This window comes from Budorcas taxicolor, chromosome 3 (genome assembly GCF_023091745.1).
Source record: "Budorcas taxicolor isolate Tak-1 chromosome 3, Takin1.1, whole genome shotgun sequence".
Classification (NCBI taxonomy): Eukaryota; Metazoa; Chordata; class Mammalia; order Artiodactyla; family Bovidae; genus Budorcas; species Budorcas taxicolor.
In genome coordinates, this window is record NC_068912.1 from 19217006 (window position 1) to 19289094 (window position 72089).

Genomic DNA, 72089 nt, shown 5'->3' on the forward strand with positions numbered 1-72089 from the left:
TTTCCATGATCCAGCGGATGTTGGCAACTTGATCTCTGGTTCCTCTGCCTTTTTTAAAACCAGCTTGAACATCAGGAAGTTCATGGTTCATGTATTGCTGAAGACTGGCTTGGAGAATTTTGAGCATTACTTTACTAGCATGTGAGATGAGTGCAATTGTGCGGTAGTTTGAGCATTCTTTGGCATTGCCTTTCTTTGGAATTGGAATGAAAACTGACCTTTTCCATTCCTGTGTCCACTGCTGAGTTTTCCAAATTTGCTGGCATATTGAGTGCAGCACTTTCACAGCATCATCTTTCAGGATTTGAAATAGCTGAACTGGAATGTCATCACCTCCACTACCTTTGTTCATAGTGATGCTTTCTAAGGCCCACTTGACTTCACATTCAGGATGTCTGGCTCTAGATGAGTGATCACACCATCGTGATTATCTGGGTCGTGAAGATCTTTTTTTTACAATTCTGTTGTGTATTCTTGCCACCTCTTCTTAATATCTTCTGCTTCTGTTAGGTCCATACCATTTCTGTCCTTTATCGAGCCCATCTTTGCATGAAAAGTTCCCTTGGTATCTCTAATTTTCTTGAAGAGATCTCTAGTCTTTCCCAGTCTCTTCAGTCGTGTCCAACTCTTTTGCGCCCCCATGGACTGTAGCCCACCAGGCTCCTCTGTCCATGGGATTCTTTCTTCAGGCAAGAATACTGGAGTGGGTTGCCTTGCCCTCCTTCACCGGATCTTCCCAATCCAGGGATGGAACCTGCGTCTCTTACGTTTCCTGCATTGGCAGGCGGGCTCTTTACCACTAGCGCCACCAGCGGCGGGAGGGAGAACTATTAGGAAACAGCCCAGAATTTGGCCCTCTAGCAAGAGATGGGAGAAGACCAGGGAATCCTCACCAGCAGCGCTTAGGTGCCGGGGCTTGGGGGCTGAGCCATAGTCGCGGACCCGCACATCTGGCGTCCTCGCCCTCCCCAGGCCGCGCGGCCGCTGTTGCCGCTCTCCCCTCGGTCCAGTGGCCTTCACAAGTCTTGACAGTTTCCCCAGAAAAGGTTCAGGCGCGGCAGGACAGCTAAAGGCTTTACCCGACGCTGCGCCTGCCTTCAGGCCCCTCCCTCCCACTGCCCCTCTGAGACTCGTGTCGCCTCCCACCGGCTCGCCGGGCCCCGCCCTCACCTCGCCTCAGTTAAAGAGGAAGAGCAGGCGGGTGGGTAGCTGCGTGAGTGAGTCAGCTTTTACCTCAGCTGGCGCGAGGCAGCTCCCTCACTTCTGAGAGCCATGCTGAGGAGCTGCACCGCGGGACTTCGCTCGCTCTGGGCCCTGCGCGGCCGGCGGGAAGGCGCGCCCCGGCTATCGACGGATCTGCAACCCGCGCGGGTGAGTCCAGGTTAGCCCGGCAGCGAAAATGGGCAGAAAGATAGAACTTTTTCGTCAGGAACTTAGCCTGTGATAAAGGGTATGCTGCTGCTACTGCTGCTAAGTCACTTCAGTCGTGTCCGACTCTGTGCGACCACATAGACAGCAGCCCACTAGGCTCCTCTGTGCCTGGGATTCTCCAGGCAAGAACACTGGAGTGGGTTGCCATTTCCTTCTCCAATGCAGGAAAGTGAAAAGTGAAAGTGAAGTCGCTCAGTTGTGCCCGACTCTTAGCCACCCCCATGGACTGCAGCCTACCAGGCTCCTCCATCCATGGGATTTTCCAGGCAAGAGTACTGGAGTGGGTTGCCATTGCCTTCTCCGAATAAGGAGTAATGTTTAGCTGTTTATCCCTTTCCTCAGCCAACTGACCTCAGAATGAAAGCTAACATTAGCTCCAAAGGGTATCAGTATTAACAAGGTCACCGGATCTTTCAGTCTTGAAAGTCAAGCCATAAGAAACGACAGGAGGGTGACACGGTTTTGAGGCAGTGTGCAGGATGCTTGAATCGCGTCAGCAAGTCAAAGTATACCACTACCACTAATAAAGAAGGGTTATGACTTAAGGAAGGTCACGTGCTTAAGAAAACACGTGGTAGAGTTGGAATCTGAACCTAAGCAGTCTGGCAAATATCCATTACCTTGTACCCTCAGGAGGATCAGTTTCCTCAGGTTTAATACCTGTTACAAGGTTTACATGAGATAAGGCTATGTAACAGCGGTGTCTGGCGTTCAGTTCAGTTCAGTTCAGTCGCTCAGTCGTGTCCGACTCTTTGCAACCCCATGAATCGCAGCACGCCAGACCTCCCTGTCCATCACCAACTCCCGGAGTTCACTCAGACCCATGCCCATCGAGTCAGTGATGCCATCCGGCCATCTCATCCTCTGTTGTCCCCTTCTCCTCCTGCCCCCAATCCCTCCCAGCATCAGAGTCTTTTCCAATGAGTCACCTCTTCACATGAGGTGGCCAAAGCACTGAAGTTTCAGCTTTAGCATCATTCCTTCCAAAGAAATGTCTGGCGTTAGTATTAAATAAATATTGTTGTTAAGTCTCTAAGTCCTGTCTGACCCTTATGACCCCATGGACTGTAGCCCGCCAGGCTCCTCTGGCTATGGGATTTCCCAGGCAAGAATACCGGAGTGAGTTGCCTTTTCCTTCTCCAGATCTTCCTGATCCAGGGATGGACCTGCATCTCCTGCATTGGCTTCTTTACCCCTGAGCCACCAGGGATGCCCTAAATAAATATTGCCTGTTGGAGAACTGTTTCCTCCTCTATGTACCCTTAGTACTTTCCCATTGTTTTAGTTGTTCAGTCCCTGTCGTATCTGACTCTTTGGGACCCCATGGACTGTAGCACACCAGGCTTCCTTGTCCTTCACAATCTCTCTCGGTTTGCTCAGACTCATGTCCATTGACTCGATGATGCCATCCAACCATCTTGTACTCTGTTGCCCCCTCCTCCTCCTGAATCTTTCCCAGGATCAGGGTCTTTTCCAATGACTTGACTTTTGCATCAGGTGGCCAAAGTATTGGAGCTTCAGCTTCAGCATCAGTCCTTCTAATGACTATTCAGGGTTAATTTCCTTTAGTATTGACTGGTTTAATCTCCTTGACCAAGAGACTCTCAATAAATAAATATTGCCTGTTCTTATATCCCTATGTTTTGGTTCATTGATATATTCAATTAATATTAATCAAGCACTAACAATATGCCAGACATCGGTTTCAAATGCTGTAAAGATGAATAAGAAACAACCCTTTCAGAGAGCTCAAGTCTAATTTGGGAGAAAGGAATGAAAGTGCAAAATTTTAAAATAAATGTACTATGGGAAGTACTAAGGGTCCATAGAGGAGGGAACAACTCTGTTTTGAGCATGAACTAAAAGCTGTTGTAGCTTGTTTTTATTTATTTTTTTCAACTTAGGCATTTAGGCATTAGTATCATAAGTCATTCCCATGTTACAATTTGAAAACACCAATACTAAGAGAACAGAGCACTGGATTCAGATAAATTATCTTTTAGTTATTTTTAAGTTATCTTTAAGCACTTGAAAACTTTAAAAACAGGTGCAGGTGGGGGAGAGGAGACTCAGCAGGCTTGCTGAAAGGACAAAGACAAGAACAATAACATTTCACTTCAGTATAGCAATCCAAGATTTATCTACTAGAAAAAATAAGATTTTCTTTCTTATCATTTTCCACTCACCAATTAATACAAATATTTGCTGCCTCTCACCAGCTATATCTAAGGAATATCTAAAAATAATAGTTTATAAGGATATTGACTTAATTCTAGATAATTAAATTAAATTGTACTGCTTAGATTGCCCTCTCTGAAGGAGATCAGATAGGTGAAAATAATCATTTTAGGCCCTTATAGGACACGCACAAATGGATTCCATTCATGATAGTTAAAACCATTTTAACATCTCTGAAAATGTGAAGTTTAAGAATTTTGAAACAATTGCTATACAGTACTTATTATTAAGCAGTCTACTTGAATTGAATAATGAAATAATGTTCACCTTGGAAGATTCAAGGTAACTAATAATAATTTACAATAAAATTAGCTTCCCCAACTATTTTAATATTAAAAAAATAAAGACAACTAACTTATATTAAAATATTCAAGTAATAGTAAACAGTGAAAATTTTCAAGATGAAGTTTTTAGCAAAAAGAAAGGAGAGGCTGGTACCTTTTTATTTATTTGTTTGTTTATTTATTTTGGTTGCGTGGGGTCTTTGTTGCTGTGCCCAAGCTTTCTTGGGGCTTTTTCCTAGTTGTAGTGAGCGGGGGCTACTCTTGGTTGCAGAGCACATGCTTCTCATTGCAGTGGCTTCTTTTGTTGTGAAGCACAGGCTCTAGTGTATGTAGGCTTCAGTCATTGCAGCACACAGGCTCAGTAGTTGTGGCTCCCAGGCTCTAGCATGGGCTTAGTAGTTGTGATGCACTGGCTTAGTTGCTTAGCAGCATGTGGAATCGTTCTGGACCAGGAATCAAACCCATGTCCCCTGCATTGACAGGCAGATTCTTATCCACTGTACCACCAGGGAAGTCCAAGGGTGATACTTTTAATAGAAATATTAATTAGTATTGTAATGGGATTCTAATGATATTAGCTGTAGGGAATAAGTAATAATTGATGAAATGAGGATGTTTTTATTGATATTTATTTCCTCGATTACTTAAATTTTTCACTAGAAGTCTAAAAACTTGGGGTTGAGTATACAGAAGAGCATTAAGTATGGGCCATTTATAAGAGCAAAGACATCAAAAGAGTATTTTGAAGTTACAGGCTCATTCCTAGGCTTATGCAGAACATGCTTCTCTTTTCAACTTTGGGTTAAAAAGTATCTACAAGACTGGTTGGGAGCCTCCAAATAGGGCTATTCAATAGTCATGTTTCCTTCTTCTGGGCCTTTTGCCTTCTGCCAGTTATTCTCAATTTTCTAGAGACAGGAAATGATACTTCATTCCATTTATCACAATCTTAAGGCATTCAGGATTATCTTGAATAAGTGGTTCAGTTTGTACAGTTTTACTGAAATTCTTTGTTATAAGTGGAAACCTGACTTTGACAAGAAAAAGTGAAAGTCACTCAGTTGTGTCCTACTCTTTCCATGGAATTCTCCAGGCCAGAATACTGGAGTGGGTAGCCTATCCCTTCTCCAGCAGATCTTCCCGACCCAGGAATCGAACTGGGGTCTCCTGCATTGCAGGCAGATTCTTTACCAGCTGAGCTGCCAGGGAAGCCCATAACAAGGATGTCAGTTTTAAACAGTTCAACAAAATGCTGATGAATAAAGTCATCTGCTGTTGCTTTCAATTCGGGACAGTCTAGACACTCTGCTAATACACTTAAACTGAGACAGTTTGAAGCATCAGCTTGTTCTTTCAAAAAATCAGCACACAAACCTCCCTGGGGTCCAGTGGTTAAGAATCTGCCTGCCAATGAAGGGGACATGGGTTTGACCCCTACTCAGGGATGATTCCACATGCCGTGGGGTAACTGAGCCCATGCTCTGGAGTCCACAAGCTACAAGTTCTGAACCCACATGCCACAACTATTGAAGCCCAAGCACCCTGGATCCCATGCTCTGCAACAAGAGAAGCCATCGCAATGAGAAGCCCTGCTTACCTCAACTAAAGAGTAGCCCCCACTAGCTGCAATTAGAGAAAGCCCACATGTAGCAACAAAGACCCAGCACAGGCCAAAAAAAGAAATCAAATTTTCTTCACAGGTTCAGTCTGGTACTAGTTTGCTGCATCTAACAAAGACTGAACATTGTTGCTATTCACAGAAATTCTCATGGTATAAGCAAATTCCACAAGTTATTTGATAACCTCAGGTGCAGCATCTTTGAGTTCTGTTTCAAAGGTCTTTGATTCAAGCATGTGAGTTGTGAGCATTAAATTTAAAAAAATTGACTGGCTGCACCAAGGACAACATCATGAGGTATCTTTCGTTCCTGGACCATAAGAATCACATCACACAATGTTTTCTTTGTATTTATGTAGCTTGTCAACAAGGTTCTGCAGTCAGTTTCTCCCAGCATGATTTCAAGTTGACCCTGGGTATAAATTCCTGGGTAGACTGTAGATTCAACTATAGTTGAGTAGTGAATTTAGATCACTGTTTCTGAATGTTATTCATGATACCCATGAAGCCAGCCAGTTTGGCAAATTTCTTCTCACCGGGGCCTCTGTTTACCAAATACTGAGGCTGAGAGAGGGCCGCTGCAATTCCCTGCTCCCCAATGGGCAAGCAGACCACTGTAGTAGAACAAGGCCCAACCACCCCCTCAAGCTCTCCAGAGGCAACAACATGGGCTTTACAGCATTACCCTTAGAACCAGAGCCCAGCCAACTTACTTTTAAAGAATAAAGAGTGCAGATCCATTATTAATCCTGTGTCATCACTAACTCAGTGCACATGAACTTGAGCAAACTCCAGGAGATAGTGGAGGACAGAGGAGCCTGGCAGGCTGCAGTCCATGTGGTCATAGAGTCAGACACGACTTAGTCACTGAACCACACCACCATCTTATATGTTGGAAAAGAAAAATGTCCTGTGCTAATCTCACAACAAAGATAGATTCATTTCTTTAATTATATGTTGGTGTCTGGTAGTCTCTGTTGAGAATATGTAACAATATTTACAGGCTTTGTAACAGTAGTATTTACAGGCTTTACAAATCATGCCTCTTTTGGTTCAGTAACTTAATCTTAAAAGGAGATACATTAAAAAGTTGTAACTTAAGCCCCGCTTGAAACACATAATCAAACATCTAGCAAGACCTTTCCCCTATTCAGGGCAACACAAAGTAGTGATTATCCCTAACATTTATCCCTCATGCACAGAGTCTGTGCTGTGAATTTATAGGTGCCTTTGCTTCCAAGTATCACTTAGTTCTCATCTCCTTGAACTGAAACTTTCATTATTTTTATTTCTCACAATATCACAGTGTTCATCTGTGGTCCCAAACTCAACATTCCCCAAACTAAAATTAATGGTTCCTCTCCTACTTTCCACCTCCTGACATTCACACAAACATTAACAAAAGCCTCCTCTTTCTTTTCCTTCTGTCCACTCCAGTCTTCAAACCACAAGTCAGGAATTATCCAAAACTCTTCTACTTTCTCTTCCCCCATGATCAGTCAGTCTCTACAACCCTTGGTCCCAGTATCCTAGATATCTCTTAAATCTTTTTCATTCCTTTCTACCTAGTTCAGCTTCTGACCATATTTCTCCTGGATCTCTGCAACAGTCTTTTAATTGGTTTCCTTACCATTGCTTCTCACCTTACAATTTATCCTTTACATCAGAGGGAGCTTTCTAAAACCTCAGTTCATGTTACTGCTTTGCTTAAAACTCCCCAAGGCACTCCATAATGGAAAAAAAAGTACTTTGCCACTCAGTTGGCATGTATTCTTCATGAGTCTTTAAAGACTCCTTTCCTTTAAACAGCTTCATCCTAGGCAATAACACTTACGAAATCAAAGTGTGATGCACTATTTATGTCCTTTTATAATATTCACTTAAAAATACACGTGTTATTGTTGTTATGCCACCTAAAATTGTCTTTCTTATTGACCTTTTGAAACATTAACCTAGAAGGTGAAATCTAAGCTTTCGTTAAAGCCAAAGAGCCACTATAGTGTCACCCCTCTTTTGTTTTGCCATCCCCATCTTGCTTCTGTTCTCTTTGTACCTTTTAGCCATAAAGACTGAAATCCTAGCAGTTCCCCATATTTCTCTACCTTTGCTTGGAGCAGCCTGCCTGTTGTTTCTTTAGTGAACTTTTCATCCTTTGGAAACCACCTATATCAGTTCTCATCTTTTTGAAGTTTTCCCTAAAAGTCACTTCTTCTGTGTCTGTATCTACTTCTTTTGTAGCATTTTTCACACTCAAAGCTACAAGCACTCGAGGACTGGGTCTAAGTCCTCTCTTTGTGTTATCTGTACCTGGCCCAGAACCAGAGCATATAGTAGGGCTCAAAAAAGTTTGTTGCAGGACTTCCCTGTCAGTCCAGTGGCTAAGATTCCACACTTCCACTGCAGGGGACATAGGTTCCATCCGTGGTTGGGGAACTAAGATTCCACATGCCATATAGTGTGGCCCTAAAAGGGAAAAAAAAAAAAAAAGTTTGTTACATTTAGCTGAATCCCCTCAGACTTCAAAGTTAAAATCAGACAGGAGAAACTCCTAAACTCATTCTATGAGGCCACCATCACCCTGATACCAAAATCAGACAAAGATGCTACCAAAAAAGAAAATTACAGGCCAATATCATTGATGAACTTTGATGCAAAAATTCTAAACAGAATTGAACAACACATTTAAAAGATCATACATCATGGTCAAGTGGGCTTTATTCCAGGGAGGCAAGGATTCTTCAGTATATACAAATCAATGTAATACATCATATTAACAGATTGAAAGATAAAAGCCATATGATCATCTCAACAGATGCAGAGAAAGCTTTTGATAAAATTTAACACCCGTTTATCATAAAAAGAAGTATTCTCCAGAAAGTAGGCATGGAAGGAAAATATTCAACATAATAAAGGCCGTATACGACAAACCCAGAGCAAACATTATTCTCAACAGTGAAACCTGAAAACATTTCCTCTAAAATCAGGAACAAGACAAGGGTGCCCACTCTTGCTACTATTATTCAGCATAGTTTGGGAAGTCCTGGCTGCTTCTCAATCAGAGAAGAAAAAGAAATAAAAGAAACCCAGTTTAGAAAAAAAGAAGTAAAACTCTTACTGTTTGCAGATGAAATGAGACTATACATAGAAAGCCATAAGAATGCCAGCAGAAAATTACTAGAGCTAATCAATGAATATAGTAATATCACAGGATATAAAATTAACACAGAGAAGAACTCCCTTGCATTCCTATACACTAACAATGAAAAATCAGAAAGATAAATTAAGGAAACAATCCTATTCACCATTGCAACTAAAAGAATAAAATACCTAGGAAAATTACCTAAAGAGACAAAAGACCAGTATGCAGAAAACTATCAAACAGTGATGAAAAAAATCAAAGATGACACAAACAGATGGAGAGATATATCATGTTCTCGGATTGGAAGATTCAATATTCTGAAAATGACTATGCTACCTGAAGCAATCTATAAATTCAATGCAATTCTATCAAACTACCAATGATATTTTTCACAGAACTAGGAAAAATAATTTTACAATTTGTATGGAAACACAAAAGACCCTGAATAGCCAAAGTAATCCTGAGACTGAAAAATGAAACTGGAGGAATCAACCTTCCTGACTTCAAACTATACAACAAAGCTACATCAGGACAGTATGGCACTGGAACAAAAATGAATATAGACCGATGGAACAAGATAGAAAGCCCAGAAATGAATCCACCCACCTATAGACACCTTATCTTTGACAAAGGAGGCAAGAATATACAATTGAGAAAAGACAATATCTTCAATAAGTGGTGCTGGGAAAACTGGACAGCTAGATGTAAAACACTGAAATTAAAATACTTCCTAACACCATACACAAAAATAAATTCAAAAGGGATTAAAGACCTATATGTGAGACTAGAAACTATAAAACTCTTAGAGGAAAGCATAGGCAGAACACTGTCTGACACAAATCACAGCAAGATCCTCTATGACCCACCTCCTAGAGTAATGGAAATAAAAACAAAAATAAATAGGACCTACTTAAACTTAAAAGCTTTTGCACAGTGAAGGAAACTATAAACAAGGTGAAAAGACAGCCCTCAGAATGGAAGAAAACAATGGCAAATGAAACAACTGACAAAGGATTAATCTCTAAAATATATAAACAGCTATTGTAGCTCCATACCAGAAAAACAAACAATCCAATCAAAAAGTGGGCAGAAGACCTGAAGAGATATTTTTCCAAAGAAGACATACAGATGGCTAATAAACACGTGAAAAGATGCTCAACATTGCTCATTATTGAAGAAATGCAAATCAAAATTACAATGAGGTATCACCTTTCACCGGTCAGAATGGCCATCAAAAAAAAAATCTACAAACAGTAAATGCTAGAGAGGGTGTAGAGAAAAGGAACCCTCTTGCACTGTTGATGGAATGTGAATTGATACAGACACTATGGAGAACAGTATGGAGGTTCCCTAAAAAAACTAGGAATAAAACTACCATATGACCCAGCAATCAGGCATATACCCTGAAGAAAACCATAACTGAAAAAGACACATGTACCCTAATGTTCACTGCAGCACCATTTACAATATCAGGACATGGAAGCAACCTTGGTGTCCATCAACAGGTGAATGGATAAAGAAGCTGTGGTACATGTAACAATGGAATATTACTTAGCTATAAAAAGGAATGTATTTGAGTCAGTTCTAATGAGGTAGATGAACCTAGAGCCTATTATAAAGAGTGAAGTAAGTCAGAAAGAGAAAAATATGTAATAACACATATAGATGGAATCTAGAAAGATGGTACCGATGAACCTATTTGCAGGGCAGCCAAGGAGACACAGACATAAAGAACAAACTTGTGGACACAGTAGAGAAAGGAGAGGATGAGACGAATTGAGAATAACGTTGCAACATACACATTATCATATGTAAAACAGATAGTGAGAATTTGCTCTAAGATTCATCGAGCTCAAATCCATGCTCTGTGACAACCTAGAGAGGTGGGATGGGGTGGGAGGTAGAAGGGAGGTTCAAGAGAGAGGGACCATATGTATACCTATGGCTGATTCATGTTGATCTGTGGCAGAAACCACAATATTATAAAGTAATTATCCTCCAATTAAAAATAACTATTTTAAAAAGTCAGGTGGGAGAGCCCAGGATCAAGGGAATCATTCTAATTCCTAAAAGTCTTCTATTATCTCTATTGCACTGGTCCATAAAAGGATGCTAGAACTGATCAAACCTAGAGTTTCCTATTTTGAAGGAAAACTATAGATGAGGTAAACCCAAATTCACAACTCCAAAGCTTACACATGCTATTCTATCTCTCAGTTGAAAAGTATTGGTCAATACACACTAATTTATGACTAATTGTGTCTGTTATGTTACTTCCAGAATTTATGTACTTTAAAAACTACACAATTGGAACTAAATTCTAAGGAAATAATCCAAAGTAGAGAAAATACCATATTCATAATGTTCCAATGGTCCTTTTCATTTAAAGCAGCAAAACATTGGAAACAATTTACATGTACAATTTAAATGGTTGAGTAAAGTATAGTATATCATTTTAAAGGACTATTTTTCTGCTGTTGAAAATGGTGATAACAGATTAAGGACATGAGAAAGTAAACACTAAAGAATTTTAAGCGATGAGGTAGAAGAAAAATTTTATTTCTTACTGAGATTACAAGTATACTAAGAAAAGTTACAAAAACTTGGAGGAAATATATCAAAATTTTACCATTAGTTATATTAATATGAAGAGATAATACATGGGTTAAAGTTTTTGTTTGTTTGTTTTTCTTTTCTTTTCTTACCAAAATTTTTGAGCTGAAAACCATAGAAAAAAAATAACAAAACAAAGGTACAAGTATTGGGCTAGGGAGTGGAGTAGTCTCAGTCTTACTCATATTTCCCCTCAAGAAGTCAAGACTTTTATAGCTAGGAAGTTTTTAGTTCTGTAGAGTTCTTAAGACAGGCTCCCTAAATTCTTACCATTTGATCAGGACCCACCCCTGAGGTCAGCAGAAGCCTATTTGTCTGGTTTTTCCATCACAGTAAGTGTACCTCCCTGTACGCTGGGTGTAGTCTGAGTGTTGTAGATACTTTGAATGACTTGATAAGGGTGACTGGAAGTAGAATACTACAGAGGTGATAGCTTCTGCAATCTTAATGTTCTAGGACTTCTGCACGAGTTACAATAACTGATTTTCCTTTGTGGTGCCTGTGGACATTTGCTTTGTTCAGCTCCCTAGGCGACACTTTGTCCCTTATCCTCCAGGGCCCCTGTACCTTTCCACTTGCTGCACGGGCACTGGTGTGGTAGCAGTGCTGAATGCTACAGGGAAATAGCACTGGTGGAAGCTGCGGTTATTGTGATGCCAAGAACTTTTCTCCTCCAACCTCCTCCTCCTCCTTCTTTGTGTTGTCTTTCTGTTCTCTTTCTGAAACAACATTTAGCTCTTTCCCCGACTTTGTTGCATAGTTCAGAAACCTGGGATTAGCTCTGGTATTTTTCCTCTTCCCTCACTCTCCTGTATCCAATTAGTCACCAGTTGTGCTTCATGCACTCATAATTTTTCGGCTGAGTTACTCCAGTAGCTTCCAGACAAGGCCCTCTCATTCCAATCTTGAAATCACTCTCACTATTTTTCATATTATGACCAAATCTGATCTTGTCACTCCGTTGTTTAAAATCCCACCAAGAGCACTGCAGATACAATTCAAACCAGTCTCACAGTCAGGCCCTTGCTCCTCCCCTTGTACTGAAACAATGCCAAACTTCCTTGAGGCCTTGTTTCTTTTATTTGTTTATTTACTTATTTGTTGACTGCACTGGTCTTCGTTGCAGCACATAGGGCTTCTCAGTTCTAGCGCACTATTGCAGGGCTTCTCATTGCAGTCCACTATCATAGTTGCCCCTCGGCATATGGGTTCTTAGTTCCCCAACCACGGATCAAACCAAGTCCCCTGCATTAGAAGGCAGACTCTTAACCACTGGACACCAGGTAAGTCCTGAGCCCTTAGTTTCATCATCTGTATAATGGGGATATAATTAGTACATACTTCATATGGTTGTTGTAAGGCCCCTCAAAACTGTTTCATGTCTGCTTGCCTTTGCACACGATATTCCTTTGCCTACAATACTCTGGCTGATTTCTGCTTGTCTAATTGAATCTAGTGAAGAGTCGAGTCAAAGGACCGCCTCCCTGATTATGCAATCTGAGATGAATACCTCTCCCCTGTGCTCTGGCTTCCTGTGTGTTTCCCACTGGTAGCACCTTTTACATAGAGAAAAGTTGTCTGACCTTCATCTTTCTTTATCACCAATTTCTGGCTCACCTGTGCTTCATTAAGGTTTGAGAAAAAGAAGGGGCTCTGCAAACCTGGACTTAATACCAACTCTGCCACTAGCTAGTTGGATGACTTTGAGCAAATCATTTATCCTTTCAATCTCCCATTTCTCCTAAGGAGGGAGGACCAGGTGATGCTAGAAATTTGTTTCCACTTCAAAATGACAAGCTTTAGGGAAGAGGAAAAGCAATAAGATACTCTTAGAAAATAGAATATGTTATGAAATAGGACGTACCTTCCTTTACTCTCCTTTTTCTCCTTTTAGAGGTTGTTTTCTACTGAGAAAGCCATTCATAAGGACTGGGCTCTCCCCAACCCCAGCTGGAGCAAGGACTTAAAACTCCTTTTTGACCAGTTTATGAAGAAATGTGAAGACGGCTCCTGGGAACGTTTGCCTTCATATAAACATAGATCTACTCAAAAGAGTGAAGACTTCAAGACCTATTTCCTTGGTAGGAACAGCTACTCTCCCATAATAGAATACTTAAATATCAACTATAAAACTAAGAAGAGATTGAAGTACTAGTTATCACTTGAAAAAGGAAGGAGAAAAGTGCTATATGGTTGCTATATTCTCCAGTTTTATAGGCCAGAAATCTCAATAAATTTTGCAGATTGTGGGAGAGCATAAAGTCTATTGCCATTAACAAGACTACCCCCACCATGGCATCATCATCAACATTAGCAGGAAGGGGCCCCAGAAAGCCTCCACCCTCCCACATTCTCATCACCTTTCTGTCTTGAGGCTGTCATCACTAACCTTAATTTAATATTTATCCCAATATGTGGCTCTGTCCCCCTAGGAAGCTCAGAACACTCAAGTCACCCCCTCATCTCACAGACTCTAAACTCCCAAGGCAGACCACCCCACCTCCAACATACACACATTGCACTTCCTGTCTGTGTGTGTTTTAATTAATAGATTTTTTTTTTTTTTTAGTAGTAGTTTCAGGTCTATTGGGCTTCCCTGGTGGCTCAACGGTTAAAGTGTCTGCCTGGAATGTGGGAGACCCGGGTTCAATCCATGGGTCGGGAAGATCCCCTGGAGAAGGAAATGGCAACCCACTCCAGTACTCTTGCATGGAGAATCCCATGGACGGAGGAGCCTGGTAGGCTACAGTCCATGGGGTCGCAAAGAGTCGGACACGACTGACCGACTTCACTTTCACTTTCTTTCACTTTCAGGTCTATAGTGAAAAAAGTGGAAAGTGCAGAGTTCTCAAATATCCCTTACTTCCCTCTGCCAGGTTCCCATTTATTAATATCTTGTGATAGTAAAGTATATTTGTTATGATGATGAGACTGTATTGGTAACATGAACTTAAGCCCATAGTTTACATCAGGGCTCATTCTTTGTGTAATACTTTATGAAGTTTGACAAATGTATAATGACATGTATCGTTCTGTTCATCTCTCCTTCCTCCCTCCAAACCCTAGGTGACCACTGATCTTTTCACTCTCTCCATGATTTTGCCTCTTCCAAAATACATACAGTATGTAGTCTTTTCAGATTGTTTTCTTTCACTTAATAATATGCATTTTTAAGGTATATATTTATTTTTTCCATAGTACTTATCTCCATAAGACAATGCTTTGTGTTTTAACGGTTTCTCTCTCACCACTAGAGTGTTTGCTTCATAAGGGCAGAGATTTCTTGTGTGTTTTATTCCCCACTATATCTCCAGTGCTTAGAATAGTACCCGGTACATAGTAAGTGCCTTATACATACTTGTAGGAAGAAGAAAAATAAGAAGGGAGGGAGGAAACACACACCAGGGAACCTGCTTAAGATGCTGTACTTGGTTTTTTGTTTCTTTTTTTTACCTAACATCTCTGCCCTTCTGGAGTAATGAGAGATAAACCACTAAGTAATGAAAACAAAGTAAGTCAGATGGTAAAACATGCTGTGAAAAAAATAGATGCACTTGATTTTTTTTTTAATTTAAATTTTATTTTTTTACTTTACAATACTGTATTGGTTTTGCCATACAGTGACATGAATCCACCACAGGTATACATGAGTTCCCAACCCTGAACCCCCCTCCCACCACCCTCCCCATATCATCTCTCTGGGTCATCCCAGTGTAGATGCACTTTAATAACAACAAAAGAGATTCCTCATATAGGAATTGGGAGGAACAATGTACGGCCACCTTTTCTACCCATTGCTTTTTTTTTTAAAGGAAATTTATTAGCACATATACCTCATGTATACCTGGGAGATAGCCCGGGGAAAGTAGTGAGTAACTCCCCTAGATGGTCTCAGCCACTGGGTTAAATACCGTTTCAACTAAAGACAAAAGAAAAGGGTTGGGGATAGGAGGCAGTGTGGAGAGATTACCAGGAAAAGATGTAAGTTGTTGCTTTCTCCCTTGAAAAGATTCTCTTGTGATACAGAGTTTTCCATCTCTTACTGATACAGAGATGGAGATTTCCTTTATATGTAAGTTTCTGAGGTTATTGATATTTCTTCCTTGCAAAAAGTTAACGTCAGTTGTTTTGTAATAGAAAACAGGTTGGGAGCTTCCCTGGTGGCTCAGTTGGTAAAGAATCTGCCTCTAATGCGGGAGACCTGGGTTTGATCCCTGGGTTGGAAAGATCCCTTGGAGAAGGGAACATCTATACACTCCAGTATTCTGGCCTGGAGAATATCATGGATTGTATAGTCCAATTCAGTTCAGTTCAGTCGCTCAGTCATGTCCGACTCGTTGCGACCTCATGGGCTGCAGCACACCAGGCCTCCCTATCCATCACCGACTCCCAGAGTTTACCCAAACTCATGTCCATTGAGTCGGTGATGCCATCCAACCATCTCATCCTCTGTCGTCTCCTTCTCCTCCTGCCTTCAATCCTTCCAAGCCTCAGGGTCATTTCAAAAGAGTTAGCTCTTTTCATCAGGTGGCCAAAGTACTGGAGTTTCAGCTTCAACATCAGTCCTTCCAATTCAGGACTGATTTCCTTTAGGATGGACTGGTTGGATTTCCTTACAGTCCAAGTGACCCCCAAGAGTCTTCTCCAACACCACAATTCAAAAACATCAATTCTTCAGCGCTCAGCTTTCTTTACAGTCCATCTCTCATATGCATACATGACTAGTGGAAAAACCATAGGCATGACTAGATGGACTTTTGTTGGCAAAGTAATGTCTCTGCTTTTGAATAATGCTATCTAGGTTGGTCATAACTTTTCTTCCAAGGAGTAAGCATCTTTTAATTTCATGGCTGCAGTCACCATCTGCAGTGATTTTGGAGCCCCCCAAAATTAAGTCTGCCACTGTTCCCATTGTGTTTCCATCTATTGGCTATGAAGTGATGGGATCAGATGCCATGATCTTTGTTTTCTGAATGTTGAGCTTTAAGCCAACTTTTTCACTCTCCTCTTTCGCTTTCATTAAGAGACTCTTTAGTTCTTCTCTTTCTGCCATAAGTGTGGTATCATCTGCATATCTGAGGTTATTGATATTTCTCCCAGCAATCTTGATTCCAGCTTGTGCTTCATCCAGCCCAATGTTTCTCATGATGTACTCTGCATATAAGTTAAATAAGCAGCATGACAATATACAGCCTTGATGTACTCCTTTTCCTATTTGGAACCAGTCTGTTGTTCCATGTCCAGTTCTAACTGTTGCTTCTTGACCTGCATACAGATTTCTCAGGAGTCAGGTCAGGTCTGGTATTCCCATCGCTTTCAGAATTTTCCACTGTTTATTGTGATCCACACAGTCAAAGGCTTTGGCATAGTCAATAAAGCAGAAATAGATGTTTTTCTGGAACTCTCTTGCTTTCTCAATGATCCAGCGGATGTTGGCAATTTGATCTCTGGTTCCTCTACCTTTTCTAAATCCAGCTTGAACATCTGGAAGTTCAGGGTTCATGTATTGCTGAAGCCTGGCTTGGAGAATTTTGAGCATTACTTTGCTAGCGTGTGAGATGAGTGCAATTGTGCAGTAGTTTGAGCATTGTTTGGCATTGCTTTTCTTTGGGATTGGAATGAAAACTGACTTTTTCCAATCCTATGGCCACTGCTGAGTTTTCCAAATTTGCTGGCATATTGAGTGCAGCACTTTCACAGCATCATCTTTCAGGATTTGAAACAGCTCAACTGGAATTCCATCACCTCCACTAGCTTTTTTCATAGTGATACTTCCTAAGGCCCACTTCACTTTCATTCCAGGATGTCTGGCCCTAGTTGAGTGATCACACTATCGTGATTATCTGGGTCGTGAAGATCTTTTTTGTATAGTTCTGTGTATTCTTACCACCTCTTCTTAATATTTCTGCTTCTGTTATGTCATACCATTTATTTCCTTTACTGTGCTCGTCTTTGCATGAAAAGTTCCCTTGGTATCTCTAATTTTCTTGAAGAGATCTCTACTCTTTCCCATCCTGTTGTTTTCCTCTATTTCTTTGCATTGACCACAGAGGAAGGCTTTCTTATCTCTCCTTGTTATTCTTTGGAACTCTGCATTCAAATGGGTATACCCTTCTCAACAGGGTATACCCGTTCTCCTTTGCCTTTCACTTCCCTTCTTTTCATAGCTATTTGTAAGGCCTCCTTAGACAACCATTTTGCCTTTTTGCATTTCTGTTTCTTGGGGATGGTCTTGATCACTGCCTCATGTACAATGTCGCGAACCTCCGTCCATAGTTCTTCAGGCACACTGTCTATCAGATCAAGTCCCTTGAATCTATTTGTCACTTCCACTGTATAATCGTAAGGGATTTCATTTAGGTCATGCCTGAATGATCTAGTGGTTTTCCCTACTTTCTTCAATTTAAGTCTGAATTTGGCAATAAGGAGTTCATAATCTGGGCCACAGTCAGCTCCTGGTCTTGTTTCTGCTGACTGTATAGAGCTTCTTCATCTTTGGCTGCAAAGAATATAGTCAGTGTGATTTCAGTATTGACCATCTGGTGATGTCCATGTGTAGAGTCTTCTCTTGTGTTATTGGAAGAGGGTATTTGCTATGACCAGTGTGTTCTCTTGGCAAAACTCTGTTAGCCTTTGTCCTGCTTCATTCTATACTCCAAGTCCAAATTTGCCTGTTACTCCAGGTGTTTCTTTTCTTTCTACTTTTGCATTCCAGTCCCCTATAATGAAAAGGACATCTTTTTTGGTTGTTAGTTCTAGAAGGTCTTGTAGCTCTTCATAGAACTGTTCAGCTTCTGCTTCTTCAGCGTTACTGTTTGGGGCATAGACTTGGATTACTGTGATATCGAATGGTTTGCCTTGGAAACGAACAGAGATCATTCTGTCGTTTTTGAGATTGCATCCAAGTACTGCATTCTGGACTCTTTTGTTTACTATGATGGTTAGTCCATTTCTTCTAAGGGATTCTTGCCCACAGTAGTAGATATAATGGTCATCTGAGTTAAATTCACCCATTACAGTCCATTTTAGTTTGCTGATTCCTAAAATGTCAATGTTCACTCTTACCATCTCCTGTTTGACCACTTCCAATTTGCCTTGATTCATAAACCTAACATTCCAGGTTCCTATGCGATATTGCTATTTACAGCATCGGACTCTACCTCCATCACCAGTCACATCCACAGCTGGGTGTGGTTTTTGCTTTGGCTCCATCTGTTCATTCTTTCTGGAGTTATTTCTCCACTGATCTCCAGTAGCATATTGGGTATATGTGCGTGTGTGTGTGTATGTATATATATATATATATATATATATATATATATATGCCTAAAATGTATACATTCTTTATTTTTAGAGTCAGCCTTTTGGGTTTCTTATTTGCAACACCCTTTGTATGTTCATTCAGCAACTATCTGTTGAGGATCTGTGCTCTACAAAGCATATTCCTGAAACAAGCCTGAGTGCACAGATAGGGTTCCTGACTTCATGCAGTTTTTACAAATATTTCTCAGTTTATTCATTACCTTTCAATCATGTAAACGTATCTTTAGGGAGGCATTTGGGGATTGTGATGTTTTGAGGTTGTTTTCTCTTTTCTTTTGGCCATGCTATGCGACTTGCTGTATCTTAGTTTTCCAGCCAGGATTAGAACCCATGCCGCCTGCAGTGGGAACAGAGAGCCCAAACCACTGGGCAGCCAGGGACTTCCCATGATGCTTGTTTGTTTGTTTCAGGACCCCAAGTAGGCCCTTAATGTTGCCTGGCCATCGTATTTCATTTTCCCTTTGTCTCCTCACTCTCCTACTCTCCTGGATGACTGTTTCCTACCTTCTTTTTCTCAAGCCTTACTCTTAGCTGCTCTTGTCTCCTGTTTCATAGAATCAAAGCAGTCAGAAGAGAATTTCCAAACAACCCCTGCTTCTTCCCTGTATCTGTGCCTGATGTTCTGCTTTGTCCTGTGGTGAATGAAGTAGCCATACTCCAATGAGAGGTCAAGCTGTCGATGTGTGCACTATATCCCTTTGGCCTACTTAAGGGCATCCCTTCTCTGCTACATCTTTCTCATCAGCGTGCAGACATGCCACATCTCAGTTTCTTTCTTCCTAGTCTCTCTTAAACCCTCTCCAGGCAGACTCTCACTCACACCACTCCATCAGAACTACTGTCACCCATGACCTTCATGTTGCTAACCAGTGACCTCACTTAACTTTTGGCACAGCTGACGACTCTTTTCTCCTTGAATGTGGCTTCCAAGACACCACATTCTTCTACTTCACTGCCTCTTGCCTTTTAGTTTCTTTCGCCAGTTCCTTCTTGTCCTCAAACTTGGTGTTAGGATGCCCCATGTCTCTAACCTTAGTACTCCTTGCTTCACTATACTCTGTTGGTAATCTCATTCAGTCACATGGCTTTAGAGGCCATCCAAAAGATAGCTTCCTAATCTAATGGTTGAAATTTAGTGAGTGGGTTCAAATTTTGCTTCCACAATTTAAAGCTGGGTTACCTTGGGCAAGTTACTTTACCTTTCCTTGCCTCAGTTTCCTCATGGCATTTGCTGAGTACTTCAGTATATGCTGAAGGAATGAAACAAAAATAAAACCACCTTTACCAATAAAAATGGTAATTTACAAGTTTCTTTATAGAACTACCAGTATAGAGAGAAATAAGAATTAACTATTTTACAAATGAGGGGGAAATTTAGCAGTTTGTAGTACTAATTCCATTCTAACTATTGAACACCTCACACAATTAATTGAATATACTTAACCAGTGCAGTTTGGCTTCTATGCTAATAGCTCTACTTCAGTTTCTTCACTTAAGCCACTAGCAACCTAATTGTCAAATTTGATGGACATTTTTCAGTCCTTACTGTGCTCGACCTAGCTATTAATTTCATTCTCCTTGAAATGTTTTGTCTGTCGGCTTTCACAAACTTCTCTGAGCAATTTTCCCTTTCTCCTTCTATCCACTCCATAAATATCAGTGGTTTCCAGGGTTCAGTTCCCACATGTTTCTGCTCATCCTTTCATCCAACCTAACTACCCTCTCTTGCCTGAAACTTGACCCTCTCAGACTAGGGAGGAGTTTGAGGTCCTCTCTTCTACCCACACTTGCTTTCAAATCATTACTTCCTCTGCTTCTTAGAAAACCCCCATTCCTTTTGAGGTTTATACCTTCTGACTTTATCACCCTCAATTCCTATTCTTGTAGCTGTCATCCAGCCTCTCCCTCATATGTTGAGCATTTCAGCGCCTGGTTAACTGTCTTCCTCTCTACCCAGTTCCATACACCATTCTTGGCAACCCAGCATCCACATCATGGCTACTCGCTTTATTTACCTCCTCAGAAACTTTCTTTCGCACAGCCCCAGCAACACACTCCCATAGACATCTTGAGCCTTTTGGTCTTCAGAAAATGCACAACCTCCAAATTCACACATTTAGACATCCTTTTTTTTACTACAACCTTTTTCCTACCAGCTTACTTGTGCAAAGGCCCTACAGAAAAAATTATTTAGCCTCATTAAGACTGTCATCTCATCGAGTCCTCTACTTTCTCACTATCTCCATAGCCCTCTCTTATCTGAACTTCTTTAGCGTACTTGGGTGGGATAACCCCAGCCCTGGATGAATCCAGCCATCTGCCACCACTTACTTCCACAGGCCCTCACATAGCTGGAGAAAATCACCCCTCGACTCAGAAAATTTTGGTGGTTGTGATTTGATAGTGTTTCTGTGATCTTCTCACTCATCTTTTTTTTTTAATATGCTCTCTTTTTTTAAATTTTTATTTATTTATTCAGTTTTGGTTATGCTGGGTCTTCGTTGCTGTGTGTGCTTTTCTCTAGTTGAGGTGTGGGCTTTTCTCTAGTTGCAGCAAGCAGGGGCTATTCTTTGTTGCAGTACGCAGGCTTCTCTTGTTGCAGAGCATGAGCTCTATGGCCCACAGGGTTCACTAGTTGCAGAGTGTGGGCTCTAGATCACAGGCTCAGGTGGCACACGGGCTTAGTTGCTCCTTGGCATGTGGGATCTTCCCCAGCAGGGATCACACCTGTGTGCCCTGCATTGGCAGGTGGATTCTTTTACCAGTGAGCCACCAGGGAAGCCCCTCACTCATCTTTCTTATCGGCCTCCTTTCATCCCGCTGGCAGAGATTCTGAATGCAAAGTTTTATCATGTTACTCCTCTGCTACCTTCAGTGTTATCTTATGTATTAAAAGACCAGTTCTTCTCAGATTTTAACATGAATATGAAGCAGCTGGGAATCTTGTTAAACTGTAGGTTCAGCTTCAGTAGGTCAGGAATAGAGCCCAAGAGCCTGCATTTCTAACAGACTCTCCCACCATCTTTTTTTTTCCCCATTTTTATGAGGTAACCTCAATCTTTAGTAACCTAGACCAGAAGTTTTGAAATCCTAAGTCAAAAATTAGAAAGACTTCAGTACTTGGGCCATCTCATGCGAAGAGTTGACTCATTGGAAAAGACTCTGATGCTGGGGGGGACTGGGGGCAGGAGGAGAAGGGGACGACAGAGGATGAGATGGCGGGATGGCATCACTGACTCGATGGACGTGAGTCTGAGTGAACTCTGGGAGTTGGTGATGGACAGGGAGGCCTGGCGTGCTGCGATTCATGGGGTCGCAAAGAGTCGGACACGACTGAGTGACTGAACCGAACCGAACAGATGCTTATCTTATCCTGAAGTCCCAGAATGTCAGAGTTGGAACAAACGTTAGGGGTCATTTAGATTTATCTACTTGCTGTATGGAGAAAGTATGGAGAAAGGAGCAAATTCTAGGCCAAAGCTAAGTCACAAAAAATTTTCTGACTCCCAGGACAAGACTCTTTCTACTGTGCCATGAGACTGATTATCAATTTTAAGTTTCTTTGGCTCTTCAAATCATTCAATTTCTCAACAACTGCTAGAATGAACATAGTGTGTGCCTATGTGCCAGTTGTTGAGCACATGGAGTCCAAAAGACAGGGTGTCTGCCACCAAATGCTCAAGGCATAAATAACAGGCATCCTTTCTTGTCTTCCCCACTTCTCCCAGATCTTCTCATCTCATATCCTTTTCCAAGTTTGTAAATGTAAATCTTGCAGCAATAAAGGAAACAACATTATACATAGCAAATCATGATGAGCTGTAAAAGAAAGCTGAGAGTTTGGGGAATTAAATCTTAAAATGGATATGAAAGAAAAAATATGCCCTTCCCTCAGAGCAGTAGTTTTTAGTCTTTATTTTGAAGTTACCTACATTTTGACTCACAACCCAGAACACACAACTTGTGCACAGTTGTATAACTGAGAAAACATATCTAAATGAGTACACTAGTACTTATCCAGGATATATGTGAAGCATGAGGAAAGTTTCTTTTTAAAGTCTTACAACCCACTAACTTGATTTCATGAACCATAATTGTTCTGACCCTGAGTTTCAGACTCAAGCATCATAATCACATTGAATATTGGGTTGAACTGGCTCAGTTTCTGATTCAGTATGCTATCTATCTTCTGCTCAGGTTAAACTCATGTCTGCAAGGAAAACTTCTCTACTATTACATTCCTCACTTTCTTTAAATCCCATTTAAACTGCACTTATTTGCAGAAGGATTTCTGTCTGTATTTTATTATATTATTCCATATGCCCTTCACATTTATGTACTGTATTTCCTGATTGCCATGTGTTAGTACTTTGTTTTGATTTCATTTATTTTTTACTGTGTCCCCACTTAGACCAATTCCACAGGAGCAAATATCCTGTATTCTGTTTCTTTGGAACTCTCCCATCCCCTTCGATTTTGCACCTGGCTGGCATTTTAATCAATCATCCGCTGACCGGTGATTCTCGCAGGGAACAGATATTTGCCTCTGACATGGTGTTTTTCTCATACCTGTTTCTCATGTGTGCATCCATCTGGTTGCCCTGCAGACCCACAGCTTGTGGAAGGAGAAGGATCATCACAGGCCCAGCTCTTCACCAGAGGCTTTGAGGACGGCCTGGGCTTTGAATATGTGATATTCAATAATAATGATGAGAAAAGGACAGTTTGCTTGTTTCAAGGAGGTCCTTATCTGCAAGGAATACCTGGGTAAGAATGATAGCCTAGAAATGTGGATCTAAGAGAGTATTTTACAGTATCACCTTGTATCAATGGACTACGATAAAGGCATTCAAGTGGTAATATAGACATATACATGTATTTACTGACATGGATATATATATAGAGAGAGAGAGAGAGATGTAAATTATTGAATGACAAAAGCATAGGACATAGTGCAAGCATATAATTTTAGAGAGTATCATTAACATGTTAATAATGGTTTGTCATTAGATGGCCTTATAGGCTTCCCTGAAGGTGGCTCAGCAGTAAAGAATCCACCTGCAATGCAAGTGATATGGGCTTGATCCCTGGGTCAGGAAGATCCCCTGGAGGAGGGCATGGCAACCCACTCTAGTATTCTTGTCTGGAGAATCCCATGGATAGAGGAGCCTGGTGGGCTACAGTCCATGGAGTCACAAAGCGTCAGACACGACTGAGTGACTTAGCACACTTTCATCTAGATATATGCCCAGGAGTGGGATTGCTGGATCATATGGTAACTCTATTTTTAGTTTTCTAAGGATCCTCCATACTGTTCTCCTCAGTGGCTGTACCAACTTGCATTCCCCCCAACAGTATAGGAGAGTTCCCTTCTCTGACCTAGCAACAGCAGCAGATGGCCTTATAATCTTTAGTTTCTTTTTCTTCTGTTTGTCTGCATTTCCTAAATTTTTAAACATTGATATATATAGTTAGTTTGATAAAAACATAAATTTCCTAAATTGCATTTTAGCTTTTTGCTTACTTGTGACCTGATTATTATTAGGTTCTAGCTTTGTTACAAATACTACAGTATTATGCTATGAACAAAACAAAGGTGTGAAGAACATGAACATAATTTGATATTTAGTACCTTGAACATGAACTATTAAACAAGTGGAACTTTCAGAAATAAATTATATTGGATGCTTGGATAATTTTTGTCTCTGAAAGGGCTGTTCTCAGAACTTCTGAATACCTTTCTCGTTTCCTCCTGTTGTACCTAGATTCCTTCATGGAGGTGCCATAGCAACAGTGATAGATGTTGCTCTTGGTTCGTGTACAGCTGTATCAGGAGGAGCTGTCATGACTGCAAATCTCAACATCAATTTTAAAAGGTAAATTCATGGGTATTCTTTACTTCTTAGGTGTCAGAAGTTGGATTCCCCAGCAGCAGACCCTGAGAAAAGGATTTCTATGCAAGAAAGAAAGTACTCTGAGAGGAAACTAGCTAGGGCATGGGAGAAGGACAGGCAAGGAAGTCACCCAAGGTTAGGCTCTCAGTCCTGCAAAGGGTAGCTTCATCCTGAACATGCAAAGAATTCCAGAGTGAAATGTGTACCTCGGGATTGTCTCTACCTCAGGCAAGGGAGCTGGAGTCTTCATATTTCTCACACGTTCATCATAAGAAAAGAACTACCCTGGGACCATAAATTCCCAAGTACTTCTTGCTCACAGTCTTTGAGCAGAGCAGGTTCTCAGAAAAGTATCCAAAAAGCAAAGGGAGAAAAGGATTGAAAGGAATCTGAGAGAAGCACGAAATACCACTACATAACAAAACGTAAGTTTTATATAACATTACACAAAGAAATAAAAGGGCAGCAAGAAAAGTTTGATATCCATCAAAAACAAAGCTCAGCATGATCTTAATTCTTCAATTATGCAGCTATACCTCTACAGTTAATCAAATATTATGGATATTGGCATAAGCATAGAGAAGGAGACCAATGGGGCAGAACAGAGTTTAAAAACAGAGGTTAGTAGAGACGAGCTCCAAACAAGGTTCTGAGGGTTATTATTTCACACAGTAGGAAGCATGTAGGTAACAAAACATCTCCGTATTATATCCCAGAGAGTTGGATGGCTTCTGTGGCAGTCATCAGGGAGCCATGCCTCATAGATTATGGGTTTATTTACTTTAAGTAATACTTATCCAGGTATGTCCTACTCAGGGCATTCTATAGAAAAAGACTCTTCCCCCTAGCATGTATCATTAGTTTATTTCAGGGGTCAGCATAACTTTTTCTACAAATCTTTTATGCTTTATGGGCCATACAGTCTTGGCAGCTACTTAACTCTGCCAGCATAGCACAAAAGCAACCACAGACAATACATAAATAAATGGGTATAGCTGTGTTCCAATAAAATTTTATTTTTAAAACAGGTAGCTGGCCAATGAGACATACTTTGCCAACTCCTGGTCTAATTACCTGCAGGCCCAGGGGAAAAAATTAGTCAGAGTCACTTGCCTCCTGGGAGTGTTTCTCTTTGCTCCCCACAATACACACACACACACATGCAGGGCCATTTGCCTCCTGGGAGTGTTTCTCTTTGCTTCCCACAACACACACACACACACACCAAAAAATTGGAGGCCAGCTGCTTTAACTTCCTCCTCCCCAACTGCCAATAATAGTAACTTCAAAATAAAAATAACTTAAACAAGATAGAAACTTATGTGAAAGAAATCTAGTATGGCAGCTCCAGAGATGCAGGCTCTTCCCAGCTCATCTTTTCACAGTTCAGAGTGGCAGTAAGAGCTGTCATCACATGTCCTGCACAGCAGGGTTGAGTAATAAGGATAGAGCTGTCTTCTCTCTTTCCAAGAGACTTCCTGTAAGTACTGCGGAACACACCCATTTAATCTCGTTAGCATTAAAGGAGATTGGGAAAGTGGTTCCTTAACTGCTGTCACTGTCACCCCAGTTAAACTCAGTGTCATCAACTAACACAACTACAGACATTTTTAAAAATTTTATTTATTTTTTGTCTCGGTTGCTGCACGAGGGCTTTCTCTTGTTGCGGCAAGCAGCGGGGGCTACTCTTTCGTTGCAATATGCAGGCCTCTCATTGCAGTGGCTTCTCTTGTTGCAGAGCATGGGCTCTGGGACACACAGGCTTCAGTAAGTTGTGGCTTATGAGCTTAGCTGCCCTGGCAGCAAGTGGACTCTTCCCAGACCAGGTATCAAACCCATGTCCTTTGCATTGGCAGGTAGATTCTTAACCACTGGACCACCTGAAAGTCCACAACTATAGACATGTTAATAAATCCACACATAAATAATACAATATAAATTATTTTAAATACTAAAGCACTAATTAAAAACATAATTGGATTTAACTAAACATCAAATTAGTTTCTTCTAATTATCAAATTATCTCAGTGATTACAAATCTTCTTATTTCATCTATACTTAACCTTGCATTTCCCAGGTGGCACTAAGGTAAAGAACCTGTCTACCAATGCAGGAGACATAAAAGACTTGGGTTCGATTCCTGGATTGGGAAGGACCCCTGGAGGAGGGCATGGTAACTCACTCCAGTATTCACGCCTAGAGAATCCCATGGACAGAGGAGGCAGGCAGGCTGCGGTCCGTAGGGTTGCAAAGAGTTGGACAAAACTGAAGTGACTTAGCACGCATGCACATTCCCATTTGCACAGAATTTTTTAAGTTTGATGTATTCCCCTTTTTTTTTTAATTTTGTTGTCTCTGTCTTTGGTGTCATATCCAAGAAATCATTGCTGAACCAACATCATGAAGCTTTTCTCCAGTGTTTTCTTTTAGGAGTTTTATAGTTTTAGGTCTTTCATATAGGTCTTCAGTCCTTTCCACATAATTTTTTTTATATGTGGTTTAAGGTAAGAGTCCAGCTTCATTCTTCTGCTCGTGGATATCCAGTTTTCCCAGCACTATTTTTTTAAGAGACTGTCCTTTCCACATTGAGTTCTTTTGGTCACTTGTAGAAAATCATTTGACCATATACGTGAGGGTTTATTTTTAGGCTTTCTGTGCTATTCCATTGATCTATATAGTCTGTCTTTAGCCAGTACCACACTATCTTGATTATTGTAGCTCAAACTACCGCACAATTGCACTCATCTCACATGCTAGTAAAGTAATGCTCAAAATTCTCCAAGCCAGGCTTCAGCAATACATGAACCGTGAACTCCCTGATGTTCAAGCTAGTTTTAGAAAAGGCAGAGGAACCAGAGATCAAATTGCCAACATCTGCTGGATCATCGAAAAAGCAAGAGAGTTCCAGAAAAACGTCTATTTCTGCCTTATTGACTATGCCAAAGCCTTTGACTGTGTGGATCACAATAAACTGTGGAAAATTCTGAAAGAGATGGGAATACCAGACCACCTAACCTGCCTGTTGAGAAATCTGTATGCAGGTCAGGAAGCAACAGTTAGAACGGGACATGGAACAACAGACTGGTTTCATATAGGAAAAGGAGTACATCAAGGCTGTATATTGTCACCCTGCTTATTTAACTTATATGCAGAGTACATCATGAGAAATGCTGGACTGGAAGAAACACAAGCTGGAATCAAGATTGCCAGGAGAAATAGCAATAACCTCAGATATGCAGATGACACCATGGTTATGGCAGAAAGTGAAGAGGAACTCAAAAGCCTCTTGATGAAAGTGAAAGTGGAGAGTGAAAAAGTTGGCTTAAAGCTCAACATTCAGAAAACAAAGATCATGGCATGTGATCCCATCACTTTATGGTAAATAGATGGGGAAACAGTGGAAACAGTGTCAGACTTTTATTTTGGGGGGCTCCAAAATCACTGCAGATGGTGACTGCAGCCATGAAATCAAAAGACGCTTACTCCTTGGAAGAAAAGTTATGACCAACCTAGATAGTATATTCAAAAGCAGAGACATTACTTTGCCAACTAAGGTCCGTCTAGTCAAGGCTATAGTTTTTCCAGTAGTCATGTATGGATGTGAGAGTTGGACTGTGAAGAAGGCTGAGCACCGAAGAATTGATGCTTTTGAACTGTGATGTTGGAGAAGACTCTTGAGAGTCCCTTGGGCTGCAAGGAGGTCCAGCCAGTCCATTCTGAAGGAGATCAGCCCTGGGATTTCTTTGGAAGGAATGATGGTAAAGCTGAAACTCCAATACTTTGGCCACCTCATGCGAAGAGTTGACTCACTGGAAAAGACTGTGATGCTGGGAGGGATTGGGGGCAGGAGGAGAAGGGGATGACAGAGGATGAGATGGCTGGATGGCATCACTGACTTGATGGACGTGGGTCTGAGTGAACTCCAGGAGTTGGTGATGGACAAGGGAGGCCTGGCGTGCTGCGATTCATGGGGTCGCAAAGAGTCGGACACTACTGAGCGACTGAACTGAACTGATAATGTGTTTTGAAATCAAGAAGTGTGAGATTTCCAACTTTTTCCTTCTTTTTCAAGATTGTTTTGGCTCTTTGGAGTCCCTTGAGATTCACGTAAACTTTAGGTGGATTTTTCTTTTTCTACGAAAAATGTCATTGAGGAGAGAACAAGATGGCAGAGAAGCAGGTGGACGCGAAGAACATCTCTCTCACGGATACATCAGGAATACACCTTCAGACACAGAAGTGCATGCAGCACACCAGCTGAGAGCAGATGGGAGTACTTGACCAGCAGAAAAGAATATATAGAACCACGCAAAACTTGGTAGGATGAAGGAACTAGGGGAAGTAGGACTGGACCTGCCCTCGGCGGGTGGCAGAACTGAGGCAGGTGTCCGATCCCCACACTTGGGCACTTGTCTGAGTCAGAGGAGAAACGTTTAAGGCTGAGAGTAAGGCAGCTGCTTTGTAGCAGCCTAAATGGAATGAGAATCAGACAGTCCTTGCCACTGCCATACGCACCCCAGACAGGGATGCAGGTTCCCTGGAAGGCACAGAGGCTGGGAGCTAGAGTTGTGGAGCAATCCCAGGGCGAGGGCTGCTGTTGACTGTGGAGGGACCAAGGGGAGGTGAGGAAGGAGACTGTGGTGGGGAATACCTGGGGAGGAAAGCCGGGCAGCCATGGAAGCCAGGCGATACTGCTGAGTCACACGTGGCAGGTGGAGCCATCACTGTCGCCTCTCTCTCCCCATACGTCAGCATTGGCAGCTGAACAATAGAGAGGCTGGCCCATCAAACGCCTGACACACTGAACTCCAGAGTAGGACCCCACCCTGGGTGCTCCTTTAAGTGACTGATACGCCAAACTACAGAGTAGGACCCCAGCCAAGGGGGCCCTCTATGTGCCTGATACGCCGAACAACAGAGAAGGGCCCCAGGCAAGGGAGCAAGCACTCTAAGTGCCTGAATGGATGGAGCTACAGAGAAAGACTGGCCAAAGAGGCCTTCTGATCGCCAGCTACAAGAGACTCGAAAAAAACTCTGAGAGTGCCATAACTCCTATGGTGGAGGCAGGTCATGTCCCTGCACACTTGGTGCTGCCAGGGTCCCCGCAAGCCAAGCAGCTACGCCACCTTCATGCTCAACTCTTACCGGGGCAGAGCTGCCACAGACCAAAAAAGTCTTGCATCTATGCGCACAGGGTTGCTTCGGTCCTGTCCAACTCTTTGCACCCCTGTGGACTGTGGCCTGCCAGGCTTCTCTGTCAGGGGGGTTCTCCAACCAAGAATACTGGAGTGTATTGGCCAATACTGGTTGCCATACCCTTCTAGAGCACTGTATTTCCTGCTGCCCTAGCCGCCAACTCCCCTGAGTATCCGGTGCTGCCAGAACCCCTGTGACCCAAGCAGCTGCACCATCTTTACACCTGGCCCTCACAGGGGCAAACCCAAGTCCTCCAGGGCAGCCTCAGGAGCAAACCCCAGTGGACGACCCACATGTAGAGGTGGAAATAAAACCACAGTTGAAACCCAGAGGCAGTGTGGCTACAGAAGAAGACCCAAAACCTTCCCACCAGATGTACAAGCTGCACATTAAATCCACACAATCAACTAGGCAGACTCTGTGTCTATGAAATATATAAAAGGACACTGAGAGCTCCCACAAAAGAAAACGCACTAGTTCTGATAGCTGTGGACATTGGAGACAAGAACACACAGGAGTAGGACCAAATTAGAATCTGAGCTGCCCCTACAGCAGGTCCTGAGACCAGCACAGTGTTGGAGGGCATCCTAGGTGAGGTGGACTGTGACTCCCAAAGGGGGAAAGGACTCTGACACCAGTGACTCAAGCAAAACATTTATTATTCTTATGTTTTGACTTGTTCTGTAGATTCTTTTGGATTCTTTTTCTCCCTTTTATAGTTGTCAATTTTATTGGCATTATGAAATCTAATTAAGCTTCTGAGCTTTTTTTTTTCCTCAGTCACATTTTTTATTGTTGTTTTAAACCTCTGCCTCTATGTTGGGCTTTTGCAGTTCTGGGGAGTTTTCCTTTTTTTTTTTTTCTTTCCTCTTTTTTTTTAATTTCAATTTTTTATTTTTTAAACCTATTACTATTTTTCTACATTTATTCCTTTGTTTCCTTTTCCTACTGTTCTTTTCCCCTTGCAGTTAAGTTCAGTTCAGTCACTCAGTCGTGTCCAGCTCTTTGTGACCCCATGGACTGCAGCACGCCAGGCCTCACTGTCCATCACCAACTCCCAGAGTTTACTCAAACTCATGTCCATTGAGTCGGTGATGCCATCCAACCATCTCATCCTCTGTCATCCTCTTTGCCTCCTGCCTTCAATCTTCCCAGTATCAGGGTCTTTTCAAATAAGTCAGCTCTTCTCATCACATGGCCAAAGTATTGGAGTTTTAGCTTCAACATCAGTCCTTCCAATGAATATTCAGGACTGATTTCCTTTAAGATTGCCTGGTTTGATCTTCTTGCAGTCCAAGGGACTCTCAAGACTCTTCTCCAACACCACAGTTGAAAAGCATCAATTCTTCAGCGCTCAGCTTTCTTTATAGTCCAGCTCTCACATCCATACATGACCACAGGAAAAACCATAGCCTTGGCTAGATGGACCTTTGTTGGCAAAGTAATGTCTCTGCTTTTTAATATGCTGTCTAGGTTGGTCATAACTTTTCTTCCAAGGAGTAAGCATCTCTTAATTTCATGGCTGCAGTCACCATCTGCAGTCATTTTGGAGCCCCCCAAAATTAAGTCTGAAACTGTTTCCACTGTTTCCCCATCTATTTCCCATGAAGTGATGGGACTGGATGCCATGATCTTCATTTTCTGAATGTTGAGCTTTAAGCCAACTTTTTCACTCTCCTCTTTCACTTTCATCAAGAGGCTTTTGAGTTCCTCTTCACTTTCTGCCATAAGGGTGGTGTCATCTGCATATCTGAGGTTATTGATATTTCTCCTGGCAATCTTGATTCCAGCTTGTGATTCTTCCAGTCCAGCGTTTCTCATGATGTACTCTGCATATAAGTTAAATAAGCAGGGTGACAATATACAGCCTTGACATACTCCTTTCCCGATTTGGAACCAATCAGTTAGTTCCATGTCCAATTCTAACTGTTGCTTCCTGACCTGCATACAGATTTCTCAAGAGGCAGGTCAGGTGGCCTGGTATTCTCATCTCTTTCAGAATTTTCCATAGTTTGTGGTGATCCACACAGTCAAAGGCTTTGGCATAGTCAATAAAGCAGAAATAGATGTTTTTCTGGAACTCTCTTGCTTTTTTGATAATCCAACGGATGTTGGCAGTTTGATCTCTGGTTCGTCTGCCTTTTTGAAATCTAGCTTGAACATCTGGAAGTTCAGGGTCACGTACTGTTGAAGCCTGGCTTGGAGAATTTTGAGCATTACTTTACTAGCATGTGAGATAAGTGCAATTGTGTGGTAGTTTGAGCATTCTTTGGCATTGCCTTTCTTTGGGATTGGAATGAAAACTGACCTTTTCTAGTCCTGTGTCCACTGCTGAGTTTTCCAAATTTGCTGGCATATTGAATGCAGCACTTTCACAACATCATCTTTCAGGATTTGAAATAGCTCAACTGGAATTCCATCACCTCCACTAGCTTTGTTCGTAGTGATGCTTCCTAACGCATCTTGACATCTCATTCCAGGATGTCTGGCCCTAGTTGAGTGATCACACCGTCATGGTTATCTGGGTCTGTATTCTTACTACCTCTTTTGATATCTTCTGCTTCTGTTAGATCCATACCATTTCTGTCCTTTATTGAGCCCATCTTTGCATGAAGTGTTACTTTGGTATCTCTAATTTTCTTGAAGAGATCTCTAGTCTTTCCCATTCTATTGTTTTCCTCTATTTCTTTGCACTGATCACTGAGGAAGACTTTCTTGTCTCTCCTTGCTATTCTATGGAACTCTGCACTTAAATGGGTGTATCTTTCCTTTTCTCCTTTGCTTTTCCCTTCTCTTCTTTTCACAGCTATTTGTAAGGCCTCCTCAGGCAGCCATTTTGCTTTTTTGCATTTCTTTTTCTTGGGAATGGTCTTGATCCCTGTCTCCTGTACAATGTCACAAACCTCCATCCATAGTTCATCAGGCACTCTATTAGATCTAATCCGTTGAATCTGTCACTTCCACTGTATAATCATTAAGGGATTTGATTCAGGTCATACCTGAATGGTCTAGTGGTCTTCCCTACTTTCTTCAATTTAAGTCTGAATTTGGCAATAAGGAGTTCATAATCTGAGCCACAGTCAGTTCCCAGTCTAGTTTTTGCTGGCTGTATAGAGCTTCTCCATCTTTGGCTGCAATCTGATTTCGGTATTGACCATCTGGTGAAAATAAAACTAACAAATTGACCCAGTGAATAAAGGAAACCAAAAATTATATCTACCAATTAAGAACAAAACTAAAACACAAACTGGAAAACAAAACTAAAGCAAGGTGCCAAATGGGAAATAAAGCAATGAAAATAAAACTAACAAATATGTTGAGAGGAAAGGAAAGAAAGAAAAGAAAGAATAGATATGCAATAGTTAGTTTTGTTCTTAACTGGTAGATATAATTTTTGGTTTTCTTTGTTCACTGGGTCAATCTACTGACTTTATTTCTGTTGGACTGTTTTGATTTTGCTTATGGGTATATAAATGCTGAGCTGGAAGAAGCACAAGCTGGAATCAAGATTGCCAGGAGAAATATCAATAACCTCAGATATGCAGATGACACTACCCTTATGGCAGAAAGTGAAGAAGACCTAAAAAGCCTCTTGATGAAAGTGAAAGTGGAGAGTGAAAAAGTTGGCTTAAAACTCAACATTCAGAAAATTAAGATCATGGCATCTGGTCCCATCACTTCATGGGATATAAATGGGGAAACAGTGGAAACAGTTTCAGACTTAATTTTGGGGGGCTCCAAAATCACTGCAGATGGTGATTGCAGCCATGAAATTACAAGACGCTTACTCCTTGGAAGGAAAGTTATGACCAACCTAGATAGCATATTGAAAAGCAGAGACATTACTTTGCCAACAAAGGTCCATCTAGTCAAGGCTATGGTTTTTCCTGTGGTCATGTATGGATGTGAGAGCTGGACTATAAAGAAAGCTGAGCACCGAAGAATTGATGCTTTTCAACTGTGGTGTTGGAGAAGACTCTTGAGAGTCCCTTGGACTGCAAGGAGGTCCAACCAGTCCATCCTAAAGGAGATGAGTCCTGGATGTTCTTTGGAAGGATTGATGCTGAAGCTGAAACTCCAATACTTTGGCCACCTCCTGCGAAGAGTTGACTCATTGCAAAAGACTGATGCTGGGAGGGATTGGGGGCCGGAGGAGAAGGGGACGACAGAGGATGAGATGGCTGGATGGCATCACCGACTCGATGGACATGAGTTTGAGTGAACACCGGGAGTTGGTGATGGACAGGGAGGCCTGGCGTGCTGCGATTCATGGGGTCGCAAGGAGTCGGACACGACTGAGTGACTGAACTGAACTGATGGGCGTATATGTATATGTGTATATTCAGTCACACTTTTTATTGTTGTTATAAACCTCTGTCTCTATGTTGGGCTTTTGCAGTTCTGTGAAGTTTTCCTTTTTTTTTTCTCTCTCTCTCTTTTATAACTCTAATTTTTTTAAACCTATTATATTTTTTCTATGTTTATTCCTTTGTTTGCCTTTCCTACTATTCTTTTCCCCTTGCAGTTAATCTTTAATGTATATAAATCTTCTTCATCTACCTCTGTTTAACTTTGCATGTCTATTCTTTCTTATTTTTTCCTTTCTTTCCTTTCCTCTCAACATATTTATTAGTTTTGTTTTCATTTCTTTATTCCCCACTTGGCACCTTGCTTTAGTTTTATCTTCCAGTTTGTGCTTTAGTTAGTTTTGTTCTTAACAGGTAAATACATTTTTTTATTTCATTTGTTCTCCAGGTCAGATAACTGTACTGTATTTTTATGGACTGTTTTGACTTTGCTTTTGTGTATATATGTATACTCCATTATTTTAATTATCACTTGCCTGATTTTGTAACTGCCATTTGTCTGGGGTTCATCTTTGCTTCGGAGAAGGCGATGGCACCCCACTCCAGTACTCTTGTCTGGAAAATTCCATGGATGGAGGAGCCTGGTAAGCTGCAGTCCGTGGGGTCGCAAAGAGTTGGACACGACTGAGTGACTGCACTTTCACTTTTCACTTTCATGCATTGGAGAAGGAAATGGCAACCTACTCCAGTGTTCTTGCCTGGAGAATCCCAGGGACGGGGGAGCCTGGTGGGCTGCCGTCTATGGGGTCACACAGAGTCGGACACAACTGAAACGACTTAGCAGCATCTTTGCTTTCTCATTTTGGGGTATTTGTTTTAATCTTACTTAGTGCCATAGCAAGCCACTTGTGGAATCTTCATTCCTGACCAGAGATCAAACCCTGTGCCTTTGGAGTGGGAGCACTGACTCCAAGACCCTAGACTCCCAGAGCTAGGGAGTATCAAATAGTGAAAGCTCACACAAAGGAAACCACTTGAATACAAGACCCAGCATCACCCAACCACCAGTAGCACCCTGTGCAGGGTGCCTCATCTAAACAACAAACAAAACAAAAATATAAGCCCAATGATCAGTAGACAGGATCACCACCTCACTCAACCTTGCCCAGCAGAGGAAAAACAAACAAACAAAAAACTCAGCACAAATCTCACCCTGTACAAAGCTTACACAAAGCACTGGACCAAACTTAGGAAGGCAGAAACCAAAAGGAAGGAAGAATTCAGCGTTGAAGCCTGGGTAAAGGAGACCTCAAACACACACACACAAAAAAAATAGTGAAAAGGCACAGAAATACTATACAAATGAAGGAAAAAGTAGAAACACAAAGTCCAAATAAATGAAGAAGAAATAGTCAAAATACCAGAAAAAGAATTCAGAATAATGATAGTAAAGATGTTCAAAAACCTTAAAAACACAATGGAGAAAAATGTCATTGACATTTTAATGGGGATTGCCCTGAATCTGAAGATTGCTTGGGGTAGTAATGACATCTTAAAAATATTGAGTCTTCATTATCAGAGAAATGCAAATCAAAACCACAATGAGGTACCATCTCACGCCGGTCAGAATGGCTGCTATCCAAAAGTCTAGAAACAATAAATGCTGGAGAGGGTGTGGGGAAAAAGGAACCCTCTTACACTGTTGGTGGGAATGCAAACTAGTGTAGCCACTGTGGAGAACAGTGTGGAGATTCCTTAAAAAACTGGAAATAGAACTGCCATACAACCCAGCAATCCCACTGCTGGGCATACACACTGAGGAAACCAGAATTGAAAGAAACACGTGTACCCCAATGTTCATCGCAGCACTGTTTATAATAGCCAGGACATGGAAGCAACCTAGTTGTCCATTGGCAGAAAAATGGATAAGAAAGCTGTGATACACATACACAATGGAATATTATTCAGCTATTAAAAAGAGTGCATTTGAATCAGTTCTAATGAGGTAAATGAGACTGAAGCCTATTATACAGAGCGAAGTAAGCCAGAAAGAAAAACACCAATACAGTATACTAACACATATATATGGAATTTAGAAAGATGGTAACGATGACCCTATATGCGAGACAGCAAAAGAGACACAGATGTAAAGAACAGACTTTTGGACGCTGTGGGAGGAGGTGAGGGTGGGATGATTTGAGAGAATAGCATTGAAACATGTGTATTATCATATGTGAAAAAGATCACCAGTCCAAGTTCCATGCATGAGACAGGGTGCTCAGGGCTGGTGCACTGGGATGACCCTGAGGGATGGGATGGGGAGGAAGGTGGGAGGGAAGGTCAGGATGGGGAACACATGTATACCCATGGCTGATTCATTGAATGTATGTCAAAAACCACCACAATATTGTAAAGTAATTAGCCTCCAATTTAATAAATAAATAAATATATATATATAGAGAGAGAGAGAGTCTTCTAACTAATGAACAGAAGATGTCTTTCCATTTATTTGTGTCTTTAATTTCTTAGTCTTCTGTCTCCTTGATTAAGGTTATTTCTAAGTATTTTATTCTTATTGATGTTGTTTTTAATGAAAGTGTTTTCTCAGTTTCCTTTTTAGATTGTTCATGGTTCATGTATAAAAATGCAATTGATTTTTTATGTTGATTTTATATCCTGCAACTTTGCTGAATTTGTTCATTAGTTCTAACCGTTTTTCTTTGGAATCTTTGGGCGTTTCTATAGATAAGACCATTTCACCTGTGAACAAAGATTATGTACTTCTTCCTTTCTGATTTGTCTGCCTTTCCTTTCTTTTTCTTGCCTAACTACTGAGGCTAGACTTCTAGTACTTTGTTAAATAGAAATGGCAAAAGTAGACATCTTTGTCTTCTTCCAAATCTTAGAGGAAAAGTATCAGTCTTTAAACTATTGTGTATGGTATTAGCGATAGGCTTTTCATATGTGGCCTTTATGATGTTGAGATAGTTTCTTCTTATTCCTAGTTGTACCTTAGATTTTTAACCCCTCACCCAGATTGTCACTGTACCTCATTCTCTTGTTTAACCCTGTGTCTCATCAACCAATTCTCTGTCTCACTTGAGTGAACCAAATTAAAATTAGAATAAATTTGTCGGATTCTACCCAAAAGCAAAATGTGATTTTGATAGCAATTATGCTGACTTTAAAGATTAATTTGGGAGAAATTGTCATCCTTACATGTAGTCAATATTTTATATCATTTATGACTAAAAATTAGATCCTAGAAATGGCTTTCCTAACATGAGATATAATATATTTTAAATTAAATTTTTAGTGTTTTTCCTTGCTTCACAGTTTTTAAAATATTTTTCTATGTTTACATAAAGGTGAAGAATAGAGTACAACCTCACCTGTCAAAAAAGGGGGGTTTCATCTGGAAACAAGTTCAGCAGAGTATTTATTTGGATTACAGTTTAGCACAACAAGTGTTTGTGTGTTGAGCATACGCAACCTGCCAGGTCTTATACCTAGTCCTTGTCTCATCCAACAAACTATTCACATAAATCAGTTAATTTGTTATTTATTTGTTATTCACAATTGGAAAATGTACTGAAAATAAGTTTTACCTGAAATCACATGGATAGAGAGAATCCAGCCAGGGTTAGAACTCAAGTCTTCTAAGTCTGGTACTTGACACTACATTGTACAACCTCCATTCTCTCCTGATGATTAAAGATCAGAATAAAGCATTAGATTATATAAGTAGTCTAGAAGTTAATATTTATCAGATCCTGTATTTTGTATGAAGTTGTTAGATTCATAATAATAATAGTAACAATAAAAAAAAAAACATGCGTAATCAATTGATGGCCCTAATTTATAGTGTCAGTTTCGGGTGTCTTAATCTACCCTTCTGCTTCTAACAAGCAAAGCTACTTCCTTCTTTTTATACTGGTTCTCGTCTTCACTGATGTGTGGGCTTTCCTCTAGCTGTGGTGAGCTGGGGCCGCGCTCTAGCTGTAGTGTGCAGGCTTCTCATCGCAGTGGCTTCTCTTGTTGCTGAGCACAGGTTCTAGGGCACACGGGCTCAGTAGTTGTGGTTTCCAGGCCCTAAAGCACTGGCTCAATAGTTGTGGCACACAGGCTGAGTTGCTCCACGGCATGTGGGATCTTCCTGATATCCAGAATTGAACCCATGTCTCCTATATTGGCAGGTGGATTCTTTACCACTGAGACACCAGGGAAACTTGCAAACCTGCTTCTTAATCATCCCAAATACTTTTCAACCTCCTGGTCCAAATGTCACACTTGGTTTATTTCCTTGTGCTTAGTACATTAAGATAACTAGACAAAGAAGCTAATGAGTAGGGCTGACTAGGCAGCCAAAAGGATTAAGGTCTCAACATTTCTATAATCCATTCATGGTATATTGGTTGGGAAGTTCTAGATTAGACTTATTCACGCAACAGAGCAGACCAGAAATTCTGAAGGACATTCCTCGTTGAGAACAGCTAGATCCTGTGCCAAAATGTAGGGAAATAAACCCCCATAAGTGAGAATCAGCAGAAACAATAAACAATGAACTTGGACCCTCAGGGGCTTAAGATAGCATGATAATTAGATATATAGTATAAAATAATTATGTATGAGATGTTTAAAGAAATAAAAGATGAAATCACAAAGAGAAAGCAACACAAAGCTATAAAAATTAACAGGTTTGCCACAGAACCTAAAACCTATAGAAATGAAAACATCATTGTTTAAAAACAGAAGCATCTCAGCAGATAGATTAAAGGGCTATCTAAACACAGCTGAAAGTGAACAAAAATAAAGAACTGAAAAAATCAAACTGAATTCAGAGCAAATAGAAAAAGAAGTGAAAAACAAGAGAGGTTAAGCTAAGAGGACAAGTGAAAAGTCTTAATGTGCTGTGGTGCCCCACTCCAGTACTCTTGCCGGGAAAATCCCATAGACGGAGGAGCCTGGTAGGCTGCAGCCCATGGGGTCACTGAGGGTCGGACATGACTGAGCGACTTCACTTTCACTTTTCACTTTCATGCATTGGAGAAGAAAACGGCAACCCACTCCAGTGTTCTTGCCTGGAGAATCCCAGGGATGGGGGAGCCTGGCGGGCTGCTGTCTATGGGGTCGCACAGAGTCAGACACGACTGAAGTAACTTAGCAGCAGCAGCTGTGGTTGCAGTTCCAGAAGACAGCAGAGTGATGGAAAAGATCTAATATTTGAAGAGATAATGAGTGAGTATATTCTAGAACTAAAGAAAATCATGAGCCATAGATACAGAAAGTACAACTTATATCAAGAAATATAAATGAAAATAAATCTGTATCTTCAGAAATTACAGAATGCTAAAGGCAAAGTGATCTAAAAGCAGTCAGAGATAAAAGAGAGGATTCTCATAACAGTAGTCTTGCCTCTTAGAAACAGTGTACTTCTTTTCAGCAACAGTGCCTGTGAGAAGGTATAAAATATCTTCAGAGTGCTAAAAGAAACATGTAACTTAGAATCATGCTCTTGGCAAAACTAAACTTCAAAAATGAGGACAAAATAAAGCCATTTTTACTTAAACAAAAATGGGAAACGTTTACAAACAGGACAATACCTAGGGAACGTCTAAGGAATATACTTCAGAAAGAAGAAAAGTAATACCACCAGACAGGAGGATGAAAGAAAGAATAATGAGCAAATATATCGACAAATATGTTGATAATATACATCTCCACAAAATCTATATATAAGTAGTAATAATGGCTATATTTTGGGGATTTCAAAAAAGGACAGCTAAAAGACTGAACAAAAATAGTATGGGGACTTCCTTGATGGTCCAGTGGTTGAGACTTGAGCTCCCAGTGGAGGGGAACTAAGATCCCACATGCTTTGTCCAATAAATAAATAAAATTTAAAAAACATTTAAAAAAATAGTATGTAGTTTGGGGATGGGGTAAACATAGGTAAACATAATTAATCTTTGTATTTTTCAGTGGCAAAAGTGATTAAAATAATAATGAAAAAATGAGTGTATATAGTTAAAACCTAACCAGTAGAAGAGTCAAAACCAAATAACTATATAAATAAATAGAAATTTTTAATTTTTTGAAATCCGAGCAAGGGAGAGGAAGCATCATTAGAGTCAAATAGAACACCAAAATAAGATGGTAGAAATAGCTCTTAATGAAACACTAAGTACACTAACTATAAATGGACCAAACCATCAGTTCAAAGAAAGAAATTATAAAATTGACTTTTATAATACAAAAAGCTATAAACTGTTTATATGAGACATATCTAAAACATGACACAGAAAATGGAAGGGAAAATATGCTAGGCAAAAGAAAGTGGAGTAGCCATGGAAAAAAAAAAATTATCAAAAATTAATATTGGGGATAGAGGAGACTACTTCATAATAATGAGATTCAATTCAGTAGTGGATAGTAACAATTCTAATCCAGTATGTATATAATAAAATAACTTTAAAGTTAGTAGATTCTTAGAAATAAATTAATCTATTTTCATAGTGGGAGATTCCAGCAAGCTGTTCTCAATAATTAATCAAGCAGACAAAAAAAAGAAAAAAATTTGAACACCTCAAAATAACAAGTATGATTTATTGGACATATGTTGAACCCTATATTCAGTAATTAGAGAAAAATATACTTTCTGCTTAGGCATTCTTGGAAAATTTACAAAAAACAATCAGGATTAGTCCATAGAGTAAATCTCAATATATTATAAAGAATCAAGATATTATAGGCCAAGTTCTCTGTACATTAAACTAGAAGTCAAAAATACAGACTTTTTTTTTTAATGTAGTAAATTAGTTGGGATAGCACTAGGTACATTTATAACCTTTAACGTTTTGCCTGATTAAATCAATAGACTTTTTGTTTGCATTGTCTTATGTGTGAAAGTTAGTAAAGGACCCACCCCTGAAATGATTCAAAGACCTGGATCCTTCCTGGGTGTGGCTTCTCTATCCTCTGGCCTCAATGACTTCTTTGTTCAATTATTCAGGCTTTCTAACCCTTTTTTTTTTTTTTTTTTTTTTTTTGGTCAACTTCAATAACTTTTTTTTTGCAACTTTTTCCATTTCATCTGAGTTTTTAAATTTATTAACATGAAATTATTAGTAGGGTTCTCAATTTTTCTTACCTCAGTTAAGTACTTAGTTATGTCTTTTTTGGTCCCAGTTCAGCCAGTTGAGTTCAGTCAGTCAGTCGTGTCTGACTCTTTGCGACCCCATGTACTGCAGCACGCCAGGCCTCCCTGTCCATCCCCAACTCCCGGAGCTTACTCAAACTCATGTCCATCAAGTTGGTGATGCCGTCCAACCATCTCATCCTCTGTCGTCCCCTTCTCCTCCTGCCTTCAATCTTTCCCAGCATCAGGATCTTTTCCCATGAATTGGCTCTTCCCATCAGGTGGCCAAAGTATTGGACCTTCAGCTTCAGCATCAGTCCTTCCAATGAATATTCAGGACTGATTTCCTTTAGGATGGACTGGTTGGATCTCCTTGCAGTCCAAGGGACTCGCAAGAGTCTTCTCCAACACCATAGTTCAAAAGCATCAGCACTCAGCTTTCTTTATAGTCACATCCATATACGACCAGTGGAAAAACCGTAGCTTTGACTAGATGGACCTTTGTTGGCAAAGTAATGTCTCTGCTTTTTAATAATGCTATCTAGGTTGGTCATATCTTTTGTTCCAAGGAGCAAGTGTCTTTTAATTTCATGGCTGCAGTCACCATCTGCAGTGATTTTGGAGCCCAAAATAAAGTCTTTCACTGTTTCCATTGTCTCCCCCATCTATTTCCCATGAAGTGATGGGACCAGATGCCATGATCTTCGTTTTCTGAATGTTGAGCTTTAAGCCAACTTTTTCACTCTCCTCTCTCACTTTCATCAAGAGGCACTTTACTTCTTCTTTGCTTTCTGCCATAAGGGTGGTGTCATCTGCATATCTGAGGTTTTTGATATTTCTCTCAGCTATCTTGATTTCAGCTTGTGCTTCATCCAGCCCAGTGTTTCTGATGATGTATTCTGCGTATAAGTTAAATAAGCAGGGAGATAATATACAGCCTTGATGTACTTCTTTCCCAATTTGGAACCAGTCTGTTGTTCCATGTTCCGTTCTAACTGTTGCTTCCTGACCTGCATACAGATTTCTCAGGAGGCATCAGGTGGTCTGGCATTCCCATCTCTTTAAGAATTTTCCACAGTTTATTGTGATCCACACAGTCAAAGGCTTTGGCTTGTCAATAAAGCAGTAGATGTTTTTCTGCTTTATTTATTTATGCTCTCTCTGTTTTCTTGATCTGTTTGTCAGATTCACCATTTAACTTTTTAAGCCTCTCTGTTGTATACGTGTGTTTTCCCTTTTACTTTTAAAATTTGCTTGTATCTCTATTATCTTTCTTTTTGCTTCTAACACATCTAAGTAAGTTGTCTAATAAAACTGAATAATAAAATTATATGAAGCCTGTTTTTTATGCCAATCAAGCTTATCTGTGCCTAAATATTAGTTGCACTAAGAAAATTATATTCTATAAACAGTTATATTATTTTGTATTTCTCCTTTCTCTTACTCTCTCTTATTAACCAAGGAACTTTTCATTCTAAGGGACAGACCTCTTAATTCACAATAGTGCAAGGAAAAAAGGAACGTATTGGCTTGCATGGTGGAGAAGACAGATATGTCTGGATGCAGGCATTCAATGATGCCATTAGGAATCTGTGCCTGTGTCTCAGCCACACTTTCCTTTAAACCTTCTCCATCCTTGGGTAGCCTTTCCCAATTTAGTGCCACAGCTAACAGGCAGGCTTGTATCTTGCAAGCCTAGCAACTCAAGCAGAAAAAGAACCCAGCCCCAAGGGCTCCAGCACAAGTTCCAGGGTTGATAGTCTCAGCTCATGCTCATATGCACAACCAGTCACTGTTGGTGGGGGGGGGGGGGGTGGTCAGGGGGTGTGGGGGATAAAAGTCAGCTGTCAACCCTAGTCAACATACGTGGGTTAAAAATGGGGCTGATTCCCCAAAGAAAAGGGAGTGTTGGTGTGTGGATGAGTGGTGAGAGGTAGAACAGATGGATAAATGAAAGGAGTGATGTTAGTAGGAAAGGAAGATGCTGAGCAGGCAAGAACACCTAATGTCCCCTGGGTCTTAGTAAATACTGGGTTGGCAAAGCTCAGTTTTTTCATCAAGAAGTTCAGGAAAAGCTAATGGGAGCAAAAACTGGACAGAAGGGTAATCAGAATGTTCATTTCCTTTCCACATGGAGTAGTTCCTTCATCCACATGATGGTACTACAGGAACGTAAAACACATCTCCCTGCTCTACTTTGTGTTTCTATCAACTAAAATTTTACCTTTAAAGAGATAACTTTTTCACTACAGCACTTTCTCTAAGATTCCCAGAATTGACTATAGACACATATAGCCAGTAGACACATATAGCTATATAAATTTAAATATAAATTAATTGAAACTAAAAGACGCTTACTCCTTGGAAGGAAAGTTATGACCAACCTATACAGCATATTGAAAAGCAGTGACAGTACTTTGCCAATAAAGGTCCATCTAGTCAAGGCTATGGTTTTTCCAGTGGGCATGTATGGATGTGAGAGTTGGACTACAAAGAAAGCTGAGTGCCAAAGAATTGATGCTTTTGAACTATGGTGTTGGAGAAGACTCTTGAGAGTCCCTTGGACTGCAAAGAGATCCAACCAGTCCGTCCTAAAGGAAGTCGGTCCTGAATATTCATTGGAAGGACTGATGCTGAAGCTGAAACTCCAATACTTTGGCTACCTGATGCGAAGAGCTGACTCATTTGAAAAGATCTTGATGCTGGGAAAGATTGAGGGCAGGAAGAGAAGAGGATGACAGAGGATGAGATGGTTGGATGGCATCACCGACTCAATGGACATGGGTTTGGGTGAACTCCGGGAGTTGGTGATGGACAGTGAGGTCTGGCATGCTGCAGTTCATGGGGTCACAAAGAGTCAGACACTACTGAGCGACTGAACTGAATTGAAACTAAACTAGTTTAAAGATTTATTTTCTCATTCACAATAGCCATATTTTGAATGCTTAGTAGCCATCTCTGGCAACCATGTTGGACAGCTCAGCTATGGCCCATCGTTTCTGTCATCACTTACAGTTCTGTTGGACAGCTCTGACTTAGCACATTAAGCCAATACCAGCAATTTGTTATTCAGTGTCTTTCTAGTGACAGTTACTCTAAAGCAGATTGGGTGAGAAATTTTGATTATGACAGAGAAAATGAGAGACGCTGACTAGGACCATTCCATGGTCCTATTTTCATTTCTTTAAAGGATTTCAGCTCCCTTCAGATGGGACAGTCCCTGCCATCACAGAGCTGGAATCCCTGGTGATCTCTTTGAACGTAACCCACAACAGCAGGCTGGGACTGGATGCCCAAGAGCCACCTGAGCGCAGTTGTGCTTGGGAGCAAGGGAGTGTGAGTGGCTGGTGATGTCAGCCCCACTTTAGGAGCAGTTTATCTAAGACAGTCAGTACCCATTGATACCCAAATGTCATAAATTTCCACCCCTGTCATGCACTTGATCATCTCTCAGTGTTACATAAATCTGATAAAAACGGATTTTTTTTTCCTTTTTTGTTCTGCAGACCTGTCCCTCTTTGTTCTGTTGTTGTGATAAATAGCCAACTTGATAAAGTTGAGGGGAGGAAACTGTTTGTTTCCTGTAATGTTCGAAGTGTTGATGAGAAGACTCTATACTCAGAGGCAACAGGTAAGAAGCTGCCACTTGCTGTTTTAAGTTTGGTTTCAGCTGTTTGGGGTGTTTTTGTTTGGGGAGGGGTGGGGTTGGTTTGGTTTGGTTTGGTTTTTTAACCCATGCATGCCTAGAAATTCTTAATTCTGAGAACAAGCTATTCTTATTCATTGTTTGCCAGTATCTCTCAAAATTATAGTCATGAGCCTCGTGACCCATCTTCAGGGTTTTATTCCAAAGGTGTACTAACATGTGTTCAATATTACAACGTGTGTAAGGTTGCTCTGTTGTTCTTTAGTTGCTAAGTCTTATCTGACTCAATTGCGACCCCATGGACCCCCTGCCAGGCTCCTCTGTCCATGGGATTCTCCGGGCAAGGATCCTGGAATAGGTTGCCGTTTCCTTCTCTAGGGGATCTTCCCGACCTAGGGATTGAACTCACGTCTCCTGCTTGGCAGGCAGATCCTTTACCACTGAGCCACCTGGGAAGCCCCTAAGGTTGCTCTAGAGTTCTAGTATTCGTGCTGCTCGTGCGGGGTCGTTTGACCTGGCCAAAGACTGGCCAAACATAGATGTCTATCAATAGGGGACTAGGTAAAGAGACCACAGTTCTTCCATATACTGTATTGTGTGTGTGTGTGTGGGGGGGGGGGGGGGGGGGAATTATTGTGGAAGGAAATGGCAAGCAACTCCTGCATTCTTGCCTGGGAAATCCCATGGACCGAGAAACCTGGCAGGCTACAGTCCATGGGGTCTCAAAGAGTCAGACACAACTGAGCAATTAAACAACAAATAAGAATAAGGGAACTCTTTTGGTCTGATACGGAGCTATATGTCATTACTATATACTGAACGAAAAATACAGGATACAGGACAGTGACTGTAGTTGTGCTATCATTAGCGCAGAAAAAATAGAGAGGTTCTTCCCATTCTCTTCCCTTTTTCTTCTTCCTTCCATTTCACCCCTTCCTGCCTTCTTAAATATTTCTAAAGCTATGAGGGGGAGTCGGGGTGGGGCGTGGTAGGCTCAGGGGTGAGGGCAGGGCCGTGGGGAGGGATGGTTACAACAGCCCGTCGCTGTCTAGGAACCTGAGTGGAGTAAAGGATGTCGGCACAGGGCAGTGGCCCAGCACAGGATGTCAGAGTCCAAGTAGGGAAAGGGTAGAGTTCACATGGGGAGCAGCATGGGTGTCAAAGCTCACAGGGAAAGGGTAGCGTCTGCACAGGCTGGGAACCAGGTTTGTCACATCAGAGGAGTTCCAGATATGGAAAAAGTGCAAATGAGAATGAACCCTATGGTCCTGGATTGGAGTTGGAGATATTGGACATGGATATTTTCTGTCTTTTGCTCTTGCAAATACTGTTGTAATCAGTAACTTTGTATATTGTCAGCTCTCACAGGGTCTTTGCAAGTGATGGGTCCTGGAAGCCTCATCTTCAGTAGCTTCAGACTTAGAAAAGTTAATTTAGATACCCAATACTTTTTATCTGTTTTTTTTTCTTTTTATTTTAGTGGAGCTCAGATTCACATGTTTGGGTTAGTCAGAATCCTTGATGTAGGATATATACAGTCATTATTCGTATTTACATGAAAGGCAATCTTTTACTTACTCATTCACTAATGTGTTTATTTTTTCTAATTTAATAACAAACATCTTGAAATTTTCAAACAAGAACCAGACTCTAAATAATATTATATCCCTACCTAATTACTTTTCCCCATCTCATCCTTCTATTTTTCCTTCAGAAGTAACTATGATCTTGAATTTTGTGGTTTTCATTCCTTTATACCTTATTTTGTTAAGTTTTATTAAGAATATATGTGTGTCTAAGTAATATATTGTTTAGGTGTTTGTTTTTGAACTTTGTAGAAAAGAGATTGTACTGTATGTGCTTTTCTGGGATTTGATTTTTTTTTTTCCCACTAAGCTTCATATAACTGAAGTTCACACATGTTGGTTCTGTAGGTTGTTCTTTACTACAGTATAATATTCCATTGTGTGACTATACCACAATGAATTTATCTCCCCCTTTAATGGTGGAAGTCTGACTATTATGAATGGGGCTACTATGAACATTCTTATTCATGTCTTCTGCTAGTATATATGGGCAAGAGCTTGGCCTATACTTAGGAGTGAAATTTCTGGGTTGTGGGGTGTAAGAGTGTTCAGCCTTACAGAGGAATGCCAGATTATTTTCTCAAGCTGTAGCAAATTACATTCCCACCAGCAATAGATAAGATTCTCTTGATCGCTATTTTTTCCAGCAATTGATAAAATCAAACTTCTTGATTTTTGCCAATCAAATGGTTGTAAAATGGTATATCAGTGTGATCTTAAGTTGCATTTTCCTGATATATTTATTAATCATATTTGTCTCCCATTCTGCAAAATTCCTATTTGTTCAGCCTCTATTGTTTTTTCTCACTTTTTTAATTGGTATAGAAATTCTTTATCTATATTTTTATTAAACTAATCTTTTTGTTGACTATATAAGCTGCACATATCTCCTAGAATATGTAAGTTGCCTTTTATTTGCTATGTTATCTTTTTATGAACAGAAGTTTTTGGTGTAAATGTATTCACATTTATTATTTTTTTTCCTTTACAGTTAATGCTTTTGTGTCTTGTTTAAGAAATTCATTTTTCCCTAAGTATCAGCTTTTGCAGGAATGATGGATAAAAGAAGGAGGAGGAAGATCATGAATAATTTGAATCCACAGTTAATTTAAACCCCATCCCAGGCTGTGGTTTGTGCTTCCTGTCTCACTAAACCTTTCAGTATTATAAAGGTACCAGATGGCTCAGTTGTAATTTTACTTCCTTTCACCTTCTTGACTATCTCTAATGGAAGTGGTAAAGAACCATGAAATGACCAAGAGGTAGACGACTTGGTTACCCAGGAGTTGCTAATACAGTATTGTGATAGTCAAAAGTTGATTCTTAATTTAGCTGAAAAATGAGAGTATGCAAATATCCTGAGATTACCAATATGAATCAAAGTGCTTTTCTTTGCGTGTATTTACGTATTTCTACTTGTAGAAGTTTCATCAGGTTAAAGTCAGTTGACTTATAATCATCTCCTTCTATTTTGTTTAGGTTTATTTATAAAGCTGGATCCTAAAAAAAGTTCAACATAAAAGAATTCCATAGCAGTCTGCGTAAGGCTGCCCCTCCTCCAGAAGAAGCAGTTGTCTCCAGTCCTGCTCTTGTCATCCACTGTTGAATCCCCATCAGGCAAAACCTGCTAACACGGACCTTCCTAAATAAGTCTTTTGAATTCCATTCCAGGAGCTCCATTTCCACCTTCCAAACTTTTTTTAACACAGAGACACTCCCTGTGAGAGTATCAGCAATTCTTTCTGTCTCCTTAGGATGAGTGTCTGGTTCTCCTAAAATTTGAATGGGCTCCTTAAGCTTGCTCAGGTGTGATGTCTGATCCATTGCAGACAAGAGGAAAAATTCATACTGAAACTTTACCACAAACTTGGAAATGCCAGAAAACTGAAGAAAGGAATGAATATGTGGGTACATGAGTGTGTGTGTGTGTGGTGTGTATGCATTATAAATTACAAAACTAGCTTTGTTGTATCTAAACGAATCTTCTAGGCTACAGTAGGAAACAACCAGTTTCTACAGAATCAGACCCTTCACCTCTGTTGTCTTGGAGTCTAGGGATTAAACTTGTACCATTTTAACATAGACCGTGTTATTGTCTCTCACCAGTAGCATGGTTTATCATCACTGGAAGGAGCCTGTATTCATTTCCTAAGTGTCTTAATCCGTTTGGACTTCTATAACAAAATACCACAGGTCAGGTAGCTTGTAAAAAACAGAAATTTATTGCTCACAGTTAAAATGAGTTAAAATGGAAAGCCCCAAGATCAGGATGCCAGTATGTTCACCTTCTGATGTGGGCCAACTTACTAGTTCATATTTGGTACCTTCTCACTGTGTCCTTACATGGTGGAAGGAGCTAGAGATCTCTCTGGATCTTTTTATAAGGACACTAATCACATTCTTGAAGGCTTCACCTTAAGCACTTCCCAAAAGCCCTGCCTACTGATACCATCATATTGGGCATTAGGATTTCAACACATGAATTGGGCCAGCCCAGGGTGAGGCAACCCAAACATTCAGACCATAACATTAAGGCTGCCATCATGAAGTACCGCACACTAGGTGGCTTAGAACAACAGAAACTCATTGTCTCATGGGTCTAGAGACTTTAAATCCAAAGTCGAGGTATCAGCAAGGCTGTGCTCCCTCTGAAGGTCTAGGGAAGGGATGATTCCACGCTCTCTCCTAGCTTCTGGTTGCCTCATGCAGCCTTTGGCTTGTAGGTGCATCACCCCACCTTCAAATGGCATTCTCATGTGTGTCTTTGTATCATTTTCCCTCTGTCCATGTTTCCCCTCTTTATAAAGATACCAGTCATATTGGGAGGGTCCACCTTAACAACCTAGTTTTAATCTGATTACCTCTATAATTGATTACCCAAGATAGGTGGGTCATGGTGGAGAGGTGGGACAGAATGGTCCACTGGAGAAGGACCACTTCAGTATTCTTGCCTTGAGAACACCATGAACAGTATGAAAAGGCAAAATGATAGGATACTGAAAGAGGAACTCCCCAGGTCAGTAGGTGCCCAATATGCTACTGGAGATCAGTGGAGAAATAACTCCAGAAAGAATGAAGGGATGGAGCCAAAGCAAAAACAATACCCAGTTGTGGATGTGACTGGTGATAGAAGCAAGGTCCAATGCTGTAAAAAGAAATCTTGCATAGGAACCTGGAATGTTAGGTCCATGAATCAAGGCAAACTGGAAGTGGTCAAACAAGAGATGGCAAGAGTGAATGTCGACATTCTAGGAATCAGCAAACTAAAATGGACTGGAATGGGTGAATCTAACTCAGATGACATTATATCTACTACTGTGGGCAGGAATCCCTCAGAAGAAATGGAGTAGCCATCATGGTCAACAAAAGAGTCCGAAATGCAGTACTTAGATGAAATCTCAAAAACGACAGAATGATCTCTGTTCGTTTCCAAGGCAAACCATTCAATATCACAGTAATCCAAGTCTACGCCCCAACCAGTAACTCTGAAGAAGCTGAAGTTGAACAGTTCTATGAACACCTACAAGACCTTTTAGAACTAACACCTACAAAAGATGTCCTTTTCGTTATAGGGGACTGGAATGCAAACATAGGAAGTCATAAAACACCTGAGTTAACAGGCAAATTTGGCCTTGGAATATGGAATGAAGCAGGACAAAGGCTAATAGAGTTTTGCCAAGAGAACACACTGGTCATAGCAAACACCCTCTTCCAACAACACAAGAGAAGACTCTACACATGGACATCACCAGATGGTCAACACTGAAATCACATTGATTACATTCTTTACAGCCAAAGATGGAGAAGCTCTATACAGTCAGCAAAAACAAGACCAGGAGCTGACTGTGGCTCAGATCATGAACTCCTTATTGCCAAATTCAGACTTAAATTGAAGAAAGTAGGGAAAACCACTAGACCATTCAGGTATGACCTAAGTCAACAGTGGAAGTGAGAAATAGATTTAAGGGCCTAGATCTGATAGATAGAGTGCCTGATGAACTATGGAATGAGGTTCGTGACATTGTACGGGAGACAGGGATCAAGACCATCCCCATGGAAAAGAAATACAAAAAAGCAAAATGGCTGTCTGGGGACACCTTACAAATAGCTGTAAAAAGAAGAGAAGCGAAAAGCAAAGGAGAAAAGGAAAGATATAAATAAGCATCTGAATGCAGAGTTCCAAAGAATAGCAAGAAGAGATAAGAAAGCCTTCCTCAGAGATCAATGCAAAGAAATAGAGGAAAACAACAGAATGGGAAAGACTAGAGATCTCTTCAAGAAAATTAGAGATACCAAGGGAACATTTCGTGCAAAGATGGGCTCGATAAAGGACAGAAATGGTATGGACCTAACAGAAGCAGAAGATACTAACAAGAGGTGGCAAGAATACACAGAACTGTACAAAAAGATCTTCAAAACCCAGATAATCATGATGATGTCATCACTCACCTAGAGCCAGACATCCTGGAATGTGAAGTCAAGTGGGCCTTAGAAAGCATCACTACGAACAAAGCTAGTGGAGGTGATGGAATTCCAGTTGAGCTATTTCAAATCCTGAAAGATGATGTGAAAGTGCTGCACTCAATATGCCAGCAAATTTGGAAAACTCAGCGGTGGCCACAGGACTGGAAAAGGTCAGTTTTCATTCCAATTCCAAAGAAAGGCGATGCCAAAGAATGCTCAGACTACCACACAATTGCACTCATCTCACATGCTAGTAAAGTAATGCTCAAAATTCTCCAAGCCAGGCTTCAGCAATACGTGAACCGTGAACTTCCAGATGTTCAAGCTGATTTTAGAAAAGGCAGAAGAACCAGGGATCAAATTGCCAACATCCGCTGGATCATCGAAAAAGCAAGAGAGTTCCAAAAAAACATCTATTTCTGCTTTATTGACTATGCCAAAGCCTTTAGCTGTGTAAATCACAATAAACTGTGGAAAATTCTGAAGGAGATGGGAATATCAGACCACCTGACCTGCCTCTTGAGAAACCTATGTGCAGGTCAGGAAGCAACAGTTAGAACTGGACATGGAACAACAGACTGGTTCCAAATAGGAAAAGGAGTACGTTAAGGCTGTATATTGTCACCCTGCTTATTTAACTTATATGCAGAGTACATATGAGAAACACTGGGCTGGAAGAAGCACAGGCTGGAATCAAGATTGCCGGGAGAAATATCAATAACCTCAGATATGCAGATGACACCACCCTTATGGCAGAAAGTGAAGAGGAACTCAAAAGCCTCTTGATGAAAGTGAAAGAGGAGAGTGAAAAAGTTGGCTTAAAGCTCAACATTCAGAAAACTAAGATCATGGCATGTGATCCCATCACTTTATGGTAAATAGATGGGGAACAGTGGAAACAGTGTCAGACTTAATTTGGGGGGGCTCTAAAATCACTGCAGATGGTGACTGCAGCCATGAAATTACAAGACGCTTACTCCTTGGAAGGAAAGGTATGACCAACCTAGACAGCATATTGAAAAGCAGAGACATTACTTTGCCAACAAAGGTCCATCTAGTCAAGCCTATGGTTTTTCCAGTGGTCATGTATGGATGCGCGAGTTGGACTGTGAAAAAGCTGAGGACCAAAGAATTGATGCTTTTGAACTGTGGTGTTGGAGAAGACTCTTGAGAGTCCCTTAGACTGCAAGGAGATCCAACAAGTCCATTCTAAAGGAGATCAGTCCTGGGTGTTCTTTGGAAGGAATGATGCTAAAGCTGAAACTCCAATACTTTGGCCACCTCATGCGAAGTGTTGACTTATTGGAAAAGACTCTGATGCTGGGAGGGATTAAGGGCAGGAGGAGAAGTGGACGACAGAGGATGAGATGGCTGGATGGCATCACTGACTCGATGGATGTGAGGCTGGGTGAACTCCAGGAGCTGGTGATGGACAGGGAGGCCTGGCGTGCTGCGATTCATGGGGTCGCAAAGAGTCGGACACTACTGAGTGACTGAACTGAACCTCTATAAAGACCATATTTCCAAATAAGGTCACATTATAAGGTACTGGGAGGGTTAGGACTTCACCATACCTTTTTAGGGGCAGGGGACACATTTCAAACCATAACAGAACTTTAGACAAGAATAAAAGTAAACTGAGAAACTAATGTTCTAGAAAATATATTCTGCTTCCAGTAGATTGAGTTGAATCTATTGCAGGCAATGGATTCTTTGGGCTTCAGTTTCTTGCTTGTTTTCTCCTTATTGAAAGTTTAGGCTGCCTTCTGGATGGGAGAAAATAATAGCAAATGAAGCTACTGACAAACAACTAATCTCAAAAATATACAAGCAACTTATGCAGCTCAATTCCAGAAAAATAAACGACCCAATCAAAAGATGGACCAAAGAACTAAATAGACATTTCTCCAAAGAAGACATATGGATGGCTAACAAACACATGAAAAGATGCTCAACATCACTCATTATTAGAGAAATGAAAATCAAAACCACAATGAGGTACCACTTCACACCAGTCAGAATGGCTGCAATCCAAAAATCTGCAAGCAATAAATGCTGGAGAGGGTGTGGAGAAAAGGGAACCCTCCTACACTGTTGGTGGGAATGCAAATTAGTACAGCCACTATGGAGAACAGTGTGGAGATTCCTTAAAAAATTGCAAATAGAACTACCTTATGACCCAGCAATCCCACTTCTGGGCATACACACCGAGGAAACCAGAATTGAAAGAGACACATGTACCCCAATGTTCATCGCAGCACTGTTTATAATAGCCAAGACATGGAAACAACCTAGATGTCCATCAGCAGATGAATGGATAAGAAAGCTGTGGTACATATACACAATGGAGTATTACTCAGCTGTTAAAAAGAATACATTTGAATCAGTTCTAATGAGATGGATGAAACTGGAGCCAATTATACAGAGTGAAGTAAGCCAGAAAGAAAAACACCAATACAGTATACTAACACATAGATAGGGAATTTAGAAAGATGGCAATGACGACCCTGTATGCAAGACAGCAAAAAAGACACAGATGTGTATAACGGACTTTTGGACTCAGAGGGAGAGGGAGAGGGTGGGATGATTTGGGAGAATGGCATTGTAACATGTATACTATCATGTAAGAATCGAATCGCCAGTCTATGTCCGACACAGGATACAGCATGCTTGGGGCTGGTGCACGGTGATGACCCAGAGAGACATTATGGGGAGGGAGGTGGGTGGGGGGTTCATGTTTGGGAACGCATGTACACCCGTGGTGGATTCATGTCAATGTATGGCAAAACCAATACAGTATTGTAAATTAAAATAAAGGAAAATAAAATTAAAAAAAAGAAAGTTTAGGCTGAACTGAGATCACCATTTTCAAAGGTCAAACTGGTTCAGTATTGACAATTTCCTATGGCTTAACCTAATAACTTCGAAATATCTGTGGGGGCTTCCCCAGTGGCTTCCTGGCGGCTCAGTCATGCAGAATCTGCCTGCCAATGCAGGAGATATGGGTTTGATCCCACATTCCTCAGAGCAGTTAAGGCCGTGTGCCACGACCATTGAGCCTGTGCTCTAGAGCCCAGGAGCTGCAGTTATTGAGTCAACACACTGCAGCTACTGCAGCCCACATGCTCTACAGCCCATGTTCCACAACAAGAGAAGCCAGCACATTGAAAGGAAGAGTAGCTCCCGCTCACCACAACTAGAGAAAGTCCTCACACCAATGAAGACCCAGCATAACCAAAAAGAAATAAGTAAATAAAAGTTTTGAAAAAAGAAATATCCTTGTGATACCCTAGCCAGTCATCCTTCCACAGGTACGAGATCAGCTGGACTCCTCTACTTCCAGGGCCGACTGATTATGGGATGGCCAAGTCTCCTGTCCTAGAAGCTCTGTCTCTAGGGTCCACCTGAAGTTCCCAAACTCCAAGAAAAGCCCCAGCAGATGACTCACTGCGGAGGCGAGGCTGGCAGTTTCATCACCCTGGAAACTCAGAGAGGGCTTGCGAACGTGTCCGGGAAGTGCCTGGGCTTGCAGCTCTGCAGTTTACATGTCTGGCAACAACCACCCTTTCTTCCCAGTCTTCCTTCCATCCAATCCTAGGCCTACAGAGACAGGGCTTTTATGACAGCTCTGTCTCACAGCTTGCTTTCAAGGATACTAGGCATGTTAAAAATGTGAAGCTGAAAGAACAAGCCAGCACTGCCATCTATTCTCACTTAATTAGTACAATTTAGACAGTGAAAGTACTTAATCATTTGGTCAGACTTACAAAGCTTTGGTAAAGAACCCACCTGCCAATTCAGAAAACATAGGAAATGAGAGTTGGATCCCTGGGTCAGGAAGATCCCCTGGAGGAGGGCATGGCAATCCACTCCAGTGTTCTTTCCTGGAGAATCCTGTATACAGAGGAGCCTGGTGGGCTACAATCCATAGGGTCACTAGAGTCAACACAACTGAAGCGACTTAGCATGCACACAAGAAACTGCTACAACAATCCAGACCTTCATCCAAGGGAAAAGAAACTAACAGGAAGAATGCCAAATGACTGGTTTCTCTTCTTTCTATCAGATATGCTTATATCTCCATTTCTAGCCATTGTGCAGTTTTAGTTCTGACACTACTTTGTCTATGTCCAAGGTGCATGGCAACATATGAGTGAAACTACACCAAATAACTAAGGGAAAAGCTCAGTAGCTGTTAACACAGGGTTTCCCCCATAGCCAGTGAGGCCAAAATGGGTTCCCTGTTTTGCAACAGACTGTTCCTAGGCTTGACCAAGCCCTGGCATTCCTGCCCTTACCAGATTTTTACTTTGATAAATACATAAGATTAGCAAAAGGTGGCTAAACAGAAAGGAGATAAGAGCACAACTGTTGTAACCGTCACTCCATTACTAGCTTGCTGTGTAACCCATGCAGTTGTTCCTCACTGCCCATTTCCCCTCTACACTGGATGGAAAATAACATTTTGAATGAAGATTAGGAATAGATGCTGGTCAGTGTTAAAATATCCTTGAACTATCAGTGCAAACATAACAAGGCAGTGAGTTTTTGCTCTTAACCCCATGCTTCTAGATGTCTAAGAAGCGTTATTGGAGAAATAAAAAATAATGGAAAATAAAGGTAACTTTTTTCCTCTAATTGGAAAGTGGATGGAAACAAAGAGAAGTCAAGAAACACTTACTCCTTATTAAGCAACTTCCTGTCTCCTGTGTTGCCCACCCCATTACCTTCTCAGGACCCTGACATTCCCTCTACCCTAGGGAGCTGTAAAGTCAAATTGGTGTTCTACTAATAACCAGCCATCATGGAGCCCTAGCAAAACATTTCAGTGCCAACTATAATGGTAGGAACAAGGTAATCTCTTTCAAATTTATATCACTGAAAATAAACCATGGACTTTTCTTCTCGGGAAGGGTTCAAATTTATTCTGATAGTATTCTTGGTCTTGCACTTCTATGGTCGACACAGAATTGCAGAATTGGCTCATTCTTCTTAAGTGTAGATTTAAAATTAAGTGGACTGCAGACAAAGGTACCACAAGAAAAAGAAAAACACCAAAAGATTAATATCCTTTTTGAATATGGTTACAAACATTCTCAACAAGACAGAAGTAAACTGAATTTCAACAGCACATTTAAAAGATTATATACACCATGACCACAGGGGTTGATCCCAGAAACCCAACAATAGTTCAACATAAGAAAATCAGTAATAGAACAAAGGCATAAAACTACATGATCATCTCAATAGATGCAGAAGTCATTTGACAAAATTCAATATCTTTTCATGACAAATATACCAAAAAATAGGAATAGAAAATAACTTCATTAACATAGTAAAGGGCACCTATGAAAAATCCACAGCTATCATACTGAATAGTGAAAGACTGAAAGCTTTCCTCTTTAACTCAGAAACAAACAAAAAAGGATTCATACTTTTACTACTGCTATTCTAAGTAAAACCAAAGTCCTAGACAGTAATTGAACAAGAGAAATAAAAGGCATCCAAATTGGAAAGAAGAAGTAAAACTATTTTTAGATGATATGGGTTTATACATAGACAATGCCAAAGAATCTACCAAAAAGCTATAGCTAATACATGAATTCAGCAAAGATACAGCATACAAGACTTCATATAAATTTTAAACTTTTGTGCATCAAAAGACATTATCAAGAAAGTGGAAAGGCAACCTATAGAATGGGGGAAAATATTTATAAATTATGTATCTAATAAGGGTTTAGTACCCAGAATATATAAAGAATTCTTAAAACTCAACCCCAAAGGCCCACAGTTTAAAAATCAGCAAAGCACTTGAATTAACATTTCTCCAAAGAAGGAATATAAATTGCTAACAAACACAAGAAAGATGTTCAATATAATTGGTCATTAGGGAGTTTCAGATCAAAACCGCACTTCATGCTCACTAAGATGACTATAATTTTTTAATGGGAAATGTGTCAAGCAGAATGTGAAGAAATGGGAACCCTCCTACATTGTTGGTCAGAATATAAAAGGGTGCTGCTATTATGGAAGTTTGGTGGTTCCTCAAAAACTCCTAGAGGAGAACATAGGCAAAACACTCTCCGACATAAATCACAGCAGGATCCTCTATGACCCACCTCCCAGAGTATTGGAAATAAAAGCAAAAATAAACAAATGGGATCTAATTAAAATTAAAAGCTTCTGCACAACAAAGGAAACTATAAGCAAGGTGAAAAGACAGACTTCAGAGTGGGAGAAAATAATAGCAAAGCAACTGACAAAGGATTAATCTCAAAAAGTATACAAGCAACTCCTGCAGCTCATTCCAAAAAAATAAATGACCCAATCAAAAAATGGGCCAAAGAACTAAATAGACATTTCTCCAAAGAAGACATACAGATGGCTAACAAACACATGAAAAGACTCTCAACATCACTCATTATCAGAGAAATGCAAATCAAAACCACAATGAGGTACCATTTCACACCAGTCAGAATGGCTGCGATCCAAAAGTGTACAAGCAATAAGGGCTGGAGAGGGTGTGGAGAAAAGGGAACCCTCTTACACTGTTGGTGGGAATGCAAACTAGTACAGCCACTATGGAGAACAGTGTGGAGATTCCTTAAAAAATTGCAAATAGAACTGCCATATGACCCAGCAATCCCCCTGCTGGGCATACAGACTGAGGAAACCAGAATTGAAAGAGACACGTGTACACCAATGTTCATCACAGCACTGTTTATAATAGCCAGGACATGGAAGCAACCTAGATGTCCCTCAGCAGATGAATGGATAAGAAAGCTGTGGTACATATACCCAATGGAGTATTACTCAGCCATTAAAAAGAATACATTTGAATCAGTTCTAATGAGGTGGATGAAATTGGAGCCTATTATACAGAGCGAAGTAAGCCAGAAAGAAAAACACCAATACAGTATACTAACGCATATATATGGCATTTAGAAAGATGGTAATGATAACCCTGTATGCGAGACAGCAAAAGAGACACAGATGTATAGAACAGTCTTTGGACTCAGTGGGAGAGGGAGAGGGTGGGATGATTTGGGAGAATGGCATTGAAACATGTATAATATCATATGTGAAACGAATCGCCAGTCCAGGTTTGATGCTTGATACAGGATGCTCGGGGCTGGTGCACTGGAACGACCCAGAGGGATGGGATGGGGAGGGAGGTGAGAGGGGAGTTCTGGATGGGGAACACGTTTACACCCGTGGCAGATTCATCTCGATGTATGGCAAAATACAATATTGTAAAGTAATTAGCCTCCAATTAAAATAAATAAATTTATATTTTTTAAAAATGTTAAGCACAGAATGACCCAGCAATTCTATCTTAGGTGTATGTTCAAGAAAAACAGAAACATGTCCACACAAACTTATACACAAAAGTTTATAGCCACATTATTCATAATAGCCAAAAGGTGGGAAAAAAAACCCAAATGGAAAATAACAAATGTTGGCAAGCACATGGAGAAATTCTAACCCTCATATGATGCTAGTGGGAAAATAAAATAATGCAGCCACTTTGGAAAACAGTTTGGCAGTTCATCAAAAAGCTAAACATAAAAATTACCATATGACACAGCATTTCCAAACGAATTGAAAAGAGACACTCTACAGCCATCAGAGAAGAAAAAGAAATAAAATCATGACTGGAAAAGAAGTAAAGCTCTCACTTTTTGTGAAGACATGATTCCTTACACAGAAACCTCTAAAGGTGCCACCAAAAAATTATTAGTTTTAATCAATGAATTAAAGTCACAGGACATAAAATTAATACACAGAAATTTCTTGTATTTTTATACACTAACAATGAAAATTCCCATCTCTTTCAGAATTTTCCACAGTTTATTGTGATCCACACAGTCAAAGGCTTTGGCATAGTCAATAAAGCAGAAATAAATGTTTTTCTGGAACTCTCTTCCTTTTTTGATGATCCAGCAGATGTTGACAATTTGATCTCTGGTTCCTCTGCCTTTTCTAAAACCAGCTTGAACATCTGGAAGTTCACGGTTCATGTATTGCTGAAGCCTGGCTTGGAGAATTTTGAGCATTACTTTACTAGCATGTGAGATGAGTGCAATTGTGTGGTAGTTTGAGCATTCTTTGGCATTGCCTTTCTTTGGGATTGGAATGAAAACTGACCTTTTTCAGTCCTGTGTCCACTGCTGAGTTTCCCAAATTTGCTGGCATATTGAGTGCAGCACTTTCACAGCATCATCTTTCAGGATTTGAAATAGCTCAACTGGAATTCCATCACCTCCACTAGCTTTGTTCGTAGTGATGCTTACTAAGGCCCACTTGACTTCACATTCAGGATGTCTGGCTCTAGGTGAGTGTGATTCATGGGGTCGCAAAGACTCGGACACGACTGAGCAATTGAACTGAATTGAACTGAACTAAACAATGAAAAATTGGAAAGCAAAATTAAGGAAACAATCTCATTTGCCATTGCAACAAAAAGAATAAAATATTTAGAATAAACTTACCTGAAGAGATGAAAGTTCAGTTCAGTTCAGTCGTTCAGTCGTGTCCAACTCTTTGTGACCCCATGAACTGCAGCACACCAGGCCTTCCTGTCCATCACCAACTCCCAGCATTTACCCAAACTTGTGTCCATTGAGTTGGTGATGCCATCCAACCATCTCATCCTCTGTCGTCCCCTTCTCCTCTTGCCCTCAATCTTTCCCAGCATCAGGGTCTTTTCAAATGAGTCAGCTCTTCAAATCAAGTGGCCAAAGTATTGCTGTTTCAGCTTCAACATCAGTCCTTCCAATGAACACCCAGGACTGGTCTCCTTTAGGATGGACTGGTTGGATCTCCTTGCAGTCCAAGAGACTCTCAAGACTCTTTTCCAACACCACAGTTCGAAAGCATCAATTCTTTGGTGCTCAGCGTTCTTCACAGTCCAACTCGCGCATCCATACATGACCACTGGAAAAACCATAGCCTTGACTAGATGGACCTTTGTTGGCAAAGTAATGTCTCTGCTTTTTAATATGCCGTCTAGGTTTATCATAGCTTTTCTTCCAAGGAGCAAGTGTCTTAATTTCATGGCTGCAGTCACCATCTGCAGTGATTTTGGAGCCCAAGAAAATAAAGTCTGTCACAGTTTCCATTGTTTCCCTACCTATTTGCCATGATGTGATGAGACTGGATGGCATGATCTTAGTTTTTTGAATGTTGAGTTTTAAGCAAGCTTTTTCACTCTCCTCGTTTACTTCTTAATTAGTGAACACTAATGGTTCTGGAACTGCTTAGTCAGTTGGTTATCTTCATTTTGTGCAAAATGTAGCAGTTAAAAAAAAAGAAGTTGTGATATACACGATGGAATATTACTCAGCTATAAAAAATGAATGCATTTGAATTGGTTCTAGTGAGGTGGATGAACCTAAACCCTATTATACAAAGTGACATAAGTCAGAAAGAGAAAAATAAGTATCATATATATATATATATATATATATATATATATATATATGTATGTATGTATATGGAATCTCTTGCTTTTTCAATGATCCAGAGGATGTTGGCAATTTGATCTCTGGTTCCTCTACATTTTCTAAAACCAGCTTGAACATCTGGAAGTTCAGGGTTCATGTATTGCTGAAGCCTGGCTTGGAGAATTTTGAGCATTGCTTTACTAGCATGTGAGATGAGTGCAACTGTATGGTAGTTTGAGCATTCTTTGGCATTGCTTTTCTTTGGTATTGGAATGTAAACTGACCTTTTCCAGTCCTGTAGCCACTGCTGAGTTTTTCAAATTTGCTGGCATATTGAATGTAGCAATTTCACAGCATCATCTTTCAGTATTTGAAATAGCTCAACTGGAATTCCATCACCTCCACTAGCTTTGTTTGTAGTGATGCTTCTTAAGGCCCACTTGACTTCACATTCTAGGATGTCTGGCTCTAGGTGAGTGATCACATCATCATGATTATCTGGGTTTTGAAGATCTTTTTTGTACAGTTCTGTGTATTCTTGCCACCTCTTCTTAATATCTTCTGCTTCTGTTAGGTCCATACCATTTCTGTCCTTTATCGAGCCCATCTTTGCATGAAATGTTCCCTTGGTATCTCTAATTTTCTTGAAGAGATCTCTAGTCTTTCCCATTCTGTTGTTTTCCTCTATTTCTTTGCATTGATCTCTGAGGAAGGCTTTCTTATCTCTCCTTGCTATTCTTTGGAACTCTGCATTCAGATGCTTATATCTTTCCTTTTCTCCTTTGCCTTTCACTTCTCTTCTTTTCACAGCTATTTGTAAGGCCTCCTCAGACAGCCATTTTGCTTTTTTGTATTTCTTTTCCATGGGGATGGTCTTGATCCCTGTCTCCTCTACAATGTCACGAACCTCTGTCCATAGTTCATCAGGCACTCTGTCTTTCAGACCTAGTCCCTTGAATCCAGAGTTCCAGAAAAACATCTATTTCTGCTTTATTGACTATGCAAAAGCCTTTGGCTGTGTAAATCACAGTAAACTGTGGAAAATACTGAAAGATATGGGAATATCAGACCACCTGACCTGCCTCTTGAGAAACCTGTATGCAGGTCAGGAAGCAACAGTTGGAACTGGACATGGAACAACAGATTGGTTCCAAATAGGAAAAGGAGTACGTCAAGGCTGTGTATTGTCACCCTGCTTATTTAACTTCTATGCAGAGTACATCATGAGAAACGCTGGACTGGAAGAAGCACAAGCTGGAATCAAGATTTCCGGGAGAAATATCAATAACTTCAGATATGCAGATGACACCACCCTTATGGCAGAAAGTGAAGAGGAACTAAAATCCCTTGATGAAAGTGAAGGAGGAGAGTGAAAATTTTGGCTTAAAGCTCAACATTCAGAAAAGAAAGATCATGGCATCTGGTCCCATCACTTCATGGTAAATAGATGGGGAAACAGTGGAAACAGTGTCAGACTTTATTTTGGGGGGCTCCAAAATCACTGAAGATGGTGATTGCACCCATGAAATTAAAAGACGCATACTCCTTGGAAGGAAAGGTATGACCAACCTAGATAGCTTATTGAAAAGCAGAGACATTACTTTGCCAACAAAGGTCCGTCTAGTCAAGCCTATGGTTTTTCCTGTGGTCATGTATGGATGTGAGAGTTGGACTGTGGAGAAAGCTGAGCACTGAAGAATTGATGCTTTTGAACTGCGGTGTTGGAGAAGACTCTTGAGAGTCCCTTGGACTGCAAGGAGATCCAACCAGTCCATCCTAAAGGAGACCAGTCCTTGGTGTTCATTGGAAGGACTGATGCTGAGGCTGAAACTCCAATACTTTGGCTACCTGATGTGAAGAGCTGACTCATTGGAAAAGACTCTGATGCTGGGAGGGATTGGGGGCAGGAGGAGAAGGGGACAATAGAGGATGAGATGGCTGGATGGCATGATCGACTCGATGCACATAAATTTGGGTGAACTCCAGGAGTCGGTGATGGACACGGAGGCCTGGCGTGCTGGGATTCATGGTGTCGCAAAGAGTCAGACATGACCGATCGACTGAACTGAACTGAACTGATGTATGGAATCTAGAAAGACTGTACTGATAAATCCATCTACAGGGCAGCACTGGAGATGCAGACATAGAGAAGAGAATTTTGGACACAGTGGGAGAAAGAGAAGATGGAATATTTGAGAAAGTATCATTGAAACATATTCTTTACCATATGTCCAGTAGACAGCCAGTGGGAAAATACAGAATAACACAGGGAATCCAAAGCCTGTGACAACCTAGCGGAGTGGGATGGGGAGGGAGGTGGGATGGAGGTTCAAGAGGGAGGGGACATACATATACCTATGGCTGATTCATGTTGATGTATGGCAGAAACCATTACAATATTATAAAGTAATTATCCTCCAGTTTAATACAAAAGACTGCAAAAAAATAAAATTTAATTTTAAAAAAGAGAGACTCTAACAGGACTTATTGTTCATTGCAATATTTTTAAATTTTATTAATATTATCATTATTTTCAGCTGCATCAGGTCTGAGCTTCAGTGTGCAGGCTTCTCTCCAGCTGTGGCCCGTGGGCTCACTACTTGTGGCACACGGGCAGAGTTGCCCCACAGCATGTGGGATCTTAGTTCCCTGACCAGGGATACAACCCGAATCCCCCACACTGGAAGGCAGATTCTTAACCACTGGACCTCCAGGGAAGTCTTCCACTGCAGTATTTTTCAAATCGCCAAAAGGAAGAAAACCAAGTGCCCATCAGCAGATAAATGGGTAAACAAAATCCATAAAACATAATATTATTCAGGCATAAAAAGAAGGAAACTCTGACACATGCTACAATGTGAATGAATCTTGAAAACATGCTAAGAAAATACACCAGACACAAGAGGACAAATATTATATGATTCCACTTGTATGAGTTATCTAGAGTAGGCAAATTCATAGAGACCGAAAACAGACGAGAGGTTAAAAGAGGGCTGGAGGGAGTGAGGAATAGGGAGTTATTGTTTAATAGGTACAGACTTTCTGTTTGGGACAATCAAAACATTTTGGAAATAGTGGTGATAGTTACACAATATTGTGGATGTAATTAATGCCATGAGTTGTACACTTGAAAGTGATTTAAATGGCTAGTTTATGTGATATATAATATATATATACTACAACTTTTAAAATTTAATATAACATATAGAAAGCCTTGAATTATACACTTTACTATGTGAATTGTATGTTAAATAAATGTTATATCAATAAAGCTGTTAAAAAAAAGAGGTAATACTAACAATGCAAGCACATGTTCCCCCCCATTATCCCACAGTATAGCATTCCTATGAAACCTTTCATAAGCTGAAATAAGGTAAAGGGAAGAAACAGTTTCCTAAGGACACATCTTGCTGGTAAGCTGAGACAAAGCACAGATGCTCACAGACACAATTCAAAGGTGCGGCGGCTTGATGCTAACTAAGATGCTGAAGATGCTGAAATTCCCTGGGAAGGAGTTGATGGTGCCACTCGGGGTGTCTCGGGGTACCTGCTGCCTCTAAAAGGCTCACTGCAAAACAAATGCTGAATGCTATTTTTGCTTTCCAACTTTTTTCATAAAAGCAAAACTCCTCTTCAGATTTCTTTCAGTTAGTGAAAACAAGTACTAATATAGGTCTTTTGTAAAATCAAAGTTGAGTAAAGCAAATTTTTCAAAAGCAAACAAAAGAAAACAACAGAGCCATCACTCATATTACCAGGAGTCCTTTGTCAGTCACATTACAAGAGTGAAACGATGTATTCGGTTTTGTTGAACTCACTTAAAATACTATTACAATAAGATGTTTCTAGTAAAAGCAAAAATATGATTTGTATTGATACCAAATAAATTATTTTAATTGTTTAAAAATTAAGGGGGCTGGAAAATGTATCAATTTTGTGTTTGCGCTGTGTTTATTTTGCAAATCTTCTTTAACTTATTACTCTGAGGAAATCAAAATTGCCCAAGCAAGAGCCTTTGAAGTTTTCATTTTCTTCTACTCCTTCTCAGCCAGGCTCTTCCTAGGCTACAGTCATTCTCAAGAGCAGAACATTTTCAAACTCATTCAACTTATCTTTGACCCTCAAAAACCTTTCAGTACAATGATCTGAATCTTACCAAATTGCCTAATAATCTGACAAAGTGATTAGAAACCAGAAAGTTTTCCCACTCATGTCTTAATCTCAAAATCCTAATAAAACTACCTAACCTTTCTCCCTGAAGGAAAAGTATTATGAAATAGATACAAACTGGTCTTTTTTTTTTTCTCCTGTAACACCTTTACGCAACACTATTTAGTCAATTCTGTTATGTAAACAGGACAGAGGTCAGCAAATTTTATCCAAAAGAACCAGAGGGTAAATATTTTAGGCTCCTTGGTCATACAATCTGTCACAGCTACTTAGCTGTGACATTGTAGCTCCAAAGCAGTTACAGATAATAAAAGTAGCCTCTCTTATCCATAGGGGATACTTTCAAAGACCCCCAATAGATGCCTGAAACCTCGGATAGTGCTGAACCCTATATATACTACGTTTCCTCCTCTACATATATACTTGTGATAAAGTTGGGGCTTCCCCGGCAGATTAGCTGGTAAAGAGTCCACCTGCAAAGCAGGAAGCCCCAGTTCGATTCCTGGGTCAGGAAGATTGCCTGCATAGGCTATCCATTCCAGTATTCTTGCCTGGAGAATTTCATGGACAGAGGAGCCTGGCAGGCTACATCCACTGGGCCACAGAGCTGGACATGACTGAGCGACCTTCACTCACTTCACTATGATAAAGTTTACCTTATAAATTAGGCACAGTAAGAGAACAATAATAGCTAACAATAAAACAGAACAACTGTAACAATATACTGCAAGAGTTTTGTGAATGTGATAGCCCTCTCTCACAATAGCTCATTGTACAAACTTAATGCCTTTCCCATCTTAAAAAGCACGTCCCTTGCGCTCTGGCCGTAACTTTCACAGTCTGAGGTGCAACAGCCAACTAGCACAAAGTTCTCTTTCCTTCTTCACAACTTCATGACAGAAGATGAAGTTCTTCATGCATAGAAGATTCATCCTTACCATCCTTCTTAGCAACCTCAGCATATGATTTTTTTTTCTCTCCTTTTTAAGTTGAGAACTCTCACCTTTCCACTTAAAGGAGGCACTGTCTCTTTGGGAATTCTCTTGGACATATTTGAATTGCCGGTATCACCACTCTTGTGCTCTGGGCTCACTCATGTCCAACTCTTTGCGACCACATGGACTATATACAGCCTACCAGCCTCCTCTGTCCATGAGATTTTTTCAGGCAAGAATACTGCAGTGGTTGCCATTTCCTCCTCCATGGTGTACTTCGGGGATATTCTTATATAAAATAAGAGTTACTGGAACACAAGAACTATGATACCATGGCAGTGGCTCAATAGGGATGAGGTAGGAGATAGATGGGCATCTGGGCTGGACAGCTGCTGTTTGTCAAGTGGAGTAAAAGTGAAGCTTTATTCTCCACTCCAAAGAGGAAGCTAATGGCAGAAGCTGAGTAAAGAGATAAGATGAAGTAAAGAGATAAGATGCTGAAGTAAAGAGATAAGATGACCACTCTGGAGGTCAAGAAAACGTTCCTGTCTGCACAGTCCCAAGAAGGCTCCTTAGGGGTCAAGAGGACACCACCCTGTTGTAAGTGTGGACATGCACCCACAGACCTCTGTATGGGATTCATCTTAGTAAACAGTTGCACGTGCATCTTGGGGTGGGTCTTAGGACCAGTCGGATATGAAAAAGAAACAAGATAACTGGCCAAATGTAAACAGAGGCTCCAGAAGGACTGTCCTATATAAGTGATTAAAATCACCTCTTTACTGCACTCCTCCTCCTCATTAGAATGCCCACAAATTTCTCTCTGCTTTGCTTCTATCTTCAATAAACTGTTTCTCTGCTCTCCTGCATGTTATGCTGTATCTCTAAAAAATAAACTTTGTACCTGCTTTTACAGTGTTGGCCTCCTTGAAACACTCTTGCTTTCAAGTGGAAGAAAGAGCCAGGGCCACTTTGCTTCTGGCCTCTAGCCCCTGGTGGCCTAGTAGCTAGGATTCCTGGTTTTCATCCTGGTAGTTGTTGTTATTTAGTCGCTCAGTCATGCTCAACTCTTTGTGACTCCATGGATTGCAGCATGCCAGTCTTCCCTGTTCTTCACCATTGCCCAGAGTTTGCTCAAACTCATATCCATTGAGTCAGTGATGCCATCCAACCATCTCATCTTCTGTCATCCCCTTCTCCTCCTGCCTTCAATCTTTCCCAGCATCAGGGTCTTTTCCTGTGAGTCAGCTCTTCGCATCAGGTGGCCAAGGTATTGGAGCTCCAGCTTCAGCATCAGTCCTTTCAATGAATATTCAGGGTTGATTTCCTTTAGGATGGACTGCTTTGATCTCCTTGCAGTTCAAGGGACTCTCAAGAGTCTTCTCCAGCTCCACAGCTAGAAAGCATCAGTTTTGCTGCACTCAGTCCTCTTTATGGTCCAACCCTCACATCAATGCATAACTACTGGAAAAACCATAGCTTTGACTATACAGATCCAGGGTACCCATGTCCAATTCCTGGGCAGGGAAATAAGACCTCTTTTCAGGACCACTCACTGCATTTCTCCAAGATCATTTGGTGCTGAAACCTAGGAGTTCAAGTTAAACTGCAGGTCTTCCCAAACTGTTGGCTGGATACTCTTAACTTTCTCTCTCCCGTGCTTCTGTGATTTTCTTTCCCACTTTACTTGCACAGCTGGGCTTCTAATCGCTTTACCCAATGCTTTAATACCCTCTGGGGGAAAGAGTCTCTGTACTGTTGCTACTGCCAAACCCATTGTTGTCAATATCAAATAATTGGCCTTGACTTCCATGGTATTTTCCATTGCCGCCAACTCCAATTACTCCAGAGTTCCCCCCTTCACTCCAGGACTTGGCAGCCTGTACACTGTAACAGACTACTTACTGGGCTGGCCACTGCCAAGCAGCCTGTCTCTCAGGCATTATATGTTGTCTATAAAAAAACTTAAAGGAAAACTTTGCAACCGCTCTGTACTGCTCTGAATGTCCTCTCCAGATGTGAGAGGAGGATACCTTGTGCAAGGCACCAAGAACAACCTGAGATAATCGGGTTAGAAATCAGCAGGTGTTATAGCAGGTACTCCAAGTCCTGTGAAGCTACAAGGTTGAAGGGAATTCAGGCGACACTCTGAGTCCATTTCATGTGACTCCTAAACGTGTTTAGGACACTGGATTACATTTCTAGAAGCACTCTTTGCTCTCAGTTGCAGGTTGAGACGCAGGAGACAGAAGTTCAATTTCTGGGCCGAGAAGATCCCCTGGAAGAGTTAACTCCTACATGTCCTTGAGATACAAACATAGCCCACTTTGCCTGAGACTTCAGCCTTTGGTTGTTTAGTGAAACCTCAAGTCAAGGAGGCAGTAGGGGGTAGGGGAGAGAGGAAAAGAGATATTTTAAATTTTAACTAGAAAACTATGATATCTCTCTCTGTATTTATGTGTGTCTTAGTATGTGTCTTTGCCTTTGAATAATATTGCTGAGGTTAATTTGTAAATAAGCCCTGTTCAATTGGCTTAAAAGAAAAGAAAGCACTCACAAATCAAGCAATTCTAAATACAATAGAGAAACTGAAAATGCTTGGACTTGTTAGACACATGCTTTGTATTACATTGAGAAAAGAAGTTGTGCCTTGGGAAAATGCATGTTTTTTGAGGTTATAGAATATGTTCTTGAGTGTGCTAATCAAAAATTGCCAATATGACAAATAGTTCATAATTGCTTTTATATTGGTTTTCACTAGAAATTAAGGTTTTTTAAGGGTTAAAAATTATAATATGTAATCAAAGCCACTGAAGTGACAAGGGAAGCATTTCAGAGTGCAAAGCAGGTAAGATATATGTTTTTGGTATATCTGGAGATATCTTGTTGAAGGAAATGAGAATAATTTTGTTCTAGAGCCAACTGTATATGATGGGGAAAAAAATAGGACAAGTTAATATAGATCCAGAAAGTGATAAAGGGTTTGTACAAAAGGAGCATTGGGAAAAGAATTTTGTATGTGCTCAGGACTTTCTAAGATTAATTGGGACTAGATTGAATTTAATTGCTACTGCTACTGCTACTGCTAAGTCGCTTCAGTCGTGTCCGACCCTGTGCGACCCCATAGACAGCAGCCCACCAGGCTCCCCCGTCCCTGGGATTCTCCAGGCAAGAACACTGGCGTGGGTTGCCATTTCCTTCTCCAAAGCATGAAAGTGAAAAGTGAAAGTGAAGTCGCTCAGTCATGCCCGACCCTCAGCGACCCCATGGACTGCAGCCTACCAGGCTCCTCCATCCATGGGATTTTTCCAGGCAAGCGTATTGGAGTGGGCTGCCATTGCTTGTAATTAATAGTAAGCTGGTACCAGACTTAAATTTGGCTTTCTCTCTGTTAAGAGAACAAAGTTTTCTTGGGATGCTGCTTTTGATAGCAGGCTGCATGAATTTCTTTGCCTTTAAGTAATTTATGCTTGCTTTAAAATTTTTTGTTATTTTGGTTATCAGGTAAATAAAAAAAGACTGTCTCCTGGTATGTACAGGAATCTCAAAATATTTTGAAAACCTCTAAAACAGGTCCTCTCTAAAAGAGAGAAATCCACCTAGACAAAATCTGATGGCAGGCCTTTGACATGGCTTTCTTGCCCTTAGGAATTTAGTCTGAGACTCCTGAGGAATTACACCAGAATCGGCATAGAAGAGCCTATGCAGTCAATAGACCAAACTTATTTTAAAAACAAATTAGCCTTGGCTGGGTTTGGTTAAAAAAAAAAAGTGGGATAATTTTAGGGAAAAAAAAATGTGTTTCACTGAATATTAAATTCTAGTTTTATTAATTAAAGTCTGTGTTAGTAAGACTCACTTCTCGATAGTTCCTTGCTATTATGTTATACTGTTACAAGATTTAATTAAATCATTAAAGGAACATTCTAAGTTTGTTTCTAAAGCCTAACTTTTGGGGTAATTTCAGATACTCCATGAGCTACAACCAGGAGATTAACACTGGGGTATGACCATTTAAATGCAAAGGAACATTCAAGACTATACCAAGGATAACTAATCTAGTAACACTAGAAAATTGGGATAAATGCCTTATGAACAATGCCAATGTACACACTTTCCCTTAAAGATAAGGACTAGTATGAAACAGACTAAGCCAGACAAACTGGGGATATACTCAGTTCAGTTCAGTCGCTCAGTCGTGTCCGACTCTTTGCGACCCCATGAATCGCAGCACGCCAGGCCTCCCTGTCCATCACCAACTCCTGGAGTTCACTCAGACTCACGTCCATCGAGTCAGTGATGCCATCCAGCCATCTCATCCTCTGTCGTCCCCTTCTCCTCCTGCCCCCAATCCCTCCCAGCATCAGAGTCTTTTCCAATGAGTCGGCTCTTCACATGAGGGGATATACTAGGCTGCACCTAATGAAAGATCTTAAAGTCATACTTATGACCTTACTAATACTGCTAGCTATATTGTTTCTTTTTTTTGGCCTGTTTTACACAATTATTATTTCTTACATTACCAAATATGTGACTGAGCCTCTAATAAAATGCTGGTCTATAGTTCTGTACAAAATCAATTATTGCAATAGTATAACTATAGATATCGGAAGAAGCAACAAGAGGGAATATTTTCCTGGACCTTAAGAGACTAATAAGACAGGTGGTCCAGAGATTTCTGGGTGCTACTAACAAGCCCTAGTCCAATAATAGCATATTGAGTGGCCCCTTAGCAAAATCTTCGTCACACCTGGGCATGAACATTCCTAGCACCATGGGACGAAATGAACATAAAATGCATCACCCAACCCACGGTCAAATTTACGGCCATGACAGAACCCTGCTGACCGAAAACTAACACTTGCCGTCTGCTTCTGCGAAGATTAAATCAGGAACGGCTGCAGCTGCTAACCTTCAACACTCCCCGAACGGAATTCAGAGTAGAGATCAGGAATGAGACACTCTGTGCTCTGAAAAAAACTGACAGAGCAAGCCTTCAGATAGTTAGATATTTTTAGGTAAGGATTTTTAGGAGCCCAAATTCTTGCATCTTCTCATACCCAGAGAAATACTAAAATTATTAACAGTGACAACTGCTTTGGTTTATGGGTTAATACCACATCAAAGGTTAAAACCTACTTGGATGAAACCAAACAACTGGCTGCAAGTCTCCTCCAAGTGCCAGGTCTAGACTGGGATTTAGGCTTCTGGACTATTGTTAAGATACAGCCATAGATGTCAGTTGCTTTTTTGTCTGCCCATCTTTCCTTCCTCCCTTGTCTTCTGGTAAAGGAACTCTGCTGACTTGGCAGACAGCCCTTCTGGGTTACATGTGATTCTATGGGGGAGGGGACCAATCACACCTCTGGCACTGGGGCAGGCACTTGACCAGCCTCAGTCCCCTGTGTGTACATTGTATAGACATGTTTATGAGTGTGCACGCATGTATGAGTGTGAGTGTGCATGTGAATGTGGGGGGGGGGGGAGACATGCCTAGTATGCTTGCGTATATGCACGTTCCCCTGTGTGTATGTGTTTGCATGCCACTGCAGGCACTAAAGAGCCAGGTAACTCTGGTACTATAGTTCCCAGGAATGGGGGTGGGGAGTAAAGCACAGGGATTCATGGTGTCTAGGAGCCATGCCTGAAGAAGGCAATGGCACCCCACTCCAGTACTCTTGCCTGGAAAATCCCATGGACGGAGGAGCCTGGTAGGCTGCAGTCCATAGGGTCACTGAGAGTTGAACGTGACTCAGTGACTTCACTTTCACTTTTCACTTTCATGCATTGGAGAAGGAAATGGCAACCCATTCCAATGTTCTTACCTGGAGAATCCCAGGGACGGGGAAGCCTGGTGGGCTGCCATCTATGGGGTCACACGGAATCGGACATGACTGAAGCGACTTAGCAGCAGCAGCAGCAGCAGCAGCAGGAGCCAGGCCAACCTAGCCTAGCAGACGGTGCTGTGAAGGAAGCAAGTCTTTCTCTGCACCGAGGAACTCTACACCAAAACCGTTACAACACTGTTCTTTTTTAACAGGGCCACCAAAGCACAGTGGTCATGCCGGGTGTCCACTGCCCAGTACCCAGCTGTGGATAAGAGAGGAGACCACATCTCAAGCTCCCAAGCAAGGGCCAGGAACTACAGCAGCAGGAAGGAAGGGACCTCCCAATGGGCTCTTTGTCTTAATAGACAGAACCTATGGCAGAACTGCCTGGACCACCTGACTTCAACGATGGAATCCATGGTCAGGCCAGTTTAATATGAAACTTACTCTTTTTACAGCACTCAAAGAATGGAATACCAGTGTTCCCCCTCAGCCCTCCAGAAGTATGATGATAGAGCCAGATCAGCCCCCAGGAGAGGAAGAACCAGTTTTTTTAGATGCTAACCATTCTGACAGAGAACTCTGAGAAAAGAGGGAAGAATTCAGACAAAGAAGACAAAGAATTCAGAAGACCTGCCAACTAGGTCTGAGGACTAACTAGAAAGAGGGGAGGTGGAGAAGGTGGCTATGGTGGAGAGGGTGGGTAAGGGATAGTGGGTGGCAAGGGAAACTTTTGGGAAGCACCAAGGTTGGGGGCGGAGGCGGGAGAGTCTTGGCAGAGGCTTCCCTGTGAGGGACAGTGTTCAAGACCTTCTCTGGGAGCCACTCAGGAG

At 40.9% G+C, this 72089-nt stretch overlaps 1 protein-coding gene across 1 annotated transcript; it reads left to right on the forward strand.

Annotated features, from left to right (window-relative positions):
- Positions 1-1253: 1253 nt before the first annotated feature.
- Positions 1254-48309, forward strand: THEM4 (thioesterase superfamily member 4). Its single transcript, XM_052637907.1, has 6 exons — positions 1254-1371; positions 13218-13404; positions 23254-23413; positions 24412-24522; positions 44688-44812; positions 47893-48309. Exons 1-6 carry the CDS (start codon positions 1273-1275, stop codon positions 47931-47933), a joined length of 723 nt encoding a protein of 240 aa, XP_052493867.1. The 5' UTR covers positions 1254-1272; the 3' UTR covers positions 47934-48309.
- Positions 48310-72089: the final 23780 nt, after the last annotated feature.

Coding starts and splice junctions, on each gene's coding strand:
- THEM4 (XM_052637907.1), top strand. CDS start 1,273: ATGCTGAGGAGCTGCACCGCGGGACTTCGCTCGCTCTGGGCCCTGCGC. Junction 1,372..13,217: donor CGGATCTGCAACCCGCGCGG/GTGAGTCCAGGT, acceptor TTCTCCTTTTAG/AGGTTGTTTTCTACTGAGAA. Junction 13,405..23,253: donor CTTCAAGACCTATTTCCTTG/GTAGGAACAGCT, acceptor GTTGCCCTGCAG/ACCCACAGCTTGTGGAAGGA.